The following is a 64,739-nucleotide window of genomic DNA, read 5'->3' on the forward strand; positions in this document are numbered from 1 at the left end:
GTTGGTCCAAAAACACACACTAATTTAAAAATATACATGGAAACTATTTGAAAGCAACTTTCAAATTAACTCGAATTATATGACATTTAAATAAAAGTGTTATTAAAAAAATAACAAAATGATGTTTAATTTCATTTTAGATTATATGGTTGGATGGGTTTGGGTCAATATTAATACGAGACAATATACCACAGGTGAAATCCTATAAATAACAAATCAAAATACAATTATACAATCTTAAACACTAAACAAAACAAATACAACTTAAAATTTTTTATTTTAGATACAACGCATGTGACCCGCGGTATACAACAAAAAATATTATACACAATAAATTCATCAATTTATAAAAATAAAAAAATCAAATAATTAACCCGCGGAGTACCGCGGGTCATATCCTAGTATAAATACGTAAATAGAGCATGGTTAACATTTGTTGTACATGTATGCACACTACAAAGCCCAAACTGTAGAACATACCAAGTGAGCAGTGCATCCCAATTGAACATCGAAATATTATAAATTTTTTGGATTTTCGATTGATTTTCCTTAATTTTTGCCGAGTTGTCACCGGATCTATACTGGATTTTTTTCGAATTGTTATTGACTTTTCACCGGATTTTATTGAATTGTCAGAGTCACTGAATCTTCATCATATTTTGTCAAATTGTCACCGGAACTTATATAGATACTTCATATTAAGTTTTAAGTACTAATTATCTCTATCTTTAATTGGTTATTCTCTCTTCAAAAATAATCGAGAAGACAGTTTCGAATTATCCATGCATGGCCTTGCAAAATAAATATAGTTTAATCGGGTATTATGAGAGAATAGACCAATATATACATAAATCTACAATGTTTTTTTTTGGATATCCACAACATATTAATGTGTTTGTCTAGGTAGTGAGACGGTGTTAAAATGAAGAAGCGCATAAGGTTAATTTTGGCAAAAAATGAGAATTTGTCATAATTTATATAAAAACTAATTTGCTTCGGATCTATTGTCTCTTTGTTAATTATCTCAATATTTTATCTGGGAAACAAACATGCAAAAATATGCTATAAAAAACCCAACTATTTTTTGAATACATGACAAAATTTACTTTTTTGAAAAGAAAAAGAAAAAGAAAAAAAAAACTACAAATTCGTGACAAGTTGAGATTGAGTTTCCGACAAGTTTTGAAGATTAGACGAGTGTTTGTGTTTATAAGGTTTAGCTTGGAAGTTTGGTATTAGAGAAGTTAATTTATTTTTCCTTAAATTTTTCTTTTCTTTTTCCTATAATTTTACTTATGTTGTACTTATATTTTTACTTATAAATCTCTATTTAATTGTTAAAATAGTATATATTGTCATAACCTGATTTGTTATTTTTCTTACTCAGTATCTCACTATTTTATTTTAAAAACCATAAATATGTTTGGTGCAAAAGATATATTAATATTGGATAAATAAGAAATTTTTTCTTTTACTCATATATATATATATGGGAATTATTGTCATTTATTTAACAGCTGTAGATTAAAATCCATATAACTATTTTAATTAAGATTGAAATGCCTTTGATTTTTTTCCTTATACATAATGTTAATTATTTAATTAAAGATAAAGTAAAAACAAATTTTAAAAATATTAAGATAAGATCTCTGTGGGCCAATCGAATGGTCTTCTCTCTCGCTCTCACCTAAACTATCAAGTAATCTCTTAACTCTCTTCGTACTTGGGACTGATTCGTTTCGTAGCTTAGTTTGTGTGGAATATAGGGTTTAATTTTCGTTAGAAGCCATGGTTAGAACCTCTATCAAAACCAATGGCTCGGGGTTAGATAGGTTAAGCGATTTACCAGAGCATTTGTCGTGTAGGATACTCTCTCAACTGTCCACCAAAGACTCCGTTCGCACGAGCGTTTTGTCTAAGCATTGGAGAAACCTTTGGTTACATGTTCCTGCTTTGGATTTGGATACCATTGATTTTCCAAATAATCTCGTCTTTAAGGAGTTCATCGATAGATTTGTCGAATTTGACAAAGAGTTAGACTTAAAGAGATTCGAGTTATTTTATGATGTTAATCATGCCCACTCTTTTGATGAGTTTCTGTGGATGATCGATGATGTGGTTAAGCGTAGAGTTGGTCATGTAACAGTTATCAATAACGTGTATGTTGTTGATGAAACGTTAGTTACCATGCCTCTCTCGCTCTATTCATGTGCAACACTGGTGAATTTGGATCTCTCCTTTGTTGCCATGAATAAGCCACAGTCAGAATTGGTTTCTTTACCTTGTGTAAAGACCATGCATCTAGATGCAGTTAAGTTTAATGGTGATGATTCCATTCTGGAGACTCTTATCTCAAGTTGTTCGGTGCTTAACGATTTAACGGTGATTGCGCATCCTGGTGATTATGCCCAAGTTGTATGTGTTCGCTCTCGATCATTAAAAAGCTTCACACTAGAGTCTCAGAGTCAGTATCAAGACCCCAATGTTGTAATTGACTGTCCAAGGCTTGAGTATATGAGTGTTATGGAATACCAACCTGCAAGCATTGTAGTACATAGTATTGGTCCCTATGCAAAGGTGAACATCGATGTTATGTTTGAAGTTGACTATGAAGATCCACTGGCAATCACTATGATCCGCAGTTTTCTCATCGCGATATCCAAAGCCCGTGAAATGACCATCTCAACTCGAACTTTAGAGGTACATTTGATTGTTTTATTCCAAAACATTATGTTTATACATATTTATTCTTTCTTTATTGCTACATACACAGCTCATCGACGGCTACCATTTGAAGGTGAAAGAGTTGCCTAAGTTTTCCAACTTGTCTCGCCTAGATGCCTTGTTAGACAAGTCTTTTTGGGATCGTTTACCAGGTTTTCTTGGTTGTTGCATCAATCTGAATTCATTCGTCCTGGTACGTTTCTTTTGCATATGGTCATGTAATTACATTAGGATTTCTATCCCAAGATAATATTACATAATTTTTTTGTTTATGTTATTAGGAACTTGACGGCCATTCAGAGATAGAGGAGATTAAAGTTTCACCACTGCTTCAAGATGCCCTATCCGCTCGTGGGTTTGTTCAGCTGAAGACACCACTTTCAGTCACAAAGACATCAAGTGAAATGAGGAAAATAGCAGCATATTTTGTGAAGAAAAGTGGCTAAAAGTAAGCAATAACATATTATCCGGGTTTCTCTCATAAATCCATTTTTATTTCCAGTTATCTACCAATATTACATTTTATGTAAGACTTTATAATTTTTTGTTGGACATATGACTTTATGATTCCTAGTTATATGGATGTTTGTAAGGTAAATTTCCCTTTTTGGTTGACATGACTTTATGGTTCCTAGGTATACAGTTATTTATTGAAATAGTGCTAGTCGTCAACTATATTGCATCTATGGTAATCTCCGAAACCCTAGCTCTCTCTGCCTAGTAAACACTTTCCTTGCTCAATACTCTTTCCAGAGTAATTGTGTCTAGCTTCTTTTTCGGACTTGATTAAAATCACACGACTTAAATTCATGCTAACCCTTTGATTTTATTTTATAAAGTTAAGTTATAACAACCTTGCTGGTGATATTAGAATTGGTCAGGAAGATATGATTAGCAAAATACAAGATTCTTTTTTTTTTTTTTTGTGATATACCAATAATTCCCAAAAAGGATGAGCTTAACACCAGCTTTTTTGCCACGTATGGATAAATCTTTGGCAATATATGGCTCGATTGGATTTTGAGTTTAATGGCTTTCATAGATTACGCTAAAATTCGATTATTTTCAATAGGTTTATAGGTTTGATCAGTAACTTTATTGTGTGCTTTAGAAAGAGTTATGGTAAGGCATACATGATATATCATATTGAGGTAGAAACACGATCGCGAGACTTCAACAGATCGATGTTCAAGAAAATACAAAGTACGATAGTATTAAAAATACCTTCAACCATTTATATATCATATAAGTTATGTGATCATCAGTCAAGTGGTGAATCAATTTTCTCAGTGGTTATGTGTTTGGAGAAGTTATATCTAGCTGCTCTCCAAAAAGCCATGGGAGTGCTCAAGGCTCAGTGACTGACTACCTATTGGTTTACAAGACTTTAGAAAGCTAGCTAGTACATGATGTACTGTACATCTGAATCTGGAAAGGACAAAGATACCTGAGAGGCGAGAGCATTTCAGGGATATCATCGGTCAATTTTGGAAAATTGAGACTACAAGAAACTAAAGTACTGTGGCTATACTTATACTTTTTAACCACGTACCCGTTTCCAATTAATTTTGTAAACCGTTTCCACAGTTCAGTATATCCGTTTATGATTCCATGCAACCTAAAAAATATATACTATTTTATAATTGTGATTTATTGTTTATTGAATTACTGATAATGTATTATTTAATTCTTTTCTTAAAAAGCTAAATATGTTAAGCACAATATATATCTTCTATATATTATAACATAGTTTTTGGCTGATGTGGCAAGTCCACAAATTTTTTTTTTACCTTTTTTAAAAAAAAATTCGACTATCATATGTACCAAACACATATTTTCTTATCCTTATCATCATCCTCTTTAAACACTTACTCAAACACACCTTATTTTATTCTAATATATCTATAATATCCAAATTTAGATTTTTCAAATTTCTCTATTATTACCATATATGATATTTTGAAATTCCTATACACTTAATGCTTTGATATTTTGAAATGCACTTTAAATTTGAATATAAATTTATCGGGTTGGTTATATAACGTACGTTAGTTTGTCCATGTCACCATGTAAATTTATTACTTCGTGTAGATATCAATAAAATACTTTAATTTATATGTGTTAGTATATGTCGGGTTATACTTCGTGTAGGTGACAATCATTTTTCCAACATATAACATTTTTGCATATTTATAGTTCTTCCAAAAACAAGATATATCAAAAAGACAAAAAAAAAATACAGTAAAATCCTCTAAATATGGGACCAAAATATTTTATTAATTTATACTGATAAGCTGTTAAAATTTCACAAAAATATGAGTTCAAACAATTTGATCTAAATAAAATAAATGTTTTGAAATTACAAAAGTTTTTAGTTTGGGACATGAAATTTTAATATTTAGAAGAAAAGACAAATCATTAGAAAAATGATTCACTAACAAAGACAATGGTTGAATTCACTTATACAAATTATATACATAAGTGATATACATAAACTTAAAATTTTGAATAGTAACCTCAGTTGTTGTATTTGAGCCGCCAATATGACTATCGAAATAAAAATGATGCATATACAGAATTTTAAAACTTGTAGAAAATGTTGGCTATTTTTATGAAATATTTATAGACGATACTCTATATAATTATTAATTTATGTTATTAATAGACTATATATTTATATATGAATTCTAAAAAATATTGTCTTATTGAATTTTGTTAATTTTTATATTTGTTCGATTTGGGACGTGTTTATTAATTTATCGAGTATTAATTTATAGAGATTTTAGTTCTACTAAAGAAATGTCATCTTTCAAGGCATTCATATAATTTCAAATCTTTCATTACATGGAGGACAAATTTATTGATAAGGAAATATCTTAAATGACTTTGTCAAACAAGAAAATTATAAAATCATAATTTATTTTTTTCTACAAATATACCTCAAGATTTTTATTGTTTTTTATTTTCGTTCTTTTTAGTTGTTTTCTTATAGACTTTCATGAACATTTTATATAATTTGTATACCATCTAAAACCACAGACAAAGAGTTCGAGATGATGAAATATATAAAATGAATTGGTTCATCAATTTCCATCATAACGATCGTGGACAACGCAATGTATATAGGTACACTTGGTAGCAACACATTTACTTTCCAAACTGGAAATGGGGGATTAGATATGTTATATATTGCACCTTAGGATTAAAGTGGTTAAGAACTTTTGATCATTTGGTAAAAAATTCTCTATATGCATTGGAAATTTTGAGTGATACTCTACTCTCTTCTTAGGAGAATCCGATATTTACTGAAATGAAGTTATTTTTGGATAGAAATGAAGACAACTTAACTAAAGTCTAAACATTTTTCATTGTATCTAGTGCAGCACAGGTACAATATCAAGATCGACACCACTCGGAAATAACATCTCCTTATCTTTTTTTATATATATATATTTATTGTCTTTTCACAGCAAAACAAATTGTGGAGAAAAAAATGTAAGAAAGTACAGTTAAACCTCTACAAATTAATAAATATTAATTTATAAAGAATTCTGATTTAGTTGTTAAAACTTTAAAAAAATTAGTTAAAACAATTTAATCTAAATAAACTTAATGCTTGGATGTTAAAATTTTTGTAGTTTTCGACTTGAACATTTAATATTTAGAAGAAATTTTTTTTTTGAAAATAAGTAACAAATATAATAGATGAACTCACAAAGACAAGCGATATACATAAATTTAAATTTATGAGTAATAACTTCAATTGTTGTATTTGAACAACATATATGACTATTGAAATTAAATTATGCATATTTAAAATTTGAAACTTACAGAATATTTTGGCTATTTTTATTAAAAATTTATAGACGATACAACAATAACATAGTTCAAAAACACAACATAACATATTTTTTATATTATAAAAGTTAGTGGTGAGATCTAGTAAAATTTCGTTTAAAAAAAATACAAAAAATATTATATATATTTATTTATGTATGTGTGTGTGTAAACTTACATTACTAGTAATTTATGTTATTAAGAAGACTATATATTAAAAATAATTATCTTATTATTATATCAATTTTGTTCATTTTTACACTATCCCGATTTGTTTATTTATATCATATTAAAAAATAATTATCTTATTATTTATCTTATTATTTATATCAAATGGTGTGTCTTAGTCTCTCATATATTTCTTGGGAGACTAAGACACACCATTAGAGAAATAAGTAGACCAACTAACCTAAAAAGATTATTGATTAATGTGGCCTCTAAAATTCTTATACAAAATGTTGCCTAGGACACTCGCCCTTTTTCCATAGTGGTGGTAATCACGGCTCTGCGTCAGCTCGTTTAGGTTGGTCCATTACATACCAACCGATCAGATCGGTTCATTAATAAAGTTCTCACTTAGACATATGGTGGTCCGAGGTTATCCGGTATTTTAGGATGTGAGATACGACACATAGCTGCATATAATGTTTTCTCAAGAGGAACCATATTAATAATGGTTAGAAAAAGTTCTTGAAAGGTGATGACTTGCAGATCAAGTAAGCTTAATATCCTTTGTAACATCTCTAAACCTCGTTTTGTTATCCTTTATGGTGAAGATATCATCTGTTCAAACAAACTCAAGCTAAGTAGTTGTAATTTTGATTAATTTCAAACACTATCAGTCTTTCATCGGATTGAATATTAATGTGTTTGGAAAAAGCAAAACATTTGATGATCGGATCACCTTATCTAGTTATATTATATGATATTTTTCTATAAAAACAACAAATTATGAATACTGATATGAAATCATCAATGACGTTAAAGTTTATAGAATTTATATAATCTTTTTGTTCAAATGAAGACTACAATTTTGTTTTGTCCTCTTTAATTTTTTTCACTAACAAAAAAACTCTAGTAACATTAATTGCTTTATCTTCCACTCCACTCCACTCCACTCCTATAAATCCCACTCAAATCTGCTTCTGATTTCATAAAAATACATTTTCTTTGTATCTTTTTTTCTTAATCTTCCGAAGATTGATTCATCAATGGCAGAGGAAGCTTGTAAAGTGCGTAGGATGAAGTTAGGGAGCCAAGGTCTTGAAGTTTCGGCTCAGGGACTTGGTTGCAGGGCCGGCCCAGACCTAAAGCCCAGCAAGCAGATGCTTTAGGCAGCAAATCTTATATGTATTTTAAAAGGCATTAAAATTATAAAAGTGTCTTGTAGTCTAGTGGTATTTAGGACGTCTAAAGGTAGTTGGGCGTGGGTTCGATCCTTGGCAACCGAAGATTTTAATATTTTTTTATTTTTAGTTATTGTAAATGGGCATCAAATTTTGTTGGGCTTTAGGCATCATGAATCTTTGGGCCGGCCCTGCTTGGTTGCATGGGTCTCTCCGCCTTCTACGGTGCTCCGACACCTGAGACTAACGCCGTGGCTCTCCTCCGTCACGCCATTAACGCCGGCGTTACATTCTTGGATACTTCCGACATCTACGGTCCCGAGACAAACGAGCTGCTTCTTGGAAAGGTAACAAATTTGGTGACTGATGACTGCTCGTGGATTTTGTTTTTGGAATTAGGGTTTTAGGCTGTGATCTAGGGTTTAGGGTTTTAGGCTTTTAGGGTTCTGGTCAATCATCAAGTGCTGGATCTGTTTTCTCTTTGTGGTGGCAGGCTTTGAAAGATGGGTTGAGGGATAAAGTGGAATTAGCGACAAAATTTGGGATCACTGCTTCTGAAGATGGAAAATTTGGTTTCAGGGGAGATCCAGAGTATGTGAGTGCTTGTGAAGCAAGTTTAAGGCGTCTTGGTGTTACCTCCATTGATCTTTATTACCAGCATCGAATTAATACCACTCTGCCCATCGAAATCACGGTATGGCTTCTTGCTTTTAATCTGTTTCAATGTGTTAAATGTTACTCATAGAGAGCCAAATATGTGATGAGTAATAAGTATTTTTAAGGAAACAACTAGGGGTAGTTAGAGATATGCATGTAGTACTCTGTTTCTTGTTGCTTTATAATTTTTTGTTTGTTTTTGTTTTTGTTTTAGTTGTTTTTGTTCAAAGATTGGAGAGCTGAAGAAACTAGTGGAAGAAGGGAAAATAAACTATATAGGTTTGTCAGAAGCTTCAGCTTCAACTATCAGAAGAGCACACGCTGTTCATCCGATAACCGCTGTGCAAATAGAATGGTCTTTATGGTCGAGAGACGTGGAAGAAGATATCATTCCAACCTGCAGGTGTGAGGAATCAAAATTAGCCATAAGTTTCTTTGTCAACATGTTTAATTCATAACATGTCTCTTTTGATATCTCTAGGGAACTTGGGATTGGAATTGTAGCTTATAGCCCTCTAGGAAGAAAAAAAGCTTGTTCGCATCTGGACCCAAGCTTGTTGAGAATCTGGAGCAAGATGATTATCGAAAGGCAAGTACATGATTGATTCAGTTCTCTATTTCCGTAAACAGACATTGTACATAAGGAGCATATTTCAAGATTTGGAGTCATCTCATGCTTCTTGATATTACTCTGTCACAGGGTCTACCAAGATTCCAACAGGAGAATCTAGACAACAACAAGATTCTCTACGAGAAAGTCCAAGAGATGGCGACAAAGAAAAGCTGCACTCCTGCACAACTAGCTCTAGCATGGGTTCACCACCAAGGAGATGATGTTTGTCCTATTCCAGGAACCTCCAAGATCCAAAACCTCAACCAGAACATTGGAGCTTTATCAGTGAAGCTCACTCCTGAAGAGATGGTTGAGCTTGAAGCCATTGCTCGACCGGATTTCGTGAAAGGGGAACGATATGACAACAACATGGTTACTTACAAAGACTCAGAGACTCCACCATTGTCTTCTTGGAAAGAAAAATAAAATACATGTTTGGAAACTGTTTTGAGGGTATACCGCATTGGCCAAATCGAGGTAATATTGTGCTGAAGATGTGTCTGTGTGAAATAAGTTAAGTATATGGGTGTGCGAGTTTGCAATAAGAAAGAACCAATGCCTTAGAAAGAATAAAGGTTTTGTACAAAGCAATGCATTATGCTTTCAAGAATAAAATATGCATAATGCATTATGAAGATTCCATTACTTTATCTTGAACGGGGTGAGAGAAAAAGTGGTTGCAACTTGCAAGTTCCACAAGTTAATAATTGATTGAGAAAGAAAGTGAATAGATGTTAGACTATATCAAAAATGAATTTGACTTATGAAGATTCCATTACTTTATTGGTTAACAAATTCAATTTTGTTTTCGTTAAGACAGGAAAAAACTGCACCAATTAGACAAAAGCGACACGGCTTTTTCTTGTTCATCATCACACCAACCAAACTCCACTCAAATTCACAGCTCTACCTAGACAAGTCAATAGACAAAGAGAGAGAGAGAGTTGTGACAAGAGATTCATGGCGGAACCTTGCCGAGTGAGAAGGATGAAGCTAGGAAGCCAAGGCCTTGAGGTATCGGCGCAAGGCCTTGGTTGCATGGGCCTCTCTGCTTTCTACGGTGCTCCCAAGCCGGAAACCGAAGCCATCGCTCTCATCCACCACGCTATTCACTCCGGTGTCACTTTCCTTGATACCTCTGACATTTACGGTCCTGAAACCAACGAGGTTCTTCTCAGCAAGGTTCGATTTTTGATCATTCCCCATCTTCGATTTCATATTGATATTGTTTAATAGAGGAACTGGCCTTGATTCGTTGAGCTTCATAGCTGTAGAAAGGATTCCGATGTTGCAAGTTTGGATTTTTGTTGAAAATTTGGATTTTTGTCAGGCTCTGAAGGATGGAGTGAGAGAAAAAGTGGAACTTGCCACCAAATATGGAATCAGGTATGCAGAGGGGAAAGTAGAGTTTAACGGAGATCCTGCGTATGTAAGAGCTGCGTGTGAGGCAAGTTTAAAGAGGCTAGATGTTACCTGCATTGATCTCTATTATCAGCATCGAATTGATACTCGTGTCCCTATCGAAATCACTGTAAGTAAGCCCTCTCCTTTTCAATCTTCCTTGATGGTTTTGCAACTTTCAAATGAAATGGAAGTTATGTACTTCATCTCCGTGGCTAGGGACATGTTGGGGCTAATATAGAGTTGAAGAATTTAGATTTCAGAACCTGTAAAATGATCTGGTGAAATGATCTTGAACTGAGCGGTTTGGAGGCTTTCTCATCTATCATCACCTGTAAATAGTCCATCTTGCGAGGATAGGATTGTCACTTAGTCCTTCCAATGTGGGATCTTATCATCCCCCTAAGAATGTTTCATTTGAATAGACTCCTCCATTAGGTTTGACACTGAGCTCTAATTGGGTTGCCACACTTGATGACCTTTATAGAAAGCCGGCACCTTTTGCTGAACTTAACAATCTCTTTTGTCTGTCAATTTCAAAGATAGGAGAGCTGAAGAAGCTAGTTGAAGAAGGTAAAATAAAGTATATCGGTTTGTCAGAAGCTTCAGCTTCAACTATTAGAAGAGCACATGCTGTTCACCCGATAACCGCTCTGCAAATTGAATGGTCCTTATGGTCGAGAGATGTGGAAGAAGATATCATTCCAACTTGCAGGTATCCAGATTTCATTTAATCCTCCTTTCTTGATGCACTATCTATCAAGTACGTAACATCTTCTCTCTCTTTCTTCAGGGAACTTGGAATTGGAATTGTTGCTTACAGTCCTCTGGGACGAGGTTTCTTTGCATCAGGACCCAACCTTGTTGAGAACCTAGACAATAATGACGTCAGAAAGGCAAGTACACAGCCTTTTTATGACTTGTTTGATTGATGAACTGTTGGTAATCAACTCACTGTTTATCTGCTCAACTCTGTTTCTTATTGCAGACTCTACCAAGATTCCAACAGGAAAACTTAGTTCACAACAAGATTCTCTTTGAGAAAGTTTCTGCAATGTCGGAGAAGAAAGGGTGCACTCCCGCACAACTAGCCCTTGCATGGGTTCATCACCAGGGAGATGATGTTTGCCCCATCCCAGGAACCACTAAGATTGAAAACCTTAACCAGAACATTGGAGCTTTATCAGTGAAACTTACTCCCGAAGAGATGTCTGAGCTCGAGTCCCTTGCCCAACCAGAGTCTGTGAAAGGAGAAAGATCCATTAGCATCCTGACCACGTTCAAGAACTCTGAGACTCCACCATTATCTTCTTGGAAAGCCGCTTAAAATTGTCCGAGTTTCTCTGGTTGTTGTGGGGTTCATGACACTGAAGTGGTCTAACTTATATCAGCCAGATCAAGGTAATAAATGTGTTAATGCCTTGAAGAATAAATAATTTATAGAGTTCCCCAGGTGAAAACTTCAATTTACATTTCATACATTGTAACCAAACTCTATAAACAAATATATGTTCTGATACAAACTTAAATAACGTTTACACCAAAAATCTTACCAAGCTATCTATATCGTCACCCAACTCTATGAAGGATATGTGCGATGAAAATGTCTCGGTTCCATCTCTTTTGTTCTTGTTTTTTTCTTCTGCATTTCCCCCACTTCTCCTTTTTGATTTTCATAATTAGTTTTGCAGATAAAGATTTCCATAATATTCAACAAAAAAGTATAATTTTCATAAAGCTAAGAAAAAGTATTTATTTAAAAAATTAACTCACAGGTCATTAGATTTACTTCAATTTAATAGAGAGGTAAAGTGTTTAACTTAGACTCCGATGAGTAACATTAATTACATAATTGCATAAAATTATCACATAAATTGCAAATTGAAAACTCGCAGAAATTGTAGAATGAAAATTTGTGCTGATTCAATACATTTGTATACCCATTTACTAGATTTTAACCCGCGGTACACCGCGGGATGATTTAATTTTAAAGTTAGTATAAAAATATTTTGTAAATTGTATCTCCTTATAACATATTTATTTATATTATAGTTTACAATTGTTATTAAGTAACGGTATACCACGAGTCCACGAGATAATTATTAATGAACTGAGGATTTAACCCGTATTAAAGCGGTATATAAATATTGATTCAAATTCGTCCGCCATATAAATCATTTCCGAAATATAACCCGTTCCGTAATTTCTTAACCCGTCCTGTGATTTGTATTAAAAAAAATAAGGATTAAATCCGTATTGAAGCGGCGGATTAATGATATTTTAATCTTTTTATTATTGTTGATTCAAAAACCCGTCCCGCCAAACCCATCCCGCCAAAAAACTCATTTATTTTATTAATGTTCTTATTTATGATATGATTCTGAATCATTGTCTAAATATTTTAATCGATATAGAACGTTGAACACACATTTTCGTCAATTGGATAATATATGTCCGTTTTTAAAATTTCGAATCACAGTATATGCAGAAAAAAAATTGATTTTTTTTTTACTTTATGTATTATATGATGATTCAAAACAGTTAAAAACAAATCAAACAAAGGTGATAGGAGAATCATAATTATAAATCTTAATCAAATCTTCTAAAAATCTAAATTATTAAATATGGAATATCCAGTGTATGAGTTGGGTTAAATATAACCCGACCCAACAAATTTTTTGTGAAGGAATTTTTAAAATGGGTCGGATATCCGATATACCCGAAAGATTTTTTACCCACCCGTCACAAAAAGTGCTGCGATTATACTAGTATAGATTTGCAGAATGAGTTATAGGCGAAAAAGGCAAATTTGCGTTTTGTCAAACATCGTAGATAATTTTTTTTTATTAGTAAACTTTTTGCATAGTCGCATTAGAAAATGTCATTCAATTTAATAAACTTATAAAAAATATAATTGTTGTTAAAATATTATAACAACAAAAATAAAAATAAACCTCTTCATAAACATTATTAATAGATTTTAAATTTGAATTAACAAGAAAAAAAAATTGAAGTTTATAGTTTCTCACAAGTGAAGAAGACTGTTAAGAGTATATTTGGTTAAAAGGAGTTTGACTTGTGAAAATTCCATTACTTTTTTTGGTTAACAATTTCAATTTTGTTTTCGTAAAGAGGAAAAAAAACTGCACCAACCAGACAAAAGCGACACACGGCTTTTCTCTTCATCATCATTCATCATTCACCAACCCACCACCTCCAACAACAATAACTCCACTCAAAATTCACAGCTCTACAAGAGTCACCTAGACAAGTCAAGAGACAGAGAAAGTTCTGACTTCTGACAGAGATTCATGGCGGAAGCTTGCGGAGTGAGAAGGATGAAGCTGGGAAGCCAAGGCCTTGAGGTATCGGCGCAAGGCCTCGGTTGCATGGGCCTCTCTGCTTTCTACGGTGCTCCCAAGCCGGAAACTGACGCCATCGCTCTCATCCACCACGCTATTCACTCCGGTGTCACTTTCCTTGACACCTCTGACATCTATGGTCCTGAAACCAACGAGGTTCTCCTCGGAAAGGTTCGATTTTTATGATTCCCGATCTTCGATTTGATCTTCGGTTTTAAAATTTTGTTCTCTTTTGGGCAACAAAGAACGATTTAGAGATGGGAATTGGCCTTTGATTTCTTTGAGCTTCATAGCTGTAGAATTGATTTCAAAGTTTGGATTTTTTTCAGGCTCTGAAAGATGGAGTTAGAGAAAAAGTGGAACTTGCAACCAAATTTGGGATCAGTTATGCAGAGGGAAAGAGAGAGGTGAGAGGAGATCCTGAGTATGTAAGGGCTGCTTGTGAGGCTAGTTTAAAGAGGCTAGATATTGCCTGTATTGATCTTTATTATCAGCACCGTGTCGATACTCGTGTTCCTATCGAAATCACTGTAAGCTTCCTCTTGCAAATCCTCCTTCATGCTATAGTTTCAAAGTTTACAATTTGGTTAGTCTTAGTCTTTTACTCTTGTCCCTACCGAAATCACTGTAAGCCCTCTTGCCAATCCTACTTAATGGATTTGAAACTTTCAAATGAAATGGAAGTTATATAGTTCACTACTTCAAGAGAAATCTCAGAGAGCTTCACATCTTGGCTTGGTTTATCGGACTAATAGGGACAAAGAAAATAGATTGGAGATGATGTTTTCTGCTTAGGTTATTACTCTTTCGAAGTGGCTAGCTTATTCACAAAGAACAATGTCTGGTGTAATGATCTTTAACTGAGAGATTTTGAGGCTTTCTTATCTACTTTCACCTATAAGTACTCTCCTAAGCCAGCTTGTGAAGATAGGGTGCCCTTTGGACCTATTAGCCATTCACTTTTTCCTCTCCTTTCCAATGTGGTATGTTTGGTGATAATTAGTCCCTCAGTACCATCTCCTCTAAGGATTTTTCGTATGAATAGACTCTGTTAGGGTCGGTTCTGAGCTCTACTTCCTGACCTTCATAGAAAGCCGAAATCTTTTCCTGAACTTAACCATTTTTTTGTCTGTCAATTCCAAGATGGGAGAACTGAAGAAGCTGGTTGAAGAGGGTAAAATAAAGTACATTGGTTTGTCTGAAGCCTCTGCTTCAACTATCAGAAGAGCGCATGCTGTTCACCCAATTACTGCTGTGCAGTTAGAATGGTCCTTGTGGACGAGAGATGTGGAAGAAGAAATCATTCCGACCTGCAGGTATTCAGGTTTCATCCTACTTTCCTGGTGCAATATCTATCAATCATGCAAATTCATATTCTCTTTCCTTCTTCAGGGAACTTGGGATTGGGATTGTTGCTTACAGTCCTCTAGGACGAGGTTTCTTCGCATCTGGACCCAAGCTTGTTGAGAACCTAGAAAAGGATGACTTCAGAAAGGCAAGTACATAGTCTTTGTGTATGACTTGTTTGATTGATGAACCTTACATAACCTGTGGATAAATCAAATGACTTTATACAAACTCAATTATTGCAGGCTCTACCAAGATTCCTAGAGAAAAACTTAGACCACAACAAGATTGTTTATGAGAAGGTTTGTGCAATCTCGGAAAAGAAAGGATGCACTCCTGCACAGTTAGCTCTGGCATGGGTTCACCACCAGGGAGATGATGTTTGTCCCATCCCAGGAACCACTAAGATCGAAAACCTCAACCAGAACATTGGAGCTTTATCAGTGAAACTCACTCCCGAAGAGATGACTGAGCTTGAGGCCATTGCCCAACCAGGTTTTGTGAAAGGGGAAAGATACAGTAGCATGATACCCACTTTCAAAAACTCTGAGACACCGCCATTGTCTTCTTGGAAAGCTGCTTAAAATCGTCTGAGTTTGTCTGGTTGTTGTGGGGTTCATGACACTGAAGTGGTCTAACTTATGTCAGTCAGATCAAGGTAATAAATGTGTTAATGCCGTGAAGAATAAATAATGTATAGAGTTCCCCCAAGTGAAAACTTCAATTTACATTTTCATACATTGTAACCAAACTCTAAAAAATAAGTAGTTATTTTCACTTGAAGTTATTTTCACTTGAAGTTATTTTCGGTTTGGTTTAATTAAACCAGGATTCGGGTGTTATTTTCGGTCCAACACTTAAACAAGCGAAGCGACCCAATTGGTTGGTTAATCATCATCTTCATCGAGTCACACCCTAGTTTGCCACTAAACCGAAAAAATGAATCTGGCCTGCCATTTTATGATCTATATGCCACTATATATATGTGTTATCTCCATTTTACCCTTAATGAATTATTCCTTATTTAATTTTTAAAAAGCAAAAGAGAAAATAAAAAAAAAAACAAAACTCTCAGTATGTGGGTCCCAAAAAACGTTTAGCGTATGATTTTTTTTTAATGTTGTATTTACTCGATATATGGGTCCTACTAAAAAGTTTTTTTTTTTTTTTTTTCGGCAGAATAATACTCATAGTTGTCCAGTTGTACTATCATAATCATAGTTGAACTTTCCACAGTTTTCATAATTTGCAGTTGGACGAGACTGTAAATTATTTTGCATTACCAAAGTTTTCATAATGGAACATTGGTGAAAACTACATTTTCACTTTTTTTACTTCATATATGGTGATTATATACTAAGTATTCCTTATAGTAGAAAGGATGTTTTATGTGAAAACAACATTATTTCTTAGAAGTTATTAATTGTATTGATCCGAAATAGTTTGTTTATATTTTGGGGAATTTAATATATAATTTTACGTTTATAATAAATCAAATTATTATAAGTTATAAATTAGGATTCTATAAAAAAATTCTCCAAAAAAATCTTCAAATATATATAAACTATTTTAAATCAATACAACCATAATTTATAAATTTTGTAGCAAGCTTTGTTTTTTTTTTTGTTTTTTCACATAAAACACTCCTTCTAGTATAAGGAAGACTTAGTACATGATCACCTCGTATGAAGCAAAAGAGGTAAAAACCAAATTTTCCTGAACATTGTATTATGAAAACCTCGTATATGCTAATTAATAGTGAACAATCATGTGTCCAACTACTAATTAATAATTTATACAATAGTTCAACTGAAAATACGAAAAATTCGCCAAAGTCCAACTATGAATATGAGAGTACAACTGGACAACTATGACTATATCCAGCCGCCAAATCCAAACGTGCATTTTACTCAGGCCCACAACTGTGCACTTTAGTCGGACCTACAACTGTGCATTTTACGACACGTAGGATGATTTTAAAACATTTTATATTGAAACATTTTATATTTTTTTTATTTTTTTTTTCTACTTTTCTTCTTTCTCAGTTTATCTAGTTGGACCGAATAATTAGATCTCAGTTGTACCTAATAATTGCAGTTGTACCAAAATATCATCAAAGTACATAAACAAAAGATATAGTTTACCATATATAAACATCAGTTTCGTTGGATCTGTAGTTTTCAGTTTCAGTGTCCGCTTCATCTTCTTTCTCTCAAGTAGTGGGTTATTGGATTTGGGTCGAATTATTTTGGTTGGGTCTGTAGTTTCCAATCATCTAAAAGGTACATTTCCATCGCTTTTGATTTTTTAAAAAATGGTAAATAAAATTACAAAGAAGACGGTGGCATTCTAGCATTTTTTTCCGGAGAAAGTGGCTTTCTAGCCATTGTTTCATCTTCATCAGAGATCAACCCAACTTCACTCAATGCTGATGATGCAGTCTCAGCTCTTAAAAAGCATAAATCAAAGTGAAAGAAACCATTACCACCGTGGGTCGTTCGATTGCAACTAAATAATGTGAATCATTTCCAGTTCAACAATGGAAGGTCTTCGAGAATCTGAGCATCTCTTCGTCAATAAGGACCTCGTCGTGCGTCTCTCTCTCTCTCTATTCATCTATATATTTCCTTATCTGTGTTGCAGACATTAAACGATAGATAAAGGAAATGATGTCATGTGATCATCTCAATTTAGGATTTTCCTGGTTTATGTCTGCTACACTAAACCCTAAATGATCGATCCTCTTCAGTAGTAGCTTAAGAATCTCCATGGTCAAAAAGGCTTCTTTATTTTCTCTCACTAATATCATTGTTGCTTTTTTTTTATGGCTGGATTAGGAATTTTAGTTATCAATGGAGCAATTGGCACAAACCCTTTTTCTGATTTTAGTCTTTTTCACATGACAGGATGATTATGTCGAAATTTCCGGTAAAGATGATACATCAGAAAGTTCCAATGTCAAAAGGAAAGTTGAAAGTCTCTTCTGTGTTATGAGAAAGAGAACTTGTAGGCACAACTCTGTCGATGATGATGATATGTTTCCGGATTTAGATAATAATGCAGAGAAAGGTGATGGTGATGAGGATATACGAAATTGTCTGAGACCTGAAAGTGACTTCTGGTTTGAAAATCTTACGGATAGTCCTTATGATCCATTGGATGAAGGTACCATTGTAGACGACAGTGGCAGTGACACAAACATATCTGAATCTTCAGAATTTGATGTTATATCGGAACATGTTCTAGAAGAAAATGATTTGGTAACGGGATCGAAATCTTTGGCTATATGGTCCAGTGAGGATAAGGGAGCTCTGGTTAGTAAATGGTCTTTAGAAACTCGGAATTCTATCTTGTTGTTATCTCCTGATGAGCATGGTGTAAGGTCTAAAGAAGATGAGGTGTTATCATCTGTTTCTGCATCCACAAAGAAATTACAGCATATCATTGATCCCCAAATTATCTCTGGACATAGTAATGACATCTCTCTCTTCCATATAGAACGGAAAAAAGATCGAATATTCTGCATCACTGGGCATTGTGAAGATATATTGAGGTGCAGTGTCAACAAAGAAGATTCAGAAATCCCATGCAATTTTGATATCTTCAAGAATGATGGCGACAAATCATCTGCAAATGAAGTTAGATGTGGAGATGTCATCAACATGCAGGGGTCTATGGAGATAATGTGCATTAATGATGAGCTTACACTGTGGAATAAAGACAATGAACCAATACCGATCAGCATTGTTCCTCCTGATGGTTGGGAAAGCGTATTGCTAGAAACATGTTCACTTCATCAGATAGACAGATGTATAAATGAATACAATGTTCGTGATGATAACATTGGCCTTGAAATATCTCCAATACCTTTAACAAAAACTCTGGAAAGACCTAGTAGGCCATTGTCAGTTTGTGGCTCTATAGCTGCAGTCAGAAACTTACCTCTAATGGAAGATAGCTCAGGTGCTTGTAGTTCTTTGGATGAACAAGTATATGCAAATGCTAATAGCTCTGAGGACAGGGACGCAGAACTTGCTCAAACCCCATCAACTCTATATCAGGAAGAAGTGGATGGAGAAGATGAGATTGACATTGATGCAATGGTAAACCCTGATTACTCTATACACAATCGTGTCACAAATTATCATTCAATGTGTTTTCTGATCTCTGATATCACATGAAAACATCTCCAGATCCGCAAATTGAATCTAGTCCCAGATGATTCAGATTCATGCTTCAACAGGGAAGGTAAACCGTATGGCTTATGATGTCCAATCAATCATGTAACTAATTCACACTGTTGCATCCAAAGAGAATGTAAAAAAAAAAAACAGTTATGTCTCTCTCAAACTATAGTTGTCTCAATTATGGTTCGCTTCATGATACCTAGAATGGAACATATATAAGCACCCAAGACACGCCTTAATTGGATTGGAACACTGCACAAGAACTTCATTGCAAAGAGCAAATATGTTTCATGGGGCAATTGCCATCCTGCATTGTCGTGATTCAAAGCATTTTGTCAGAAAACGCGAGGTATGTTAGACAAAACATTTTCTTCTGTCTTGATGTTTTCATGTCGTCTCAAGTCCTCTTAGTTACATGGCAGAAGATCATTTATTTGTCATAGGTAATTATTGGGAGATCATCTGATGGCCTGAATGTTGACATTGACTTGAGTAAATATAATTATGGGAGTAAGATATCTCGGCGTCAGGTGATCCTCTTTCCCTTTCCCAAATTAAAATTAGTTCACTAGTTAAGTTCTTAATTACCATCTTGCTAATGTGCTATATTTTCTATCTCTATATTAAGGCATTGGTTAAGCTAGAGAACAACGAATCATTCTCTCTAAAGAACCTTGGAAAGCGACATATTCTTGTAAATGGAGAAAAACTCGATACAGGACAGATTGCAACCCTCACATCGTGTAGTTCAATCGATGTAAGTCCGAGCTTATGCTTTGCACTAGTGTGTTTATGCATCTTTCTTTAACTAGAACGCCCAAATTTTGCAGATTAGAGGAGTAACCTTTGTGTTCAAGATTAACAAAGAAGCCGTGAGACAATTCTTGAAGAACAACACACGAAGAAAGACCGAGGAAGACACCAAATTCAGATGGTGCGAATAGATTCTGTTAAATTCTCTTTTGCTCTACCACTCTCTGCATAGTCTTAATGACCCATCCACATGATTTAAATGTCCAACCTGACTTAGGGTTAGGAGTTTAGACACCTAATGCCAATGAATGAATGATCCCATCATATCTGTGTTAATGCCTTGAAGAATAAACTTTGTATAGAGTTTCCCAAGTGAGAACTTCAATTAACATTTCGTACATTTTGACCAATCTCTATTAGGAAGATTTGTTCTGTAACTCTTTCAAGCTAAAACCTTACCGTAACAAAAGCTCCCTGTTCATCCAACTCTATGAAAGATCTGCTGCGACGTATCGGTTCAATCTCTGTTCTTGATTTCTTCTTCCGCATTTTCCACTTCTTCCCAATCGATTTTCCTGTAACCATGTTTCCTCTGTCAGCTTCTATTCAATTACTTATGCTTCTTCTATTACCAATTTAGAGTCTCAACAGTGAAGATCAGCTTCTTCTCTAATCTCTATCAACTTCTACTCAATAACTTGTGCTTCTCTTACCAGTTTTTAGAGTCTCAGTGGTAGTAGTTAATCCATCATCTTATTTTCCGTTTGATTAAACTTGATTGGTATACTTTGGTTTAAGAGTGTTGGTTTAGTTAAACCAGGATTTGAGTTCAATCATCATCATCATCATCATCATCATCATCAGTCAAATCAAAACTCTACGAGAGAGAGAGAGAGACTGAGAAATTCATGGCGGAAGCTTGCAGAGTGCGGAGGATGAAGCTAGGAAGCCAAGGCCTCGAGGTATCGGCGCAAGGCCTTGGTTGCATGGGCCTCACCGGTCATTACGGTGCTTCCAAGCCGGAAACTGAAGCCATCGCTCTCATCCACCACGCTATTAACTCCGGCGTTACTTTCCTTGACACCTCTGACATGTATGGTCCTGAAACTAATGAAATTCTCCTTGGAAAGGTTCGATTTTGTTAGTATCTGATATTTCATTTCGTTCTCTGCTGGGAAAACTTAGAGATGGGAATTAGCCTTGATTTGTTTGAGCTTCATAGCTTTAGAAATGATTGGTCACTTGTTGAAACTTCGAATTCTGTTAGGCTCTTAAGGATGGTGTGAGGGAGAAAGTGGAGCTTGCGACCAAATTTGGAATTAGCTATGCAGAGGGAAAGAGGGAAATTAAGGGAGATCCTGCCTATGTTAGAGCTGCTTGTGAGGCTAGTTTGAAGCGGCTAGATGTTTCCTGTATTGATCTTTATTATCAGCATCGGATCGATACCCGTGTCCCTATCGAAATCACTGTAAGCCCTCCTCTTACTTTCAATTGAAATGGACGTTACTTATACTTCAGGTGGGCTTGAGTGTGTCTCAGTAAGCTTCACATCTTTGGATTGGTATATGTTTTGAGATGATGTTTTCTGCTTAGGTTACTCTTTTAGAAATTGCTAGCTTATTCATATAGAACCGACTTCTGGTGAAAGTATCTCTCATCTACCACTTAAAAGCCACCTTGTGAGGATAGGGTGCCCTTTAGAGTTTAGACTTATAAGCCATTTACTTAGACACTTTTCCTTCCAATGTGGGATCTTATCATCTCCCTTAATGATTGTTCGTTTAAATAGAAGATCCTCTCTAGTTCGATTGCCATACTTCCTGACCTTTATATAGAAAGCTGTTTTGCTGAACTTAACAAATGTTTTGTCTGTCAATTCCAAGATGGGAGAACTAAAGAAGCTGGTTGAAGAGGGTAAAATAAAGTACATCGGTTTGTCTGAGGCCTCTGGCTCGACTATCAGAAGAGCGCATGCTGTTCACCCAATTACTGCCGTGCAGTTAGAGTGGTCCCTGTGGACGAGAGACGTGGAAGAAGAAATCGTCCCAACCTGTAGGTATGCAGATTTCATCCTCCTTTCATGATGCATTAATTCATCAATCATGTAACGTCTTGTCTTCTTTCTTCAGGGAACTTGGGATTGGGATTGTTTCTTACAGTCCTCTTGGACGAGGTTTCTTTGCATCGGGACCCAAGCTTGTTGAGAACCTAGTCAATAATGACTTCAGAAAGGCAAGTACACAGCCTTTTTATGACTTATTTGATTGATTAACCTTAAAGAAGCGGTGGATAAATCAAATGACTTTATATAAAACTCAATTATTGCAGGCTCTACCAAGATTCCAACAGGAAAACTTAGACCACAACAAGATTCTCTACGAGAAGGTTTGTGCAATATCAAAGAAGAAAGGATGCAGTCCCGGACAACTAGCCCTCGCATGGGTTCACCACCAGGGAGATGATGTTTGCCCCATCCCAGGAACCACTAAGATTGAAAACCTCAACCAGAACATTGGAGCTTTATCAGTGAAACTCACTCCTGAAGAGATGTCTGAGCTCGAGACCATTGCCCAACCAGAGTCTGTGAAAGGAGAAAGATACATGGCAACAGTGCCAACCTTCAAAAACTCTGACACTCCACCGTTGTCTTCTTGGAATGCTGTGTAAAACTGTCTCAGAGTTTTCTCTGGCCAAACCGATTGTTTAAAGAGTTTAAATGTGGTTCTGGCCAAAGGATGATTTATGTACCCATCTTATATACTGTGACTAGTCTTACAATAACTCTTACAAGCTAAAGGCTTACCAAAACAAAGGTTATCTGTTCAATCTCCTCTGCTCTGATTTCTTCTTCCGCATTTTCCACTTCGCCTTTACCAATTTTTCTATACCCATGTTTCCTCTACCAGCTTCAATCCAATTACTTATGCTTCCCTAGCTACCAATTAATCAGCTTCTTCTCTTTGAACTTCTAGTCAACAACTTCTATAGTAAAAACATCATTGTTATTTTCGGTTTTGGTTAATTATGCACTTCATCATCAACTTGAAGTTCAACAACTCTGCTCGCGCGAGGGAGATGAATCCATGGCAACTTGCGGAATGAGGAGGATAAAGCTGGGAAGTCAAGGCCTTGAGGTATCGGCGCAAGGCTTTGGTTGCGCTCACTACGGTCCTTCAAAGCCGGAAACTGACGACATTGCTCTCCTCCATCACGCTAATATCTCCGGTCCTCACACCAATGAATTGCTCCTCGCCAAGGTTTTGATTTCGATCAGTTTCGAGAGATTGTTAGAGATGTTTGGGGTTTGTGTGTTCTCATTTGGTCGAATCCCAAACAACAAAAACTTGGCATTGATTCTTTTCATGAATTTCATATTTGTAGTATGTAGAGATGATGATTACATTGTTGAATTTGTTTAACTCTGCCAGGCTTTGAAGGATGGTATGAGGGAGAAAGTAGTGCTTGCTACCAAATTTGGATGCATTTTGGTTAAGGGAAAGAGAGATGTTAGAGGAGATCCTGAGTATGTTAGAGCTGCGTGTGAGGCTAGTTTAAAGCGGCTAGATGTTTCCTGCATTGATCTTTATTATCAACATCGGGTCGATGCGCGCGTCCCTATTGAAATCACCGTAAGCCCTCCTCTTGCAAATCCTCATCCATGCCATTGTTTCAAAGTTTTCAAGTCAGTTCGTCTTAGTCTTGGGAAATGATTGAACTAATAGGCTCTCTGACAGTAGATTGGAGGCGATGATATTCGCTTGCGTCACTTTAAGTGAACATTGGAGCTTTATCAGTGAAACTCACTCCAGAAGAGATTTCTGAGCTCGAGACCATTTCCCAACCAGAGTCTGTGAAAGGAGAAAGATACATGGCCACAGTGCCAACCTTCAAGAACTCCGACACACCACCGTTGTGTTCTTGGAATGCTGTGTAAAACTGTTTGTGAGTTTCTCTGGCCAAACCTATGGTTTTAAGAGTTTAAGGTGGCTCTAGCCAAAGGATGATTTATGACTTTATGTATAGAATACATTATTTTCTACCCATCTTATACACTGTGAGTCTGTGACCAGGTCTCTGCATAGTCTTAGTGATCCATATCAGCATGATTTAAACGTCCCACCTGGCTTAGCGTTAGGAGTTTTAGACACCTAATGGCTAATGCCAATGAGTATTCCCATCATATTTGAACATTTTCCACTTCTTCCATTTAAAACTTAGCTAGAGCCAATGATTTGGAACCAGCCTACAAGACTTCCAAGTAGACAAACTATAGGTGACAAAAGATAAAACTTGCCACGTACAGTATTCTCAAATAAAGAACACAAATTGTAGATAAGAACATGAAGACCAAAAACTACCTAATAATACAAAACTTGCCTACTCAAGAAGACATGACTCGTTGACTCAGGATTCAAGACCATGAAAAAAACAAATAATCGATTAGGTGAAGACTACTGAGCACAAAGTGTTGACACATCTTTGAAGATATATCACTCAAACACGTACGTATACATAGTTCTCATGTAAGACTAAAAGAAAGATCTTTTGTAAAAGCACTTTTGTAAAAGAAAGAGGCAATTTGAGAGTTTTTTTAATCACACCACTCATCAACCCAACTTCAACAACTACTCCACTCAGTTCTAAACTCTACAAAAGAGAGAAAGAGAGAGTGAGATTTGTGACAAAAATCCATGGCTGAAGCTTGCAGAGTGAGGAGGATGAAGCTAGGAAGCCAAGGCCTTGAGGTATCGGCACAAGGCCTTGGTTGCATGGCCCTCTCCGCTCGCTACGGTGCTCCCAAGCCGGAAACTGAAGCCATCGCTCTCCTCCACCATGCTATCAACTCTGGTGTTACTTTCTTTGACACCTCTGACATGTACGGTCCTGAGACCAACGAGTTGCTCCTAGGCAAGGTTCGATCTACGACTTTATCTTTTTTTATTCAAAAGATTGTCCTAGATATTTTGGTTTTTTATCTTTTAGGAAACAAACTTAGACCACAACAAGATTTTGTATGAGAAAGGTTTGTTGAAATTCATTGTATTGTCAGGCTCTGAAAGATGGCTTAAAGGGGAAAGTGGAGATTGCGACCAAATTTGGATTCTTTGTAATAGAGGGGGAAATTTCCGAAATAAGAGGAGATCCTGAGTATGTAAGAGCTGCGTGTGAGGCAAGTTTAAAGAGGTTAGATATTGCCTGCATTGATCTCTATTATCAGCATCGTGTCGATACTCGTGTTCCTATCGAAATCACTGTAAGCCTCCTCTTTCCCAATCCTGCTTCATTCTATGGTTTCAATGTTTCCAAGTTACCAACAGTTTCTTTGTCTGTGAATTCCAAGATGGGAGAACTTAAGAAGCTAGTGGAAGAAGGTAAAATAAACTATATTGGTTTGTCAGAAGCTTCAGCTTCAACTATCAGAAGAGCGCATGCTGTTCACCCCATAACCGCTGTGCAAATAGAATGGTCCTTATGGTCGAGAGACGCGGAAGAAGATATCATTCCAACCTGCAGGTGTGAAGAATCATAACTAGACATAAATTTCATGCTTGTTTACATGTTTTATTCACAGTTTCTTTATATTTCACCAGGGAACTCGGGATTGGAATAGTAGCTTATAGCCCTCTAGGAAGAGGCTTCTTAGCATCAGGACCCAAGCTTGCGGAGAATCTGGAAGACGATGACTTCAGAAAGGCAACTACTGTTATTTGCATTTGAATACATGATTGATGAACCTTTGCTCATTTGTGTTCTTTATCGCAGACTCTACCAAGATTCCAACAGGAAAACTTAGACCACAACAAAATTCTCTTTGAGAAAGTATCTGCAATGTCTGCGAAGAAAGGATGCTCTCCCGCACAACTAGCCCTTGCATGGGTTCATCACCAGGGAGCTGATGTTTGCCCCATTCCAGGAACCACGAAGATCGAAAACCTCAACCAGAACATTGGAGCTTTATCAGTGAAACTTACTACCGAAGAGATGTTTGAGCTCGAGTCCCTTGCCCAACCAGAGTCTGTGCAAGGAGAAAGATATATGGCCTCAGTGTCCACCTTCAAGAACTCCGACACTCCGCCGTTGTCTTCTTGGAAAGCCGCTTAAAACTGCATGAGAGTTTCTCTGGCCAAACCGCAAAAATAACATGTTAAGAGTTTGTGTTCATGTTCAGAGTCTACAAAAATAATATGTTAAGAGTGTGTGTTGAATGTTCAGAGTCTTCAATGTATAGTTTATATGCATCTTATAATCTGCGACCAACCTCTAATCTAAAACATTACATTCACCATTTCAACCATTAAGACAAATCTGTCTGATTTGAGAGAAACAGCTCATGGAAAAAAGAGGAGCCATACCATATGGCAGCTGATTTGAGGTTAAGTAAAATATGAAATGCCTCTGAAAACCAAACCTTACAAAGATGTGTTCTTGATACAAACTTGATGTAACTCTCATCTAAAACCTTACAGAAACAGCTAATCTATACAACCAACTTTAACACGGATCTGTGCAACGAATTCATATCTTGGATTGACCGCCAAAGCATTTTGGCACCGGAAAAATAATCAGTTTCGGAGACGTGAAAGGATTTGCAAAAGGATTTTTGGCTAGCCTGCGGTTCAGTGTTTATATTAGCCGACAGCACAAAGGGTTCCCACAAGATCCCATCTTGTTCAATCTTGTGTTTTGCAAGAGGGTTTAGCAGTTGACAAAACCATCATCTTTCGTCTGGGTAACGTTGAACAGCTGCCATTTACAGGAGATTTCTTGTGCTAGTTCCTTTAGCATTGGTCAAAATCCAGTATCCTACCCCATCAGTTTCTTGGCTCCTGCTTCAGATAGATGCTTGAGGGAATGGTATAAGATCTCGGCTGAGACAGACAGATAAACAACAATATATTTTAACATTAAACGTGGTGTGAAGCAAATGATACATCATTCACCCAGATCTAAAGAAATGTTTATGTACAAGATCACAGTTCCCTAAAATACTAGAAGCCGACTTTTGTGGGTTATGGAAGTCCTATTATTTGAAGCGATTAGACATTTTTTCATGAAACAAAGGCAGATTTGGTAGGGGAAGAATTTCAGGTTTTTAATCCCCTTAATAATCAGGAATATCCACGTTCAGAGAAAATGCAAGATTGCTTACCTGTGTTGTACTCGTCATTAAACTGCTTGCAAGCTCATTGTTAATTGAGACAGGCAAAGGCGGCATCCGGCTGATGATACCAGGCATCTCCTTCATGCTGCAGTAACGATAAGTAAGAGTATAGTAAATCAAGATTTCATAGACGAGAAGGAGAAAGACACAGAGGAAAGTATCATTAGTGATTCAACATGCTATTAGATTGACATACTCATTCAAGATGGCACTGATGTTATTTCTTGCCATATAAAACAGACTGACGTTATCCTGTAGCTGAATGCAGAAAGTAGGATGTCAGGATGGGAATTCCATTACGAAAGGACAAGAAATGTACCCCAACCAAACAATGAGTTACAATGAATAAACACTGTGCATGTGAAAAATATGATCTACAATCTTTTTTTAGTCAATTTTCTGCTCATGCCAATCTTTTTCTCTACCAAGTAGCATTTGGATCAGATACAAATCAATTACCTTGCACACAGAAAGGTTTGAAGAAATTTGACTGAAAGCTTGAGCATTCTGCCGTAGACGCTCCATAACCGCATCACTTAGACCTAAGAGAATAAAAGTTTGGAAAATATATGAGACCTAAAGAAGTAAAGATGTGACAGGTGAGAAAAAGGTATCTAGCTAACTAAGGAGATGAAACAATAATTGAGAGACTCCAGGAACTCTTCAACATCGATAATGCCTAGATTCAGGCATCAACAAGATGAACTACAAATTGCCTAGTACATCTGACTGCTATTTCGGAAAATATGCAATTTGTCTTCCTAGAATAATCCTTCTTTACAGATATATCCTTTTCAGGAGAGAGAAGAAGGAAATAATAGCGACAATACTGTTATAGTGTAACCCAAATAGTACTAACCTTCAAAAGGCATGCGTGCACTCTGGCACATATGGTTTATGGCATATGTAGCATTTTGTTGAGGCAAAGTCGAAAACATGTTCAGTTTTGGGGGTAAATCCACCACCTAAATCAAAGAAATCAGTTACGTGAGTGTTGGGTTTCTCAAGTAGAAAATGGTTGTAGCTGTATGAACAAAATTCCATTTGCAGCCAATAACCTCTTGTAAAGAAAACTATAACCTAGGACATCTACCATCATCTGTTTATTTAGTAACATTACATACCTTTCTATAACTAACCGTCGTGCCGGTACTATGTTCTTCCCCTTTTCTTCGTTTTTGCTGAAAAAACGGATTCCATTCTTAGCCCAGACAAACTCAAAGGTCATGAGTTAAATAGTTGAAAGATAAAATAATAGCAAACTAGAGTTATTATAAATGTTAAAAAGGGGCAATGTCAAAACTTATATTAGTACGAGTCATATATCTGCTTGTACAACTCAAGTCATAAAATATCTATCCATTTCTTCAGCCCAACTTCATAGAAGAAATCTGACTGGATAGACAGTATGGATAAGCCGATAAGGTAATCTGTTAACTTCCTTTTCCAATCTTATTATGCGAGTCTAACACTACAGTGTAGGCCATACTGCAGACAATATAACCAATGTTTAATCATCGCTTCATAACTCAAGAGTCGGCCATATGAAATCTTATCTTTCATAAAGGTAACATATCAAAATAAACTTCAGAAAGTCGAAAAAAACCCAAGGATATCTGACATCACCCATTTGGCGAATTTAGATTCAGGGTAACTACAGAAATCAAATCAAGCTTTAGGGTCAAATCTAGTTCCAACATGACTCCATAGCTAATAGAAAGCCAGATCTATCGTCAGCAATACTTGTTATTCCTCCTCTTATACACTCTTAACCATACTTTAAACAACCTTTATGATATGGTAAGGTGTCTTTTCATCAATAGAGCAATAGAGAACTTTAAGCCTAGCTTATAGCCAAAAAAATATAAAAGAACTTTTCCCATAGGACTTTATCTTTAACAAAGCATACACCCAAAGTAGCATCACCATGTTGGTTCCCCATTTTTCATCTCCCAAGCAAAATGACGTTACCAAATAACAAGAAATCTGCAAGCCACTTACTGAAACTTAATGACAATGCATTAGAAACTTACCGTCATCCATTTACATCTCATTGCTACATCCCGTACACTTTTCTCTGGTAGAGTTGCTGCGATCTTTACATACTTCGTAACTTGTGGTACATCTTTAAATCTACAAAATACATGACAAATGTTTCAGGCAAGCAAAAAAAGCAACAAAAGGTAATAAACTAAAATTGAAACACAGAGTAAAAAAAAGAAAAACTCAGGCAGCTCTCCTAGAAAACCAAGGGTACAAAACTGATATATCTATAAGAATCTGAATCGGCTTATGAATTCGAGATAACAACATGTGCTATAAGTCTATAACAGTTCATATGAAATACAAATGTAAAACCTTTTCCTTTATCTACTCTACCATTGTGTAATAGCTACGAAGTAAGAAAATTTGCAGAGAACAAAGAACAATGAAGAATAACAAAAACACTTACTTTGCAAGACCTTTCTCCAATACATACTGCTCCTCAACAGACCAATCAACAGCCAAAGAAGCTTCATGTTTGAGTCCAGTAACCGAAGTCGGAGAGTTTACAGTTAGGTGGAATCCAGAGGAAGCATTCATGCTTGAATTTGCCGAAAATACTAAACCGGTCGTGCTAGTGCTCGGTACGCAATAATTATCCATTGGAATCATCACTCGAAAGTTTCTTCACAGTAAGTAATTTGACCTACAACGAATCACGCCCAAAAACATGTTCAATTTAGGGTTTTAGCAATTCAGAATCATACGGAAAGATTCGATTAAAACTCAACAGAAACCTAAAAGAGTTAAACTTGAGCAAAACCCACCTCGAATTTAGCTTAAAAAGAAGACGAGTATGCTTCTCCGGAGCTATAGATGTCGTCGATGCAAAACCCTAAACCCACAACGATTGGTGATGCAAGTAGAGATTTTGAAATCGTGAAGCCACAAATTTCAGAGAGATCGCAATAGAGATGAAAAAAGATTAAGAATTGTGATTCGATTCGCGAGAGAGTGATGACAGCAAGATGCGAAGAACTTTCGAATTGCAGAAGCTGGCGAGGAGAGAGAGAGAGAAATGGTGGTTTAGTTTTGTTGTTTTGTATTGGTTTATTCTTCGTGAAGCAGAACCACTTTTTATTCCATTGTGGTGGTTTTGCTTTTTTGTTTTGTCCACTCTTTGAAGAAAGATGGTTTGTTCCTGATTATTTTTATCTTTTTACGCTATCTTGTGAATTACACAGTCACATACACTTTGGAACTTTTTTTTTTTAATCGATATTTAAATTACAACAAGGTGTTAGAAATCATAAAGTTGAGTATCCATTTTATTTCGTTTGTCTTAAGCAAAAGTTGGGTGAAATATTATGACATTTGTTATGGAGGGAAAAAAAAAATATGACATATATACTAGTATTTTTGCAGCACTTTGGTGACGGATGGGTAAAAACGCTCTCGGGTTATTTGGATATCCGACCCGTTTTAAAAAATCCTTCACAAAAAATTTGTTGGGTTGGATTATATTTAACCCAACTCATACACCGGATATTCCATATTTAATAATTTAGATATTTAGAAGATTTGATTAAGATTTAGAATTATGATTCTCCTATCATCTTTGTTTAATTTGTTTTTAACTGTTTTGAATCATCATATAATACATAAAGTAAAAAAAAAAATTAATTTTTTTTCTGCATATACAGTGATTCGAAATTTTAGAAACGGATATATATTATCTAATTGACGAAAATGTGTGTTCAACGTTCTACATCGATTAAAATATTTAGACAATGATTCAGAATCATATCATGAATAAGATCAACATTAATAAAATAAATGAGTTTTTTGGCCTGACGAATTTGGCGGGACGGATTTTTGAATCAACAATAATAAAAAGATTAAAATATCATTAATCTGCCGCTTCAATACGGATTAAATCCTTTTTTTTAATACCACCAATATTAGACATATTAAATCAGTCTCATTTAGAAAAGAATTAATAAAACCAAAAATTGTCCCGTGGTATAATGTTACTTAATAACAATATTTATAAAATTTTAAAATATCATTAACATGCCGCTTTAATACATATTAAATCTTCAGTTTATTAAAATATAAATGTCTTAGAGAATGATACGATTTGTAAACTTTTATATATAATAAATAATCATTAAATTTTAAAACAAAAACAAATCACGGGACGGGTTAAGAAATTACGGAACGGGTTATATTTCGGAAATGATTTATATGGCGGACGAATTTGAATCAATATTTATATACCGCTTTAATACGGGTTAAATCCTCAGTTTATTAATAATTGTCTTGTGGACTCGTGGTATACCGTTACTTAATAACAATTGTAAACTATAATATAAATAAATATATTATAAGGAGATACAATTTACAAAATATTTTTATACCAACTTTAAAATTAAATCATCCCGCGGTATACCGTGGGTTAAAATCTAGTTTGTTATTATATGTGTTACTTCACACATGTATTTGTTGTAGAGCTATACTTATGTATTTTCATGTTTACTTACTTATCATAGTAATAAGGTGAATAATAAAAGCCTTAAAAACGGATTAGGCTATTTTATGGCAGACAACCAATTCACTATAGACCAAATTTATTTTTGATTTAGTTGGATGATGTAGGAAAAGCGGAGTAAACCGTTAACAGACTAACCCACTCTATTTGTGAAACAAACAACAAACCGCCGCCGACCAAATTTATCTCTACGTAATAGCGATTTATAGTTAGCCCGTCGCAGACTTGTTCTATTTATTTCAACCCACACTACTATGAATTATAGTTTATGAATGGTAAACAAAAAACGGTTCAAACCGCAAACAAATTTATTTGTTCTAATCGCCGCAACCATTCGAACCCTCTATGTAAAAGCGGTTTGTAATTGGTCAGCGGCAAATTTCTTTTATATATTTGTTATAGAATATAATTTATGAATGGTAAATAAAAAATGATTTAATCCACAAACGAATTCGTCTGTTCAACCCAAAATAATTGACCACTAGAAACTAGAAACGTAAAATACATGGCCATGACCAGCTGAACACAAGAAAACCGCATCAAAACACACAACAAGTCAACAACTAATAGAAAGCCTTTATCCCTAGTTCATTGATTTGGCATTTGAAACCTTAGTCACAAGATTACTAAGCATTATTTATAAGCTGTTTCTTTTTACTCTGAAATTGCAATGGCCATCACTAGAGTAAGGTGTATAGTTTGTAATCACATATGAGCCATATTAAAGAGTTAAAGAAGCAAAGGAAAACAATTCCTTGTGCTGCTCCACAGAAAATCTGCATCTGTATACACTTCTTCCTCTTCCTACTCTAATTACATATCCAAAATGCGTAAAAAAAAAACCATAAAAGAAGAGACTTTGTTAGAAGTCCATTAGGGGAATTTGATTAGAATCACTAGCAACTTCTAATGAAGAAGACAAAGATAAATGTTGTGTTTTGACTTTTATGCCCCTAATCGTTCAAAACAAAACCCTAAATTCAATCAATTGGGTCAGCAAACAGATCTAATCCTCCACCACCACACTCTCCAATTGTCTTCCAAGTACAGAAAGATGATAGCTGTGATCGGATTGCTTCTGGGTTTTCTAGTTTCAGCATTGTTCCTAATCCAAGGCAAGCGAAGTAGATCAAACGACAATCAAGAGAAGAAGAGGTCTAGTCACGAGCCTGTAGAGGTAAGACCAAAAAGTTACAGCAAGAGTGAAGTCGCAGTACATAACAAAAGGAACGATTGTTGGGTCATAATCAAAGATAGAGTCTATGATGTTACTTCTTATGTTGAAGAACATCCTGGTGGTGACGCCATTCTAGATCATGCTGGTGATGATTCTACTGATGGCTTCTTCGGACCACAACACGCCACTCGTGTATTCGACATGATTGAGGATTTCTACATCGGAGAACTTCTTAAGTAAGCAAAAAAGTTGGCTTTTTTATTCTCTTCTGATTGAAGATTTGAGATTGTAGAACCTTTTGTCTTGCTAGTATATCTCTTTCTTTTTCTTCCATTGTATTGCCAAAGTTTCCTCCTTTTCTATTAATTTTAATCGGAAATCTCGAGTTTCAGAGCTTAAAGCTAAGCTCTGTTTCAAGTGTTCTAAACTAAGCTCTGTTTCGAGTGTTCTAAATCCATCAATTTTGAGTTTAATCTATTGAATTTCTTGTGGGAAACAATTGGATCATAAGAACGTAACTCTTTTACTGTGATGAAGATTCGACAAAAAAGCATAGCAGAGATCTAGAATTCGAGTTCTATCTGATATGGGACCTAAATCCAAAAACAGAAGCATTAACCTCTGGTTTAACCCAAACGAACTACCAACGTTCATATGATGAAGGTCGGCCTCCAGCTCGGCTAGGACGGTCATAAGGACCTGGTCTGCTTCTGTAGGGTCTTCCCTCATCACGTATCGGTCCCATAGCTCCATACCTATCACTTGTATCCCTTGCGTATCTGTCCCTGTCATAGCTTCTCTCTCGCCCGCGATATTCATTCTCAAGATGATGTTCAGGCATCCCATACCTATCACTCACAAAACGGTCTCCAGGTGGTGCGTATCTACATTGTTAATGCATCAAAAGGTCATGACTTTCCCAAACGAATACATGTTGGAACACTTTATTTAGACCTGAGGACAACAGCTACAAACCTCTCAAATGGATAGTGATCACGAGCCTCATACTTGTCTCCACTCTCAAAGCGGTCCCTGTAGCTATATCGTCCCCCATCTCTGTCACGGCGTCCATCCATGTAGCGGTCACGCTCACGCTCCAGATCACGATCTCCATAGCGATCTCGGTGTCCATCGAATTCTCCAAGTCTAGAGCGCATCGCAAGGGAAACTCTGAACCGACCTCCTTCGCCACCAGTTGATGGGCAGTCTCGAGCCCAATGACCAGGGCGTCTGCACTTAAAGCACTCATCCTCGCTTCCCTTCCCTCGAGATGAGTAGCCTCCACCTTTCTGTAAATGGTCTACATCGTCTCCACCAACTTTGGGCTCAGCTTTGTTCACCGAGATAACCCTATCTCCCAACTCCCTCCCATGCATGTGTTTAATTGCTTCATCAGCTCCTCTGCGATCAGTGAATGTGATAAACCCAAAACCACGTGGACGGCCAGTATCTTTCCCCACCATAATCTACAATTACACAAAGAAGACCAACAATGTTATTAAAATGCATATTGAGCCAGGAACAAGATATATTACTAAGAATCAGATGTTACATTAGAGTTAAGAAATAAGAAGATATATTACATTCCTATCTCTCATATAGCATGTCCTAGAAGTGGCAAACTCAGAACATTTAAAAGCAAACAGAAGACGGCAGCAAGATTCACAAATTTTACTTCATTTTAAGTCCTTAGAACCACACAACACAAAGTCAAATTAAATCAGCATACATGTAGAAATACTTATCCACAAGAAGTATCTCCACAACAATAAGCCTAGCAAAACAATGTTGGAGATTAGCCTCTAGCCAACCATACTTTAAACCCTTGCAACAGACATGTTACCTCAAATCAGTTTCCCATTATCTAATGTTCCCACAACAAATCCACAGAAAATGCGTTTTCCATGTAATTCCACCAAAAAAGAAGACTAATATTCTGATCAAGACCATTATTGACCAGAAACTTATCATCTTGGTGTATTGATAGACTACTTAGAGATGCTTCCATGTGCCAATAACTGTACTTTTACAATTACACCAACTAGCGGCTCATGGTGAATGAGTACAGGAAAACCATCTCAGTGACTACTAGTTGGTGTAAAAGATGGTTAGTCCTGGTTAGTCCTGGTTGGTGCAAACTTGCTGAAAAGAGAGCTCAGCTGCAATATCCAACAAAACACAGTGATGTCAAACCAAAACTACTGCACTGATGTTGAGACAAGAGCCAAGGCTAAGGGAACAGTATGGAGCACAGTCCACAGAGCATGATCTGAATCAAAACTCTTGCACTTCCAAGCATAAGGCTCTCAAACAGATTTTCCGATCAAGAGAAGGTAGAAATGCATGTTTACTTCCTAAGAAAGCTCTACTAATTCCTCCACTGCATCCTTCAACAAGTAAAAAAACCTCACTATATGCGTGTGCTCTTCAACAGAATAGATGATGGACTCTTAGGTTCATCAAACAAAACAATCCTACAATCTCAGAGATATTATTCAGTAAACACAAGTTCCAAAACGAGTCTCTGAGACTTCTGATCATCTGTTTGTATCACTCAATGTAAGCAGCAGAAGCAAAGTACGAGAATCGATACAAGACCTGACACTCAGTGATTTTCCCATAGCGGTCAAAAGTACTCTCAAGCTGTCTCTCTGTGACATCCCAGGACAATCCTCCAACGAAGATTCTGCTCTCAAGATTTCTATCGTTTTCTCTATCTTTCATTGTGAAACTCTCACTGAAACCAAAAGAGAAACAACAACAACGCATAAACATAGTTAACCCACAAAATCAAACTCAAGAAACCTTATAGAACTCATCCGTTTCGAAAGAATCACCCAAACTAGTAAACTAGTAAAACAAAAATCTATTGAAACTACGAATTGGGTAGAGAAACTTTCTGAAATCCCAAGTAAGAAAAAGAAACACCAGAAATCTTGATTTGATAAACCCTAATTACTCACCGCTAATCCAAAGGTCAGAACTTTCTGCGTTTTTGATGATTGGTGATGGACAAAGAAATAACTGCAGAGGATTGATTACCTTCAACTTAATTATATATAAGGGATAAAATGCTGTGAACTCAATGACTAAAACACCCTTCGAAAAGTTAGTTAATTACAAAAATAACCTATAAACCCTAAAACCCTTCTCTTTAGCAAGAAAGCTCTCCCCTTTTTTCAGTCTCCAAGCTCTCTCTTCTGCGGAACTTACGGTACGAAAGTCTCCTCTTTTCTATTCACTCCAATCCAAAGGTTGGTCCTTTTCGATTGATTTCGAGGAGGATTTTGATTTCTAAATTTGGGTATTGTAGGTTTTGTCTCTGTAGAGTAGAAGCACGAAGAAAGAAAAATGATAAAGAGACGATTTTACAAGCTTGAGCATGGTGATAAAGACAGTGGATCCGATTCATCTTGTTTCTCTTCTGATTCTGATCCTGAGACGGAAGAATCAGAAGAATCTGAAGAAGAAGACTCTGTTGCAGAAGTTTCTGAAGAAGATGATGAATCCTCAGGTTTGCTTCTTCAATTGAGCCATTATGTCTTTTAGTTCTCTTGTGATTGTACTTGATGAGAACCTTTGGAGAACGTAAGTGACGATATTTGCTTATTCTCTGTTATAGATGCTGACGAAGACGCTGATGTTGATGATGGTGATGGTGATGATAACTCTGATGCTGATGACTATGGTGGGACATTGGAGAAGATGTCAATGAATCGTTATTTAGAAGAACCACCGGAAGAGGAGGAAGAGAACTATATTCTAGGTTGCATGATACAATCCAAATCGGTTTATAAATGCAGATATTGTCCAACAGTTGTTTGCTTGAATGAGACCACAATGCAAGCTCATGTTTCATCAAAGGTAAATTACTTTGCTTTGAACTAGAATGGTGTGTTTTTCTTTTTGGAATCTAAGAAGTAGATAATAAGAACGAGATTTGTTTTGAGCTTTTTCTTTGTAGTCTTGTAGTTGATCGAATTGTATTTGTCATTTGACTCATTTCAGAAGCATGCTCGTATGGAGAAATTAGTGAAAGAAGGAAAGGTCAGAACTGATGACGAAGAATTTGAAGATCAAGAGACAGCATCTCAGGTGACATAAGAGAAAATGCCAACGAGTACTTTGTGTTCTGTTGATGAGTCCTAACCAAATTCTTGCAAAAATCTTGAATTTAGGAGAAGCAGATTAAAGGAAACAGAAGATCACAAAGACAGGGAAAGAGATCCCAAAAACAGGAAAAGGTAAACGTAGCTTGCTCGTTACTGTAACCTTGTGAGCATGGTTAGTCGGTTTATCAATTGTTTTTTAATTTAAACATCCAGGGCTCATCAACCAAACATGAAGAAAACGAAGAAGTTGACGATCCAGAAACGCCATTTCAGGTGACATTTAAGAAAATGCCAACAAATGCTTTGTGTTATTCCAATGAGTTCTAACCAAAGTCTTGCAAAAATCTTATATGTAGGAGAAGCAGATAAAAGGAAACAGAAGAGCACGAAGAGAGCATAAGAGATCACAAAATCAGGAAAAGGTAAAATTTACCTGCTCATTTCTGTAACCTTGTGACCATGGTTGGCCTGTCAGAAACCTTACTGGTTCTTCTTTTAATATGAACATCCAGGGTTCATCGACCAAACATGGAGAAAAGGAAGAGGTTGACAATCCAGAGACCCCATCTCAGGTTTTTCTTTTTGACATCTGAGCAAATGCCAACAAGTGCTTTGTGTTCTTCTGATGAATCGTAACTAAATTCTTGCAAAACTCCTAAATGTTGGAGAAGCAGATAAAAGAAAACAGTAGAGCACGAAGACAGCGTAAGAGATTAGAAAAACAGGGAAAGGTAAAAGTAGCCTGCTCATTACTATAACCTTGTGACCATGGATGGTTTGTCAAAAACCTTATTGATTCTTCTTTTAATATGAACATCCAGGGTTCAATAACAAAACATGGAGAAAACGAAGAAGTTGAAGATCCAGAGATGCCATCACAGGTTTTCTTTTAGAATTCTAGCAAATGCAAACAAGTGCTTTGTATTCTTCCGCTGAGTCTTAACCAAATTGTTGCAAAATCATAAATGTAGGAGAAGCAGATAAAAGGAAACAGTAGATCACAAAAACAGCTTAAGAGATCAGAAAAACAGGAAAAGGTAAAGGTCACCCGCTCATAACTGTAACCTTGTAACCATGGTTGGTCTGTCAAAAACCTAATCGATTCATTCTTTCTTATGAATATCCAGAGTTCATTGACCAAGGAAGGAGAAAACGAAGATGCATCGCAAAAGTCTAGAAAGAAAAGACGTCAAACTAAGGATTGAAACCGGTGTATATCCAGCAATATGGTAGGCCAGAAAGATTCATCTTTCTTACTTGGATATCGATGGATAGATGAAGAAAAATAGGTTGAAAGTGAGTTGATTGTGTGATTTTTAAACTTCTAGTTTGGTCTACAAAATATGGTGCTTGTTATAAACTGATATGATTTTGATGAATTGAGTTATACAATTCTTGTGTTTCTTAACCATGGTTGTGTTTCTGTATTCTTTGTCATTCGAACCATTGCCCTACAGGATTAGACCTAGACTATTTCAAACATCATTACATTCTGTTTCACTGAAACCTTCTGGTACAGAATCAGTATTTTTGATTCTTCTCTAAATCGAATATCAGATTACTTGAAAGTTGAAACTATTTTGCTCCAGTAGCATCAATGATCTCTGGCATTTCCCTCTAAATTTTCTGTCATTTTTCTCTCCCCTAGTCAGCACTCAGCACTTGTCTTGAGAAAGTTCAAAGACTTGAGTGAAAAAGACAAAAACTTTAATATTTTCTTCTCTTCTTTTAATCTTTGTCTCCACCATATTCAATTATTGTCTACATATCTGTGTAAAATAGTGGAAGTGTACACACAAAATAATATTTATAAATGCATTGAAAAAGGGAACAAGTGAGACAAGTGAGATTTGATTAACTTCTCCCACTGCTCTTAAAGTGTGAAGAAGCATTGGCTTCACGTGACATCTTCGCTGTCATGTCCGTGATCGAGCTTCTTCATCGATGACATTTACAACAACTGATTCTATCATCACTTGTAAAAAATATCTTGATTCCATCATGATCTCTTCTTGTATGTTCTTCTTGATGTTTGCTTTCTTTTTTATTTCTCTGGTGAGATCAGACGATGTAGAAGCTCTACTGAGTTTGAAATCATCCATTGATCCTTCAAACTCGATTCCATGGCGAGGAACAGATCTTTGCAACTGGGAAGGAGTTAAGAAATGTATCAATGGAAGAGTCTCAAAGCTTGTTCTTGAGAATCTGAACCTCACTGGCTCACTCAACAACAAGAGCTTGAACCAATTGGATCAACTTAGAGTACTTAGTTTCAAAGGCAACTCTCTCTTTGGCTCAATCCCTAACCTCTCCTGTTTGGTTAACCTCAAATCTCTTTATCTCAATGATAATAACTTCTCCGGTGAGTTTCCTGAATCACTCACGTCTCTGCACCGATTGAAAACCGTTGTTCTTTCCGGAAATCGGTTTTCGGGAAAGATCCCTACCTCGTTGCTCCGTCTTTCCCGCCTTTACATGCTTTACGTTGAAGACAATCTCTTCTCTGGTTCCATTCCTCCTCTTAACCAAGCAACTCTCAGATTCTTTAATGTCTCGAATAATCACCTCTCTGGCCATATCCCACTTACACAAGCTTTGAATCGGTTCAATGAGTCGTCGTTTACCAGTAACATTGCTCTCTGCGGTGATCAGATTCAAAACTCATGCAATGACACCACCGGAATCACTTCAACTCCATCAGCAAAACCAGCAATTCCCGTAGCCAAAACGCGTAACAGAAAAAAGCTCATCGGAATCATTTCCGGAAGCATTTGTGGCGGAATTGTGATACTTTTGCTGACATTGCTTCTCATATGTCTGCTTTGGAGACGGAAACGAATCAAATCCAAAAGAGAAGAGAGGAGAAGCAAAGCCGTGGCAGAGTCAGAAGGAGCAAAGACGGCTGAAACAGAGGAAGGTAACAGTGACCACAAAAACAAAAGGTTCTCATGGGAGAAAGAAAGTGAAGAAGGATCAGTGGGGACTCTGGTTTTCTTGGGAAGAGACATCTCGGTGATGAAATACACCATGGATGATCTACTCAAAGCTTCAGCGGAAACGTTGGGAAGAGGAATGTTAGGGAGCACTTACAAGGCGGTGATGGAGTCTGGATTCATCATCACTGTTAAGAGGCTTAAAGACACGGGGCTTCCTCGAATTGATGAATTCAAGAGACACATTGAGATCCTTGGAAGGCTCACGCACCCTAATCTTGTGCCTCTCAGAGCTTATTTCCAAGCCAAAGAAGAGTGTTTGCTCGTCTACGATTACTTCCCCAATGGAAGTCTCTTCTCTCTTATCCATGGTATGTATTTTGCACACACACCATTGATTTTTGTTCTCTGAAGCTTGATGTGTTTTATCTGTGTCTTGTTTCTAGGAAGTAAAGTTTCCGGGAGTGGGAAGCCTCTTCACTGGACATCATGTTTGAAAATAGCAGAGGACTTGGCAATGGGCCTGGTCTACATTCATCAGAATCCTGGCTTAACGCATGGGAACTTGAAATCCTCCAATGTTTTGTTAGGTCCGGACTTCGAGTCTTGCCTCACGGACTACGGTCTCAGCGATCTCCATGATCCTTACTCGACTGAAGACACAAGTGCAGCCTCCCTCTTTTACAAAGCTCCTGAATGCAGAGACTTACGGAAAGCCTCAACACAACCAGCTGATGTTTATAGCTTTGGAGTCCTCCTTCTAGAGCTTCTAACAGGTAGAACTTCATTCAAGGACCTTGTTCATAAAAACGGGTCAGATATCTCCACATGGGTGCGTGCGGTGAGAGACGAAGAGACTGAATTAAGTGAGGAGATGAGTGCTTCTGAGGAGAAACTTCAGGCTCTTTTGAGCATCGCGACAGCTTGCGTGGCTGTTAAGCCGGAAAATCGTCCTGCGATGAGAGAGGTATTAAAAATGGTGAAAGATGCAAGGGCTGAAGCAGCACTGTTCTCATTTAACAGCAGTGATCATTCGCCTGGGAGATGGTCGGATACGATTCAGAGCTTGCCAAGGGAGGATCATATGAGCATATGATTCAAGTTGTTGCAGCCTTCTCCATTGTTTTGATTTTTGAAGTAGCTAGGGGTTCATAATCTTATACTCTCTGGTGTACTATATGCTTCCTAATTTGGATAATACCCACAATCACATTATCACAAGGGGTTGCTTAACAAAACTGAGTCTCTTTAATTAAGGAGAGGCTTACATGTCTTCTTCCACATTTACAAATATATTTTCCTTAGACCGAGACATTCACTTGCTAATGATGGGCTCATTTTTTTTCTTTTTGCTATGAATGTAAATATAATTAAGAAATAAAAAATTTAGGTATTACAAAAGTGCATTTTACTTACATATTTGAGACCTTGGCAAAAAAATTAAAAACAAGGTAACAAATGATTTGAGTACAATATGAGAGAGTTTCTTGTATCCATAGAAGCATTAACTTTCGAAAAAGCTTTTTGTGTCTTCTTGAAGTGATGATATTGCGGATTTTGCGATCCATGCTCTTCTGATCGTATGAGTTATGACCTAATTCATATGCACATCATTTCCTCTTAGCATCTGGACAAATCTCGTTTTCCCACCAAAACTCTAAATGCCTCCTTGCGTCCCAAGCAAAAGTATATGCTTTCCTTCTTCCTCAGTTCGTTGAGTCAGAAGACCAAACTTCCAATTCAACTATTTGGGGGAAAGATGCACGAGTTTTTTTTTTAATAACTAAAAGGTTCTGGACCTAGGGGCGCTGTACATCCCCTCAGATCAGAGACTAAAACATTTTATATGATTTCCTCCCAAGTGTCATTCGAACTGACAACCTCTTGGCTTTACATGAGAGTCTTTACCAGTTGAACTATTAACATTTGGTATAACTTGGTCTTTAATTGTGGGGAAAGACATCAAAACTAACTAATCCCACATTTGTTAATCAACCGCTTTTTGTTTGTATCCTTAATTTGTAAAACAATTAAGAAAAAACAATAAGGGTGTTTCCATCGATATCATTTAATAATCTTAATTAGAAATTAGTCTCTCTTTTTTGGCTAAACAAATTTCACTATATTCAAAAGAGTTATTACAAAAGACATATATAGAATTGCTTTAACACAATAATGTCTTTTGTAAGGCAAAATACAAGGTTTAAGCCTTTCCCTGGCTAGTCCTCCAGTATCCCACCTTCTATTCGCAGATGATAGCCTTTTCTTCTGTAAGGCAGACTGTCAACAGAGTGAAGAAATCATTACCATTCTCCGCCAATATGGCGAGGCTTCGGGACAACAGATAAATTTTGCCAAATCTTCTGTAATGTTTGGAAGCAAAGTTAACCCCAGACGAAAGCTGATATTAAGAGCATCTTGGGTATACATCAAGAAGGAGGGATGGGTACCTACTTAGGCCTCCCAGAAAAGATTCATGGTTCCAAAGCTCAGGTCTTTGCCTTTGTACAAGACCGGCTAAAAAGCCGAATTAATACTTGGTCAGCCAAGTTCCTATCAAAGGGAGGCAAAGAGATCCTCATAAAGTCAGTGGCTCAGGCCTTGCCGACGTACGTTATGTCGTGTTTTCTTCTACCAAAGAATATCCGATCGAAGCTGAGTAGTGCTATTTCTAATTTCTGGTGGAGCAATAAACAGGAAAGCAAGGGACTTCATTGGATTGCTTGGGACAAACTATGCTCGCCACTTTCTGAGGGAGGACTGGGGTTCAAAATGTTTGACGATTTTAACCTAGCGCTTCTCGCCAAGCAGTTTTGGAGACTGGTTCGTTTCTCAGACTCTTTGTTGGCTCGAGTCTTGAGAGGACGTTATTTCAAGTACTCCAGCCCATTGTTTGTCAAACCGTCTTACCTACCCTCCTATGGCTGGCGCAGTATGCTGGCGGCTAGACCTCTCCTTCTATCAGGGTTGAGGAAAAATATTGGCTCAGGATTTGATACACGAGTTTGGTCTGACCAATGGATTCCGTCCATACCGGCTCGCCCAGCCAAGAGTAGGCTCGCCAATCCGGATCCTAACCTCTTCGTAAATGACCTCATCGATCCCGGGACAAAACGCTGGAAGATAGACAAATTGCAAGATCTTGTCTAACCGGAAGATGTCCCCGCTATCTTAGGTCTGCATCCGAGTTTGACATTCTCGAGAGATTTATTTATCTGGTCTCATACCAAGTCTGGGAATTACACCGTTAAGACGGGTTATCTGGCTGCACAAGCATGCCGCAAAGGAGATTGCGACCTCCCTTTTCAAGGACCTAGTGTTACGGCACTTCAGGCGCAATCATGGAAAATTCCAACCTCAAGAAAAATTAAACATTTCATCTGGCAATCCGCTTCGGGTTGCCTGGCTACTTGCTAACGTTTAGCTGATCGACATCTAGGCACGGATCGTACGTGTCCCAAGTGTGGAACTCTTGAAGAGACCATTAACCACGTTCTTTTCGAGTGTCCCCCTGCGTTTCAAGCCTTGTCGCTTTCGCAAATCTCCATTATCCTGAACGTCTTCCCATCACGGTCCCTGTTTACGAACCTAGACTATCTCTTTTGGAGAGCCAAGGAGTTAGGAGGACGAGAGGAGACCTTAAGGAACTTTCCCTGGATCATGTGGTACATCTGGAAGGCACGCAACTCAAAAGTTTTTGAGAATACAGATATTCACCCTTCTGACACGGTTCAACATGCTTTAAAGGAGGCCGAGTCTTTTCGAGTAGTTAGAGCCTGAGAAACGATCCTTAACCCCCAACCGGGACCTGTTCTCCAAGATCACCCGAATGACTCTATTATCTGCCGGATAGATGGATCTTGGGTGGAGTCTTGTACCCTGAGTGGTATTGGTTGGATTGTTGAGTCAAATGGAAATATGCAGCATATTGGCTTAAGGAGTTTTCGTCGGTGTTTATCCCCGCTTCACACGGAGTTTGAATCCTTACTTTGGGCAATGAGGTCGCTTAATACACTCTCTATTTTTGATGCTGTCTTTGAAACAGATTGCTTGGAGTTAACTCAAGTCTTAGACACTCCCGATGAGTGGCCTGCTTTTGCTTCGGAGTTAGAAGATTTTAGCTCGTTGAAGTCTCTTTTTCCCTCTTTTATGTTATCTTTTATCCCACGCTGTAACAATATCCGTGCTGACTGCCTCGCAAAAAAGGCACGATCACGCGGTTCTATCTTTTCCCATGTAAGCTCTTTTCTACCGGACTGGTTTTCTCCAAAAAAAAACCGTCCGTTTCTAGCTTGAATGGATGAACTTATTTTGCTGTAAAAAAAAAAAAAAAAAAAAAAAAAAAAAAAAAAAAAAAAAAAAAATTATATATGCAGATATATGTTCCATACACTAAAAAAATACAACAAAATGGAGTTTGATGATGCTTTCGTCTTAGCTGCCTAATCTCTGTCAAAATCGTTGGGAATAGATTCTTAAGCATTTCAACATTCCATTCCTTCGTATTCACATCAATGAGATCAACAATCATAAGATTGGCTTGTTGAAGTGGAGCTGGTCCTGTGGTTATGCCGGGAGCTATCAGGGCAGTCCAGGGATCACGCCATACGTTGGTTGATTTACCATCCCCAATTGCAATACCCATGCCTTGTTTTAACAGGTCTCGGCCAGCCAATAAGCCTTTCCAGCCATGAGACGAAGAGGGTCTAGGGCTAACCTCCATGAAGGGTCTATTGCGGCAATATTTAGCTAAGAGCATTCTGGAGAGGAGGCTGGTTGGGTTATTGATGAGTCGCCAGCTGAGTTTAGCGAGGAGAGCTTCGTTAAAACTTTGTATCTCTCGTATGTCAAGTCCTCCTTTGTCTTTTGGTTGTGTGAGTGAGTTCCATGAAACCCATGCCATTCCTTTCTTTTCCTGTTTGCTATCCCAGAAGAACCGAGTTAAGGCTGATTGAATTCTCTTGCACAGACTAATAGGTAGCTGAAAACAAGACATTGAGTAAGAAGGTATTGCTGTCAGGACTGATTTGAGCATGATCAATTTCCCTGCTGTAGAGAGTCTTTTAGAGGACCAGCTTGCTGCTTTCTTCTTAATCCGAGCAACAATAGATTCGAAGAGATCCCTCTTCTTCCTTCCAAAGAGCTCAGGCAGACCAAGGTATTTCCCAGTTCCTCCTTCTTTCGTGATTCCAAGTTGGTTTTTCACTCTGTTTCTGATTTCCTGGCTTGTTTTTGGTGAAAAGGTGATGGAGGATTTGTCCTTGTTGATAAGTTGTCCCGAGGCTTCTTCATAATTTGTGATGATTCGGTGTAGCATGGAGCAGCTATTTGCATCTGTTCTAGCAAACAACATCGTGTCATCAGCAAATAGAAGGTGATTTACCGCCGGTCCTGTTCTTGAGATTTGTAGACCTCTTAGTTTCCCATCATCCTGTGCATTCTGACAAAGGCCAGAGAGGACACTGCTGCAAATAATAAATAGGAACGGGGATAGCGGGTCTCCTTGGCGTATACCGCGTTGAGGGATAACACATCCACGAGGTTGCCCATTGATGAGAAACGAGTATGTGACAGTGGTAATGCTCTGCATCACCCAACCGATCCACTTTGCATCAAAACCCATCTGTTTAAGCACTTCTCGAATAAAATCTCATTCGAGTCTGTCGTAAGCTTTTGTCATATCAGTTTTAATCGCCATTGAGCATCTCTTTGTGGCTTGAGATTTCTGAAGAGTGTGAAGGAGTTCATGAGTGATTAGAACATTGTCGGAGATGGCTCTTCCGGGGACGAAAGCCGTTTGATTTTCTGAGATGAGGGAGTCTAGAAACGGTTGTAGTCTCTTTGTGAGGATCTTGGAGTAGATTTTGTAGTAGACACTGCATAACGCGATGGGTCTATAGTCCTTGACTTTTTGGGGATTTTGGATTTTTGGAATCAGCCTGATGTGCGTCTTATTTGCTTCACCTGGGAGGATACCAGAGGTGAAGAAGCTTCTGACTTCCACGACAATATCCTTTTCCATTGTTGTCCAATTCGCTTGGAAGAAATAAGCTGTAAAGCCGTCCGGTCCCGGAGCTTTGTCTCCATGGATTGAAAAGCAGGCACTCTTAATCTCTTCAGCGCTTGGAATTTGTAACAGAGATTTATTCATCTCATCTGTTACTACTCGTTTGACAGCTCTTTGGATGACTCCCGTTGGTTCCTTTGGTTGGGAGCTATAAATGTTTGAGAAGTACTCTGAGATGACTGCTGTGATGTGCTCTTCTTCAAAAAATACAGTACCCTCATCATTTTCAATTACTAAGAATCGATTGAAAGCTCTTCTACCTCTTGTAGATGCGTGGAAGTATGATGAGTTTTTGTCACCCAGTGCAAGCCACAATTGTCGACTTCTCTGTCTCCAATAGCTCTCTTCAGCCAAATAAGTTTCTCTTAGGGTCTGAGAAAAAGGTCTGAATGCGATCCACATCTGGTGTTAACTCTGCTAGAGCCGGGTCAAGGTCTGCTTTCTTCTCCTTTATTGCTCTTTGATTGTTTTGGTGATGTTTCCTGTGCCACTTTTGAATGGCCTTCTTACAGCTCAGAATGCGATCAGCAACAGTAATGTTAAACTTATTATCCCATGCTCTTTTGACTAGCTCAAAGATCTCAGGATTTTTCTGCAGACTCCTGTCGTATCGAAACATTCTCTTCTCTTTCTTTTTTCGAGCTGCGAAGTAAGCCATGACAGGTCGATGGTCGGATCCTTCAAACTTCATGTATTCAATTCGGCTAGTCGGAAATAGGTCGGACCATTCTCCATTAGCCAAGGCCCTGTCAAGACGGCAAAATACTAGGTGAGTATTTCGTTGTCCTCTCCAGGAGAGGGGATTACCCGAGTGGCGGAGATCGTAGAGGTCATTCTCTGCTATAAAGTTTCGGAAGTTAGTGAATGATCCTTCAGGTCGAAATGGTCCTCCAGATTTTTCCTCAGAGCATGTAATTTCGTTGAAATCACCAATTTTAAACCATGGGCCTTCTCTTAGTGAAGCAATCTCTGTAAGTGCATCCCACACCGGCTTTCGCTTGTCCTTGTCTGGATCTCCGTATATAAATATTGCATAGAATTTCTTCCCTTTGAAGGTGATTTGAGTATCGATGTAATTCTGAGATTCTTGGAGGACTTCCAATTTCACCTCCTCTGTCCAAAGCAAAGCTAGGCCTCCCCCTCCAGGAGAATGTGGAGAAACAAGTTTGATCTGGTTATATTGGAGATCCTCAAGATCTTTTATAACTACCTCATCTGGATTCTTTGTTTCGCTTAAGAAGAAGATCTCGGTGTGTATTTTCTTCTTAGTTCCCGGATTCGCTGGATTGTTGTGGGTGTTTTAAGTCCACAACAATTCCAGCTACACACAGCTAAGGAGCAGGGTTGTGACGGGACCGAAAATCCATCGTTCTCCTCTGGTTGGGTGTACCATTCGTTGCTTCCTCCTGGTTATCCTGGTTGTCCGATAAAGGCTGTTCCAAAGTTTGGTGCTGAGGCCAATCTACTTCTTTGTAATCTCCTGTTTTTCTTAATGAAAGTTTGTCTTTCCATGACCAAAAAAAAATGATGCTTCCGTACATTAGAAATTAGTTTGTCTAGTACTTTTCCTAGTAAATTAAAATAATGTCATATAAATCTATGTAACAGATGTTTTAAGAGTTATTATCTGGATCTCTAAATCATAACAATAATAGGTGATTAGTTTCTGAAGGAGTTTAGAGATTGGTATAGGATAAAGTGCGTACCAAACAATTAAAGGTTTCCGGATTCAATTACCAAAAGTCAAAATATACCTCTAACTATGATTTAAAAAACAAAATGTATGTAATGTCTAACTATAATTTATATTACAGAAGTTTAAGCTATGCATGGTAACACATTAATTTTAACTAGATGAATACCCACGCTACGTGTGGGTTTTTGTTTTGAAAATTGCCGAAAAAAATGTGATTATGGTTTTTGTTGCTTTTTATGTTCATTTTATGTGTGTTATTATGTAATTAATAAATTCATATCTATTTTCTATAGTTATATGGAGTAATTTTTATGATTAGATTCATCCTTGACTTAAAATATCAATTCTACGTTTTTCAAGTATAAATATGATTATTTATGTACTTACAATCCTAATCTTTCACTATCATGAATACATACAATAACAATATATGATATATTGATACAATAGTATATGTAATTATGCTACTTATGTGGTTTGAAACTTGCATAACGAAATTTTAAACAAACAATTCTTTGTTCCATATATTCTCTCGTCACCTAGTACGCCAAGCACATAATGATATATATGCTAGTAATTTAAGTCAACACTTTAGATTTCTTCCCGTTCATATAACCGAAAGTCTCGTGTTTTATATTTCTTGGTATGTCTAACGTTTCAAAAGACCATTAAGTAAAAAAATTTGTATGTCAATATTACCAACTTATCATAACACACAAAAATAAAAAGAGTGAATGTCATATGAAAAATCATATTCACAAAACGTATAAGAAAATATTCAAAGGAAAACTACTAAATTAATATGAGGTTAGGTAGCAAACTTCTAAACTACAACACAAGTAATTTTTTAGCCATTATCGAATAATGATCATTGATAATTATTTTTAATAAAATAAGAATAGTAGAATGAAAAGTAGTGTTTAATACGTTAGTATGATTTTTTATTTTATTTTTTTTAGTTTTTAAAACATCAATTAAAAGTGAGATTAATTGAGAATTTAACACAACAAAAGACTTTTGATTTTCCCTCAACTAATTTTACTAATTTTTTTTATTTAAATAATGTTGTATTGATGGAGGATTGATGCTATGAAGAATTTTTAATTTTTTTCTCATTTAATTTGGCTATTTTTTTTTAAATAATATAAAATGCAACATGTCATTTTTTTGTGTGATGATGTGGCATTCATATGGAGAGAGTTCGCCAACTTTTATATATATGATTTATTATTAAAATATACTCTCTCCTTTCTTTTATGAGAAATTGTTAAAAATGATCATTTTTCAATACCCCTTTTCAAAAATGCCCCTTTTGAGAGTCCATTTTTAAGTTTGCCCTCTTTTAATTTTTAATGACCATTTTACCCTTATTTGAAACAAAATTAGGTCCACAAAATACAAAATATTTTTTGGCGGGAAAAGTGATTCCCGCAATTTTCCCGCCAAAACACTTGTAAAAACCTTTAAAATACCTTGTAAATTTTCCCGTAAAAATTTTTCCCACCAAAAAATTTTCCCGCCAAAAATTGTTTTTTGCGGGAAAAGTGTTTCCTTAATTTTTTTGGCGAAAAGTTTTGGCGGGAAAAATTTACAAGGTATTTTAAAGGTTTTTACAGAGTATTTATAAGTGTTTTGTAAGGTTTTACAATGTATTTTAAAAAGTTTTACAAGGTACTTATAAGGTTTTATAAGGTATTTATAACTTGTAAAACCTTATAAAAAACTTGTAAAACCTTATAACTTGTAAAACCTTATAAAATAGCTTGTAAAATCTTATAATATCTTATAAATACGTTGTAAAACCTTTTAAAATACATTGTAAAACCTTATAAATACCCTGTAAAAAACCTTTAAAATACCTTGTAAATTTTTCCCGCCAAAAATTTAATGCCAAAAAAAATTGCGGAATCACTTTTCCCGCAAAAAAAAAAAATTTTGGCGGGAAAAAATTTTACGGGAAAATTTTACAAGGTATTTTAAAGGTTTTACAAGTTTTTACAAGTGTTTTGGCGGGAAAAATTGCGGGATCACTTTTCCCGCCAAAAAATATTTTGTATTTTGTGGACCTAATTTTGTTATATTTCCTTATATATTTGTGATATCTTTTATTAAAAGAAGGGTAATTTAGTCATTTTGTACATAAAAAATGGTATTTTTAAAAATAGACAGCCAAATGGGGCATTTTTGAAAAAGGGTATTGAAAAATGAGCATTTTTGTGAGTCTCCCTTCTTTTATAAGTGATGTTTTAAGCTTCTAATTTTGTTCTTAAATAGATGATGTTTTCAATTTTCAATGCAAAATTAATTACGTTTTTATTGGTTTTGATGATTTATATTCTGTAGATTGGTTTTTTTTTTTGTTGATTAAATAATAAATGATGTTTAGTTTAGAAATAAACAAAAATTAAATGATTTCTTAATCTATGTACATTCTCCTAAAACATCACTTATAAAAGAACGGAGAGAGTATAACAAATAAATCCAGGTTACAAAGAAAAAAAGGAAGCAATCTCACAATAATTAGAATTTGAATTAACGATATCACATCAATAATATAAATTAATAAAAAATATTTTTCATATTTGATAGAGAATGATTTAGACATATGAAGACATTAATAACCTGGATGTTGTTCACGATGACAATGTGTAGAAATTTCACAACCACGATGGTAAGGGTTGGCTGGAACTTTGACACATTCTTTGGGGTTCTTACTGCCACAAGCTGGAATTATGTCTTTTCTCATATCTCCATAGTTTATATATTTGCTTCCTTCTCCAAATCGGCTGAACAATGATAATATAATCATTATTGAAACAAAGAAAAGACTGGTTAGACTCATTTTGTGTGCAGCCATTGTTTAGAAGAAAAAAAACAATGTATATCTTCTCGTTCTTTTTTCTGTGTTATTATATTTTGTAATTTGAATAGGTGATTAATTATAAATTTATGTTTCATTGATTTATAATGAGGGAGATGATTCTAAAAAAAGATGGCCAGTGCATAATGTATCTGTGCATGTAGACTTTACTGGCTATTTATATGTCATATCGGTTTTTTTGTTTCATTAACAAGAATCTTCAAAATAGAATTTACAATGGATTTCTAGCATGATTTCAGTTTTAATTTGTTCAACAAATTAAGAGCAATTTAAAGTAAGAAAATAAATTAAATTTAGAATAATATTTGAGTTGTCGCGTAACTAAGTTTGATTTTGTAACAAAATATGTTAAGTGGGTATATTTTTGAGAGTATGAAGGAAAGTGGGCATACACATAACAAAATATGAGAATGAATAGAGAGTAGATGGAGATAGTAATTAATGATTAGAGAATAAATATTTGAAATTTACCAAATTGCTTTGCAGCCATGCCGTTATAGCAACATCAAACTAATAATCGAAAAGTAATGTGTTATGACAAAAATAAAATAAAATAGAACAAAAATTTGCTTGAGTTAGTGCATCTTTCATATACTATTTCATTTCATATATAACTTTAAAATATGTTTTCTATTTCCAAATAGAAAATAATATATATATATATATATATATATATATTAATATATGTATATATATATATATATTATATAGGTATTTAACTTAAAACTAAAAAGAAAATAAGACTAAGTTAATCAACTAACAAATGTTCATTGTCAAATGTATTCCGGTTGTAGCCCGGACTAATCCTTAGTGTAACATAATAAATTTTGATAATGTCATCTCAATATCTTGGTTCATACTCGTATATTGCATATTGTAGACAAAAGTAAATATTTTCGAACCATTGAAATTAATTTTGGCATTAAGGTGGTTAACGTTAGCAACTATTATGTGGTGACTTCAAGTTTGTACAATATAGGAATAAGTGATTAACTAATGTCTAATGTTACTTGTAAGTACAAGAGTACATCACAAAGGTTTTTCATACATCTATTGATATCAAATTACTTGCTTGTTTCCTATTTCGGTTCCTCTAATATGTTTTCTTATATCCTAAACATTGTAGTTTCAGGTCACATATTACCATCTAAACATTATCTACTTTTTTGAGAAATCTGAGTTCAAGAAAGTTGTTACGGTGTAGGTTTTAAACAAAGTTTAGACCCATATTTAGACCCAAGCAATCAATTAGATTCCTCGCTTACCATTTAGACTCTTTTTTTTTTCGTAGGCAATTTTTTTTTTTAAGTCATAGGCACGGACCTACGGGTTATCTGTGTGCATAAATAACTCATTTTGCTTTCTACTTGATTTCTCCGGCGAGATCAGGCGACACTGAAGCTCTACAAAGTCGGAAATCATTCAATTTATCCGTCAACCTCATTTCAGTGGCGAGGAACAGATATCTGCAACTGTGAAGGAGATAAGAAAAACATGAACGGAAGAGTCTCTAAGCTTGTGTCTTTGCATAGAAATAATCTCGCTGATATGTTAGAGAATGTGATGTGCATGGTTCGCATTCGCTTGAAACTTAACTTGATTTTATAACAAGACTTATATAATTATATATGTGTGATGTGTCGTTAGGTTAGTGTTTTTTTTTTGTTGGTGTAAGAATTGCTCTGTTCTGTTTCTCACTCTGGTCAGTGCTTAAGAATGAATGTGTATGTACGTTCATCCATATACTCTTCAACGTTCACATGAGATATTTGCCCCCAATGTTCACATAAATTCTAATTTGAACCGAGCCGAAAACTAAGTATAAATTTCAATGTTCTTTGTATTATTGACTTCGATACAAAACCCAAAAACTGAACTAAACCGGAACCAAGCAGGTAGAGCTAAACCAATTAAATCTCTTTTCAGGAGAGTTCAGAGATTACTCTTTCACATTTATCTTCCAATATCTTCACTGCTTCGTTGAAAAGAACGTCCGGAGGCTGTGATCCGGTGGACTCGATCGTAACTGAGAAAGACAATAAGAAACTCAATTAGAATTTCTTTCAGATCATGAATTGCCAGGTTGAAGGAACGGGTTTTTTTTTTTTTCTTTTTCTTTTCTTACATATAAAATGGTTCTTGACACGGCGCAGATCCACTTGTTTCGCCCATTCCACTCCTTCTCTTATGCATTCTCTACACAACGAACAATCACGCGGCCGAGCTACTGTTGCCCTCTTCCTACCTGTTTTCCACTTTTGCAAGTCAAATCAATTTGCAGCCAAAGTTCTCAGGTTTCATCAGAATCTCTAACTGTTACTCAAAAGCATGTAAGAAGATTTGAAGATTTTGAAGGAAACTTGGGAAGGCTTTTTACTTCACCTTGGCCCATGTCTTCAATGTCAAAAACTTTCTTGGGGCATACTTTTACGAGTTCTTCGGCATGTTTACCCTCGAATTCCTTTAGTAGAATCACCTAAGATATTATAAACAAAAAAAGCATTACTGGAAAAGCTTAGGACGAGTTAAGAAAATAATTAACTCCTTTTCCCAGAAGGCTTATGGTGAACTTCTCACCTCAGGAAGCATTCGGTACCAAGCCGTTGCAACTGGGGACCACTTTGCATGTGTTTTACCAATGCCCTTAACCGCATGAGCTTCAAGCTCGATTTCCTGCAAGAAAAAGATAGAAAAAGATGCAAGTCTTTCATCTCTCATAGCAAGGAAAGTCCTCTCAAGTGTCACAAATAAGAGGAAGAGTGTAAATAGAAACAGTACCTGACCAGGGCCGAGTTTTGCTATCAAGATATCTTGAAAGCTTGGCGTGATAGGATTTTTTGCAAATCCAGGGAAGGAATCTTGGCTATGGCTGAATGAAGTGTAAGTTTTTGGCTTTGTGGTTAAACCTCCAGATTCTTTGACAAGCTCACTTCCATTTGGTAACCATTTCAATTCGCTTGTTAAGACTTCAAGAAATAAAAAATGACACCTTTCATGAGAGATCAAGCTAACAATAAAACAAAGACTCTTCTTATGCTAACCAAAGAACATATATTACCTTTACGACGCGGGTCACCTTTTGGACATTTTACATGGAGTTTGAAAACAATGGTGTTCTTTTCATTTGGCTGATCGTTTTCTATGCGCGGAGATAAAAGAAAAAATTAAGCGTGACATAGAGAATTAAATGCTTAATGAGATGGATCACATGCCACTGATATTTCTTACCGGATAAATATTCAAAGAGCCTTGGATCAGCGGCAATTGGAATAAGACCCAACCTGTGAGCAAGAACTTCGTCTTGAATAACCGACGTGTTGTTTGCTACAAACACTTTTTCAATAGCCATTGAAGGAAGCTGCAAGAAATGAACACTTATAACCAAAGACTCTAATAATTAGGGATTCATCAGAGGTTGTGAGACAGTGGACAGACCTCAGCTAGGAGGATTCTTCGGAAAGCATTAGCGATTCCTGCAGGGACACCAATCATATCGAAAACCATATATGTCTCTGTGAGACTAATCACATCAACTTTGAAATCCTCAGAAAAGTTTTCTAGTCTTACACTGTTGTCCACTCCCATAGAGGCATAGGCACCCGAGTAAAGGACACTCGTAGGCTGCAAAGAAACACAAACACAAAGAACATTCAAGACTTCAAATTTCAAACAATCATCACTCAATATCATTCGGATTTCGACAAAACTACCAAACCCACAGTGTAATCTTCTTAAATCGCTAAGAACAAACTCATCAAATTCACAGCATTCTACAGGAAAGTTTTAAACTTTACTCTGTAATCTACACGAAATCGATGAACACAACAAACCCCCATGGGACACATTGAGAAAAGCCAATAAATTTATAGCGAAGAATACATATAGCTTAAAAAGAGTGTAAAATTGATAGAGAATAGTTCTTACATGAATAGGAGCATCATTCTTACAGACAGCGCGAGTTCGCTGGAGCTCAAGATGCGGAGGAAGTCCGGTAGGGACGTCAGGGAGATCAAATATGTTGAAATTCTTGGCGAATTGCTTTTCTTCATCAGTCACAATTCTTGTTACTTCTTTAGTCTCCATTCTTCTCTGAAGCCAAGTTCGATTCTGAGAATTCGAAATTAGGGTTTATAAGAGAAGAGGAAGATGAATTGCACGATTTCACTTTCACTTCAATTTCGTTCTTAATTTCATAAAACTGGAAAATTAGGGTTTATGGACACGTGTGGAACACTGGAAAAAACATCCATTTTTTTTAGTTTACCTTCAAGCGTGCACATGAAAATAATAGCGGCATGGCTTAAATCCGACCAAAACGGCTGAACCGGAGCTAACCGGTGTTTGGTTCATTTGGTTTGGATTCAGTTTAAACTTTTTTAAACCGATCCGTAAAAGGTTTGAACTTTGAACTAGATTAGTTTGGTTCAATTCGGAACAACTTGGATCAATTGGTTCACTAAGGTGGTGTTATTGGTTAGTGAATTTAATGTCAACACCATTAGAGTTAAAGTCTATCAGATTTCAAATGTTTTGGGTTTATTGAAAGTAAACCATTATTCATTTTGTCAAATACATGGAAGTGTATTTTCAATGATACTTGATCTCATTTAGTTTTCTATAACAGATTTAAATTCAATAACAAATGATTTTTATAATCTAATCGAAGTCTATCAAAACTTTTGACCATTTTTTTCTTTTCTTATTTCAAGTTTTTCTAATGTTTTGAAGTTTTAACAAAAAAAATATGCTAAAGAATTAATTCATAAAACTTTGATGATTTCAAATTAAAATTTTAAAAATAAATAAAATGTTTGTTTCACGTAAGTCAGTCTACCACAAGTTACAATTGTATATGGTGCATATAAATGAGATTTTTGATTATTTGAATATATACCTTAGGGAACACTATGTCGAGAAGAAGGAGAGAAGACGTGAAAGGAAAAAAAAGAATTTTTGGTTATTCTCATAAATGAGATTTTATAATTATAAAAATATGATTGTGAAAATCTTGAGTAGAAGATAGGATTTTGATTGCTATAATTTACACATGAAATCAGTATCAGATTCTTTCATATCTTTTTAAATCAAAACATTTGTCAAAATCTGTCAAACAACCACTAACATAGAACTTTAATTGATCATTGTAAATATGATAACCAATAACACTAGATTTCAAACTCTTTTAATATAGATATTAGAATATGAGAACCAATAACACTTGATTTTAAACTCTTTTAATATAGACATTAGAAATATGAGAACCAATAACACTTGATTTGAAATCTGTATTTACAATATGAGAATCAATAACATTAGATTTGAGTTAGAGTTAGACTCTATTAATATCCACTAACGAATAACACCCCCTAAAAAAACTTGAGTGTTTGTTTGATTTTATTCGATTTTCTTTGCCAAATCTTAGTAGTTTTTCAATTTCTAATCTAAACGGACCGAATCATTCATATTTTCCAAATTTAGTTAATCTCATTATAGTAAAGAACAATGTCCGCAGTAATTTTTATTTATTTATTATTCCATATCCATAAGAATGAGCCAAGAAAAGAAAAAAAGTTTGAACTAAGCAAAAACAAAACAAAACTAGAACCAATCAACTCAAACACGAAAGTAGATAAACTAACCACTAAAAAGATTAACCACGAATTCACATTTGACTTCAAATTTAGTTTAATCCATTAAAAAAAAAAAGATTAAACCGGACCATACAGGTTTTTTTGAAACCGTCCACCTCAGAATCTCTACGTGGAATCCAGGATGTCAAATAGAATTCCGTATAATTAAAAAAACAAATTAGTGTTGCTCATTTTGAAAGTTTGAAATCTTCTTAATTTTATAAAATTTATAGACAACGAATTAGTCAAAAAAAAAAAACAGAGAAAAAGGACAGAAGGAAAATGGAGAAAAGTAGAGTAAAATGGCGTCACCAGAGAGGCACAACTCACGGGGAAAATCAGCAGAACCAATACCACCGCCACCGGTTACTATTATTATTCTTGTTTTCATCATCACCCAACATTTTTATTTCTTTTAAAAAAAAAAAATACTATTTTCGATTGTTTTCTCTATTTTCAAGAATTTTTTTTTATAATATCGATTTTGCCACCCAACTTCTCCCACTCCTTCACCACTGTGTCCTGCTGCTGCTTTCTCACCTCTCCATCATTCATTTCTTTCGTTCTTTTTTTCTCCCATCCGTTTCTTTTATTCTTCTTTCCCCTTAAATTAAAATCTTTTAAATTAAATTATTGGATATTGTTGTTTCTCTGCGTTTCTTTCCAAACCCATTTTCTTCCTCTTCAATTGATTAAGCTTCTCTTCGACTTCTTGATTTTACAGGTTTTTTTTTCTGACTTTAACTAATGAAAAGAATCAAACTTTTTTCTTTGTGTCGCTGTGATGATGATTTCTTGTGTGTATGTAGGATCTGAAGGAAGCTTTGGTTTAATTTATTTCTGTAAATCGGATTAATTTTTTGATGGGCAATCATTAAGAGTTACATACATATGTTCTCTTAGCTTCTCTTACAAGATCTTTTGGGTATGTCTTGTTCTTTGAAGTTGCTATCTTTCTTCCATGTTCCAGAGATTTGCCTTATTTTCTCACTTTTGACATAATAATTTCTTTTGCCTGTTTTTGTTACTTGGTTTAAATGAATCTTTGACCATGATCACTAAATTTGGTTCCTAGGCAAGATCAAAAAAAGTTCATCAAATAGGCAAACTTGATTCTCCATATAGATTTACTAGAGTTCCTGTCTGGGTGTTGTTTATGAAGAATCAATCAATTCCTACTTGTTAGTATCTGTAATATATCTGAGGCCTTGATCATGAACTATAGTTTCCTCGAACCATAGTTTCCTCAAAGATCTCAACTGTGTCTCTAGTTGGATTGTAATCTGTATTTCTTACTGTAATATTTCTGAAAGTTCAATACTTTACGGGTATATATACACACAAAACGGTTAAGCTCTAGAGAAGATGTTGGGAGGCAACAATGAGAACCCTGTGCCGCAGGTTTTAATGAACGACAGCCAGTTTCAGTATCAAACAAATACATCGTTGAATCAGCTTCACTTGCTTGGGACAAGTAAGTTTCTGAATTCTGTTCATCATTTGGTTTTAATGTTGTTAGAGCTTTATAGAGCTAAAGCTTGTTCCTTTGTATGTGGAATGTGGTTGCAGTGAGACCTGGTTGTACTATTGATCCCGTAAACTACTTTGCTAATGATAACCTAGCTCCTATGATTCGGCATAATAGCAAACGCGGAAGGGAAACCGAAATCAATAATAATATGCAGAGACAGCAGAAGCTGCAGATCTCTTTGAATTATAACTACAACAACAATAGTGTTGTTCAAGATGAAGTCCCAAAACAGAACTTAGTGTCCACGGGTCTGAGACTATCTTATGACGATGATGAGCGCAACTCTTCTGTAACTTCGGCAAATTTAAGTATCACAACTCCAGTCTTTCAGTCACTCGGTGACAATATCAGATTGGACCTTCATAGACAGAAAGAGGAGCTTGATCAGTTTATCAAATTCCGGGTACCAATTCTATCTCTAAAGCTTATGTTGTTGCCTATATATCTCATGTCGTTGAGATTGTACTCTCTTGGAACAGGCAGATCAAATGGCGAAAGGTGTGAGAGATATGAAACAGAGACATGTCACGTCCTTTGTCACGGCCTTAGAGAAGGATGTGAGTAAGAAGCTTCAAGAGAAAGACCAGGAGATTGAAAGCATGAACAAGAAGAACCGGGAACTCGTGGATAAGATAAAACAAGTGGCAGTGGAAGCTCAGAACTGGCATTACAAAGCAAAGTACAATGAATCTGTGGTTAATGCCTTAAAGATAAACTTGCAACAAGTGATGTCACATGGAAACGACAACAATGCAGCAGGAGTAGTAGCTGATCATCATCAAATGAAAGAAGGGTTTGGGGATAGTGAGATTGATGACGAGGCAGCCTCATACAACTACTTGAACATCCCGGGGATACCAAGTGCTGCGATGAGGTGTAAGTCATGTAACGTAAAGGATGTTTCGGTCTTGCTCGTGCCGTGTAGGCACTTGAGTTTGTGTAAAGACTGTGATGTGTTTACTGGTGTTTGTCCTGTTTGCCAGTCTTTGAAAACTTCTAGTGTTCAGGTCTTCTTCTCCTGAGTTGTCTTCATACTGTTGAAAAGTTAATGATGGAGAAACATGAACATATATGTATGTGATGATGATGATGATGATGAGCTGAAGATGAAAAACTTGCTCGAGTCTTTCTTTGCTTTGCCATTAAACCTATATAAGCATGATTCTGCTATTTCGTAGTTATTAAGCATCCGTTCTTTGCCGATATACTAATTGAGTCCGTGTGCGATATATCAAAGCTGTGGATTTCGTTGCTAGAAGAAATCAAACATGTTTTGGGTTTTGGCTGATTTCTTTCTTCTTAATATTTTTGCTGCAAAACTTCTTTCACAAGTAAGGTTATCTATGTACTAAATCAGACGGATATAGTTTTGCCCAAAAAAGAACCGGATTTTTTTCTAAGTAAATTTACCTCCAAAAAAAATCATAACCAACATAAAATATTCATTACATAAACTTAAAAATAAAAGAAAAAAAATTTATCTTTCAAAACTTTATAGAAAATTTACAACGAGATATTATAATCATTAATTATAATCAACATAACAACATTACAAAATTCAATAAAGAGTAAACTAGTGAAAACTAATCTTACCTTCGTACTAAAAATAAACAATAGAATAAGGTCTTCACATGGTAAAATCCACTGTTGTCTTGCATTCTTTTTATTTGACGTGTATTTTTTTCTGATCTCTTTGAAGACAAGAGTAATAAATGTTTGTTTTCTTGCTTCTATATGTCGTTGATAACATCCTTGAGTTCAATTTCCTGAAATGATAAAAGTTAATTAAGATTAAAAGTATGATCTTGCCAAACTTTGAAAACAAAGAAAAAATGATCGACAGTCTTTGATTCACTCATCTATAAAAAAACACCGTACGAATCATATTTTGTGCATTTACCCAGAAAAAAATTCGCATTAATCTTCGGTACTTAGAATATTGCAAGGAGTTAGAAGACTATAAAACGACGAGTTATTTTGATTTTATTCTTAAAAGTAGTTAATAGTATTTCATAAGATTTAATTTATAAAAAATACTATAAGAGATCTATAATAAGTCTTCAACATGTAAGAAAAAAAAAAAAAAAGATAATGCGATATGAACTCACATGGTGTCGTTCTTAGGATATTGTACCCATATGGTACAAGATATCACAAGAAAACACTATTTAAATGTTGCTTTTTGCATCGCTTGTTATATGAATGTTTTTTTTTTTCTTTTTTGACATTATGTGAATGTCTTCTTCTTAAAACTTGTATGTTTGAAAAAAAAAAATTAATAAAATTGTTGATTAAGTCAAAAGTAAAACCAAGTTTACCTTCATTTGAGTAAAAGAGGGTAGACTAAAATCAAGTCTAATTAGTAAGTTAGATGATTTAAAAACAACACCACATGTCCAGTTCATGAAAAATGAAAAGAAACTTTATAGATTAAATGAAATGCTCCTAATAGCCTTGTTGCTACCAGCTGATAATACATATTTGGGTAACTCTCAAGCAAAAAAAAAAAAAAAAATCATATAAAACTTAAAGATACCATATTTTTAGCTTGCGTTTTTGCGTTCTATCTAATTTTGTTAGAAATTTTGATGATGACTTTGTGTGGTCTTTTTTATAATATGACTTTGAATCATTGCCTAATTTTTTAAGGGGAAAATTCCCAAAAAAAAACCTCATTTATTTTTTATTTGGACGTTTAATACCCAATTATTTTTGGTTGGAAGAAATATACACATATTAATTAAACAGTGCGATTTAATACTCAAACAATTAAATATTGTTATTTTCATACTTACGAACTCACAACAACAAAAAAATTCCAATTTTACCCTTACCATTTTAATTAATTATTAACTTTTAGATGACGTGGCATTAATTTTTTATTTAAATAAAATTTAATTTTATTAATATTTCATTTCATTTTTTATCCCTAAAAAATTCAAAAAATATTTCAAAAAATTTTCAGTTTATTTTACAAATATTTAATTTTTAAATTTGAAATTAAAATTAATTAGCAAAAAAAAAATTTAAAAATAATTAGCCATTCTTATGAATTGATAAATCTTGAGAAAGACTATGAGATTCGAATTGAGATTTTTTCGAAAATAGTTTCATTCGTAAAGGATTTATATTCGAATAGAGAGTTTCTCACGACGAAGAAAAAGTTCATATCGAAGCTCGTTAATATCATATGCATCACGACGAATAAAATCAAATTAGTTTTATTGGCGATGAAGAATTAAAGATTTTGGATACGACTAAAAGGAGATCGTGAACGGTTATCGAATTTGATGGTTGCAAAAGAGGACGACGGAGATTGTTTACCGGCGATTATAGTAGAGATTAATCGAGAAAATTTGAGAATCGATGAAGAAACGTCTCTTTGACATTGCAAAGACGGAATGACTATTTTAATATTTTTAATATTTTTGATTTTCTTTTATGTTTAATTTTAAAATAAAATAATTATATAAAAAAAATTATTTTTTAGGCAACATAAATAAAACATTAGTAAAATTAATTTTTATTTAAATAAAAAACTAATGCTATGTCATCTAAAAATTAATAATTAGTTGAAATGGTAAGGGTAAAATTGGAATATTTTTTTTGTTGTGAGTTCGTGAGTATGAAAATAATAATATTTAATTGTTTGGGTATTAAATCGCACCGTTTAATTAATATGTGTACTTTTCTTCCAACCAAAAACAATTGGGTATTAAACATCCAAATAAAAAATAAATGAGGCTTTTTTGGGAATTTTCCCATTTTTTAAGCAATGTGGGACATTGTACACATATTTTTTGTTTCATCGATTGAGTAATATATGTCTGTTTTTTTTAATTTTAATCACAACATATGCAGAAAATTTTTAATATTTTATTAACTAGATGTATTTTATATAAATTCAAAATAATTTAAATATAATATTAAATAAAAGTGAAAGAAGAATCATATATTTATGTTTAAATTAAGTAGAGAGATTTTAGGAAATTAGCAATTAATCAAATGTAGTTAAGGTATTTTTGTAAAATTTGGTTAGGACAATACATTTGTCAGATAGATTTTGTAGGGACTAAAAGTATAAATATGAAATTGAATAAAGATTTTTGGCCCAAAATCTTCTCCAAAAATGTATATATAGATATGCATCATTTTATGTTTGCAAAAACCAAAAAGACGCAATTGAATATCCCATCTGAATTTTAATTTATTTTTTTGGCATTAATATTAAGAGAAATTGTTAAAAATGCCCCTTTTTCAATACCCCTTTTCAAAAATGCCCCATTTGAGAGTCCATTTTTAAGTTTGCCCTCTTTTAATTTTTAATGACTATTTTACCCTTATTTGAAACAAAATTAGGTCCACAAAATACAAAATATTTTTTGGCGGGAAAAGTGATCCCGCAAATTTTTGGCGGGAAACGTGATCCCGCAATTTTCCCGCCAATTTTTTTTTTTTCGGGAAAAGTGATTCCGCAAATTTTTTGGCGAAATTTTTTTGGCAGGAAAATTTTTGGTGGGAAAAATTTACAAGGTATTTTAAAAGTTTTACAGAGTTTTTACAAGTGTTTTGTAAGGTTTTACAATGTATTTTAAAAGGTTTTACAATGTACTTATAAGGTTTTACAAGTTATAAAATAACTTGTAAAATCTTATAAAAAACTTGTAAAACTTTATAACTTGTAAAACTTTATAACTTGTAAAACCTTATAAAATAGCTTGTAAAATCTTATAATATCTTATAAATACCTTATAAATACGTTGTAAAACCTTTTAAAATACATTGTAAAACCTTATAAATACCCTGTAAAAACCTTTAAAATACCTTGTAAATTTTTCCCGCCAAAAATTTTCCTGCCAAAAATTTAACGCCAAAATAATTGCGGAATCACTTTTCCCGCAAAAAAGTTTTTTTGGCGGGAAAAATTTTTACGGGAAAATTTTTGGCGGGAAAAGTTTTTACAAAATCAAATTGGTAATTTTGATGTGTGCACATACTCATGTTTTCCTTATATATTTGTGATATCTTTTATTAAAAGAAGGGTAATTTAGTCATTTTGTACATAAAATGGGGTATTTAAAAAAATGGACAGGCAAATAAGGCATTTTTAAAAAGAGGTATTGAAAAATGGACATTTTTGTGAGTCTCCCTAATATTAATCTGGTATAGTTGTAAATTTATGTTAAAATTGTTCAAATTTGTAAATCACTACAAAAATAGTTTACTTTGGTGTGTACCACCCAATGACCCAATCAACCCCTCAAACTATTGGGGCTTCAAGGCCCATCTTCTACTTGTATAAAAAATTGGTCAAAGACACGTGAACCTCACGTGATTTTATCTTCTAACGAGAGCTTGTGTTATCCACTTCATCAGCCTCATGTCTCTTCCGCAAAACCCAACATTCAAATTCTTGTCTGAATAAACAAATCCAAACATTGGCATTGCATAGATTCCTTCAAAAGTCCTCTGATTCTGATTCTAGTCACTCAATTCTGACATAATTGGGACACGTTTTTCTCAGTTTTTGTATAAAGTTCATTGAGTTGGTCCTGTGTGCGTTATCTTCTTCAAATTAAGTAAGCTTCCAGATTAGTGATTTCATGGAATCCGCCTAGTTCAAATATTTTTCCAATAAAAGAAGTGATTTTGTTATGATTACGTCGTGGGTTTGATCTGATTCTACCTCCGTTGCTAATAATGCCCTCTTCGAAAGATTCGTGTTAAAAGGTAAAGTTCCAAACTTTATATATGTCTTTCTTCATCTTATTTTTCATTGTCTCTGATTTATGCCAGAACAAAGATTTTAGTTATAGGGTTCCAGAACCTCGGACTTTTAACTCGGAAGTAGTGTTCTTGCTCGGTTAACTGAAAATCTTTCTTCTTCTTATGCAGAGACTTGAAAATGATGAATTTTGGTTCTCTCTGTGACATAAACTATGGGTTTGTGCCCAAAAAGTCAACTGATTTGTTTGTGAAACAGAAAATTCACAAGGTAAGCTTAGTGCTTCTGCTTCATCCAAAGCTTTGTTCTTTGACAACAATCTTTCTGTTGATGTTGATGATGAGTTCATCTACTTTGTACTGTCACTAAAATTACTTAGCTTAGCTTCCCAGCAGAGGAGATGTAATCACAAGATTACCGGTGTTTGGTTCGAATGCACGGGGGATTCTGAATGCTAAAACAAGAAGTAACCTTAGAGCTGGGCCAGCCTTTTGCAAGAGTTATGGAGATACAGCAAAAGTGTACCAAGAAGAGGAAATTCCCAGAGAAAAATTGATATGGAGAGCAATCAAACTACCAATGTACTCTGTCGCTTTAGTTCCTCTTACTGTATGTTTCTTCAAGTGACCTTTCTATTTCCTCCATTGCCTTTATATGCTATGGAATTTTCACTGTTCAAATGTCACAGGTTGGCGCTTCAGCGGCCTATTTAGAGACGGGGTTGTTTCTAGCTAGACGTTATGTTACATTAATGCTCTCATCAATTCTTATCATTACTTGGCTCAACCTAAGGTGATTGATTGATTCCTTTTAACATTTTCGTTGAATGTATTAGCTAACTCTTTCATGTATTTACTCTTTCCAAACATGGTTTTATGGCAGCAATGATGTTTATGATTTTGATACTGGAGCTGATAAGAACAAGAAGGAATCAGTAGTAAATCTGGTTGGAAGGTAAAGTATTATCAAAGGATAGAGTTTGCAACTTTGAAGTTTATGTTTTTCAATTCCCTCCTAATAAATGTGCTTTGTGGGTTTTACTTGGAAAAGCCGGACAGGAACCT

General features: G+C 35.4%; 17 protein-coding genes across 25 annotated transcripts in view; 13 read left to right on the forward strand and 4 right to left on the reverse strand.

Annotated features, from left to right (window-relative positions):
• The first annotated feature begins 1,729 nt into the window (after positions 1–1,729).
• LOC9324189 (F-box protein At1g60400) lies at positions 1,730–4,544 on the forward strand. Its single transcript, XM_002886548.2, has 3 exons — positions 1,730–2,700; positions 2,774–2,917; positions 3,006–4,544. The coding sequence occupies exons 1-3, from the start codon at positions 1,789–1,791 to the stop codon at positions 3,168–3,170; spliced, it is 1,221 nt and encodes a 406-aa protein (XP_002886594.2). The 5' UTR covers positions 1,730–1,788; the 3' UTR covers positions 3,171–4,544.
• Positions 4,545–7,647: 3,103 nt separating this feature from the next.
• Positions 7,648–9,765, forward strand: LOC9322661 (probable aldo-keto reductase 6). The gene is given in 7 exon segments (XM_021034441.1): positions 7,648–7,848; positions 8,106–8,254; positions 8,401–8,601; positions 8,795–8,967; positions 9,046–9,088; positions 9,091–9,153; positions 9,265–9,765. Coding segments are annotated over 7 exon segments (1,044 nt in total). The 5' UTR covers positions 7,648–7,772; the 3' UTR covers positions 9,604–9,765.
• Positions 9,766–10,005: 240 nt separating this feature from the next.
• On the forward strand, positions 10,006–12,138 carry LOC9322662 (probable aldo-keto reductase 5). The gene is made up of 5 exons (XM_021034443.1): positions 10,006–10,359; positions 10,508–10,708; positions 11,121–11,293; positions 11,372–11,474; positions 11,567–12,138. The coding sequence occupies exons 1-5, from the start codon at positions 10,138–10,140 to the stop codon at positions 11,903–11,905; spliced, it is 1,038 nt and encodes a 345-aa protein (XP_020890102.1). The 5' UTR covers positions 10,006–10,137; the 3' UTR covers positions 11,906–12,138.
• Positions 12,139–13,750: 1,612 nt separating this feature from the next.
• On the forward strand, positions 13,751–16,078 carry LOC9322663 (probable aldo-keto reductase 4). Its single transcript, XM_021034442.1, has 5 exons — positions 13,751–14,111; positions 14,270–14,470; positions 15,084–15,256; positions 15,333–15,435; positions 15,533–16,078. Exons 1-5 carry the CDS (start codon positions 13,890–13,892, stop codon positions 15,869–15,871), a joined length of 1,038 nt encoding a protein of 345 aa, XP_020890101.1. The 5' UTR covers positions 13,751–13,889; the 3' UTR covers positions 15,872–16,078.
• Positions 16,079–17,501: 1,423 nt separating this feature from the next.
• On the forward strand, positions 17,502–20,666 carry LOC9322664. The gene is made up of 7 exons (XM_002886552.2): positions 17,502–17,877; positions 18,194–19,390; positions 19,481–19,535; positions 19,678–19,823; positions 19,918–20,004; positions 20,103–20,231; positions 20,305–20,666. The coding sequence occupies exons 1-7, from the start codon at positions 17,827–17,829 to the stop codon at positions 20,416–20,418; spliced, it is 1,779 nt and encodes a 592-aa protein (XP_002886598.1). The 5' UTR covers positions 17,502–17,826; the 3' UTR covers positions 20,419–20,666.
• A 413-nt stretch (positions 20,667–21,079) lies between these two features.
• Positions 21,080–23,035, forward strand: LOC9322665 (probable aldo-keto reductase 3). Its single transcript, XM_002886553.2, has 5 exons — positions 21,080–21,357; positions 21,495–21,695; positions 22,111–22,283; positions 22,357–22,459; positions 22,556–23,035. The coding sequence occupies exons 1-5, from the start codon at positions 21,136–21,138 to the stop codon at positions 22,892–22,894; spliced, it is 1,038 nt and encodes a 345-aa protein (XP_002886599.1). The 5' UTR covers positions 21,080–21,135; the 3' UTR covers positions 22,895–23,035.
• A 117-nt stretch (positions 23,036–23,152) lies between these two features.
• On the forward strand, positions 23,153–24,296 carry LOC9322666 (probable aldo-keto reductase 4). 2 transcript variants are annotated; one of them, XM_021034474.1, is made up of 3 exons: positions 23,153–23,484; positions 23,656–23,856; positions 23,962–24,296. In XM_021034474.1, the coding sequence occupies exons 1-3, from the start codon at positions 23,311–23,313 to the stop codon at positions 23,962–23,964; spliced, it is 378 nt and encodes a 125-aa protein (XP_020890133.1). In that variant the 5' UTR covers positions 23,153–23,310; the 3' UTR covers positions 23,965–24,296. The 2 variants fall into 2 exon arrangements, with proteins under 2 accessions (XP_020890133.1, XP_020890132.1); XM_021034473.1 differs by having other exon boundaries at positions 23,965–24,296.
• Positions 24,297–24,708: 412 nt separating this feature from the next.
• On the forward strand, positions 24,709–26,526 carry LOC9322667 (probable aldo-keto reductase 2). 2 transcript variants are annotated; one of them, XM_021034437.1, is made up of 5 exons: positions 24,720–25,140; positions 25,278–25,481; positions 25,569–25,741; positions 25,819–25,921; positions 25,991–26,526. In XM_021034437.1, exons 1-5 carry the CDS (start codon positions 24,919–24,921, stop codon positions 26,327–26,329), a joined length of 1,041 nt encoding a protein of 346 aa, XP_020890096.1. In that variant the 5' UTR covers positions 24,720–24,918; the 3' UTR covers positions 26,330–26,526. The 2 variants fall into 2 exon arrangements, with proteins under 2 accessions (XP_020890095.1, XP_020890096.1); XM_021034436.1 differs by having other exon boundaries at positions 24,709–25,140; positions 25,278–25,741.
• Positions 26,527–26,594: 68 nt separating this feature from the next.
• LOC9322668 lies at positions 26,595–30,546 on the reverse strand. 2 transcript variants are annotated; one of them, XM_002888080.2, is made up of 9 exons: positions 30,200–30,546; positions 29,842–30,078; positions 29,423–29,522; positions 28,514–28,570; positions 28,249–28,354; positions 27,849–27,931; positions 27,586–27,647; positions 27,378–27,474; positions 26,595–27,096 (listed from the first exon to the last, which is right to left on the reverse strand). In XM_002888080.2, exons 2-9 carry the CDS (start codon positions 30,042–30,044, stop codon positions 27,040–27,042), a joined length of 765 nt encoding a protein of 254 aa, XP_002888126.1. In that variant the 5' UTR covers positions 30,045–30,078; positions 30,200–30,546; the 3' UTR covers positions 26,595–27,039. The 2 variants fall into 2 exon arrangements, with proteins under 2 accessions (XP_002888126.1, XP_020890112.1); XM_021034453.1 differs by lacking the exon at positions 27,586–27,647 and having other exon boundaries at positions 30,200–30,498.
• A 2,374-nt stretch (positions 30,547–32,920) lies between these two features.
• On the forward strand, positions 32,921–33,505 carry LOC9324190 (cytochrome B5-like protein). Its single transcript, XM_002886556.2, has one exon. It carries the CDS (start codon positions 32,978–32,980, stop codon positions 33,338–33,340), a length of 363 nt encoding a protein of 120 aa, XP_002886602.1. The 5' UTR covers positions 32,921–32,977; the 3' UTR covers positions 33,341–33,505.
• Positions 33,506–33,599: 94 nt separating this feature from the next.
• LOC9322669 (glycine-rich RNA-binding protein RZ1B) lies at positions 33,600–36,142 on the reverse strand. 2 transcript variants are annotated; one of them, XM_002888081.2, is made up of 4 exons: positions 36,064–36,142; positions 35,699–35,837; positions 34,076–34,566; positions 33,600–33,984 (listed from the first exon to the last, which is right to left on the reverse strand). In XM_002888081.2, the coding sequence occupies exons 2-4, from the start codon at positions 35,822–35,824 to the stop codon at positions 33,741–33,743; spliced, it is 861 nt and encodes a 286-aa protein (XP_002888127.1). In that variant the 5' UTR covers positions 35,825–35,837; positions 36,064–36,142; the 3' UTR covers positions 33,600–33,740. The 2 variants fall into 2 exon arrangements, with proteins under 2 accessions (XP_002888127.1, XP_020890109.1); XM_021034450.1 differs by lacking the exons at positions 35,699–35,837; positions 36,064–36,142 and adding an exon at positions 34,944–35,692 and having other exon boundaries at positions 33,605–33,984.
• A 105-nt stretch (positions 36,143–36,247) lies between these two features.
• On the forward strand, positions 36,248–38,620 carry LOC9324191 (transcription initiation factor TFIID subunit 11). 4 transcript variants are annotated; one of them, XM_021034445.1, is made up of 12 exons: positions 36,248–36,314; positions 36,414–36,614; positions 36,723–36,964; positions 37,109–37,195; positions 37,279–37,344; positions 37,426–37,485; positions 37,569–37,634; positions 37,725–37,784; positions 37,884–37,943; positions 38,034–38,093; positions 38,184–38,249; positions 38,340–38,620. In XM_021034445.1, exons 2-12 carry the CDS (start codon positions 36,452–36,454, stop codon positions 38,415–38,417), a joined length of 1,008 nt encoding a protein of 335 aa, XP_020890104.1. In that variant the 5' UTR covers positions 36,248–36,314; positions 36,414–36,451; the 3' UTR covers positions 38,418–38,620. The 4 variants fall into 4 exon arrangements, with proteins under 4 accessions (XP_020890104.1, XP_020890105.1, XP_020890106.1 ...); XM_021034446.1 differs by having other exon boundaries at positions 37,887–37,943; XM_021034447.1 differs by lacking the exons at positions 37,426–37,485; positions 37,569–37,634.
• A 395-nt stretch (positions 38,621–39,015) lies between these two features.
• LOC9322670 (inactive leucine-rich repeat receptor-like serine/threonine-protein kinase At1g60630) lies at positions 39,016–41,383 on the forward strand. Its single transcript, XM_002886558.2, has 2 exons — positions 39,016–40,516; positions 40,592–41,383. Exons 1-2 carry the CDS (start codon positions 39,157–39,159, stop codon positions 41,239–41,241), a joined length of 2,010 nt encoding a protein of 669 aa, XP_002886604.2. The 5' UTR covers positions 39,016–39,156; the 3' UTR covers positions 41,242–41,383.
• Positions 41,384–50,433: 9,050 nt separating this feature from the next.
• Positions 50,434–50,944, reverse strand: LOC9322671 (protein RALF-like 6). Its single transcript, XM_002888082.2, has one exon. The coding sequence runs from the start codon at positions 50,763–50,765 to the stop codon at positions 50,523–50,525; it is 243 nt and encodes an 80-aa protein (XP_002888128.1). The 5' UTR covers positions 50,766–50,944; the 3' UTR covers positions 50,434–50,522.
• Positions 50,945–52,499: 1,555 nt separating this feature from the next.
• On the reverse strand, positions 52,500–55,017 carry LOC9324192 (DNA-directed RNA polymerases I and III subunit rpac1). The gene is made up of 9 exons (XM_021010207.1): positions 54,714–55,017; positions 54,225–54,410; positions 54,018–54,147; positions 53,848–53,928; positions 53,568–53,755; positions 53,367–53,462; positions 53,172–53,265; positions 52,915–53,034; positions 52,500–52,815 (listed from the first exon to the last, which is right to left on the reverse strand). The coding sequence occupies exons 1-9, from the start codon at positions 54,870–54,872 to the stop codon at positions 52,712–52,714; spliced, it is 1,158 nt and encodes a 385-aa protein (XP_020865866.1). The 5' UTR covers positions 54,873–55,017; the 3' UTR covers positions 52,500–52,711.
• A 1,861-nt stretch (positions 55,018–56,878) lies between these two features.
• LOC9324193 (probable BOI-related E3 ubiquitin-protein ligase 3) lies at positions 56,879–59,078 on the forward strand. Of its 2 annotated transcripts, XM_021035742.1 has the most exons (5): positions 56,879–57,143; positions 57,229–57,344; positions 57,774–57,893; positions 57,989–58,353; positions 58,430–59,077. In XM_021035742.1, the coding sequence occupies exons 3-5, from the start codon at positions 57,785–57,787 to the stop codon at positions 58,970–58,972; spliced, it is 1,017 nt and encodes a 338-aa protein (XP_020891401.1). In that variant the 5' UTR covers positions 56,879–57,143; positions 57,229–57,344; positions 57,774–57,784; the 3' UTR covers positions 58,973–59,077. The 2 variants fall into 2 exon arrangements, with proteins under 2 accessions (XP_020891401.1, XP_020891400.1); XM_021035741.1 differs by having other exon boundaries at positions 57,229–57,893; positions 58,430–59,078.
• Positions 59,079–63,319: 4,241 nt separating this feature from the next.
• LOC9322672 (2-carboxy-1,4-naphthoquinone phytyltransferase, chloroplastic) overlaps positions 63,320–64,739 on the forward strand; it is a 2,809-nt gene continuing 1,389 nt past the window's right edge. The window contains exons 1-6 of the mRNA XM_021036076.1: positions 63,320–63,680; positions 63,846–63,945; positions 64,060–64,284; positions 64,364–64,467; positions 64,558–64,629; positions 64,726–64,739. The exon at positions 64,726–64,739 is cut by the window's right edge and continues 125 nt beyond it. Coding sequence (XP_020891735.1) covers positions 63,856–63,945; positions 64,060–64,284; positions 64,364–64,467; positions 64,558–64,629; positions 64,726–64,739 — 505 coding nt within the window. The 5' untranslated portion in view covers positions 63,320–63,680; positions 63,846–63,855. The remainder of the gene's footprint in view (positions 63,681–63,845; positions 63,946–64,059; positions 64,285–64,363; positions 64,468–64,557; positions 64,630–64,725) is intronic.

Source organism: Arabidopsis lyrata, assembly GCF_000004255.2.
Source record: "Arabidopsis lyrata subsp. lyrata unplaced genomic scaffold ARALYscaffold_2, whole genome shotgun sequence".
Classification (NCBI taxonomy): Eukaryota; Viridiplantae; Streptophyta; class Magnoliopsida; order Brassicales; family Brassicaceae; genus Arabidopsis; species Arabidopsis lyrata.

Bases quoted from the DNA above. Each gene is read 5' to 3' on its own strand.
- LOC9322665 (XM_002886553.2), top strand. From the start codon at position 21,136: ATGGCGGAAGCTTGCAGAGTGCGGAGGATGAAGCTAGGAAGCCAAGGC. The intron at 21,696-22,110 runs GTAAGCCCTCCT...GTCAATTCCAAG, and splicing joins GTGTCCCTATCGAAATCACT to ATGGGAGAACTAAAGAAGCT. The intron at 22,460-22,555 runs GCAAGTACACAG...CAATTATTGCAG, and splicing joins TCAATAATGACTTCAGAAAG to GCTCTACCAAGATTCCAACA.
- LOC9324189 (XM_002886548.2), top strand. From the start codon at position 1,789: ATGGTTAGAACCTCTATCAAAACCAATGGCTCGGGGTTAGATAGGTTA. The intron at 2,701-2,773 runs GTACATTTGATT...CTACATACACAG, and splicing joins TCTCAACTCGAACTTTAGAG to CTCATCGACGGCTACCATTT. The intron at 2,918-3,005 runs GTACGTTTCTTT...TTATGTTATTAG, and splicing joins ATCTGAATTCATTCGTCCTG to GAACTTGACGGCCATTCAGA.
- LOC9322666 (XM_021034473.1), top strand. From the start codon at position 23,311: ATGGCAACTTGCGGAATGAGGAGGATAAAGCTGGGAAGTCAAGGCCTT. The intron at 23,485-23,655 runs GTTTTGATTTCG...TAACTCTGCCAG, and splicing joins ATGAATTGCTCCTCGCCAAG to GCTTTGAAGGATGGTATGAG. The intron at 23,857-23,964 runs GTAAGCCCTCCT...CTCTGACAGTAG, and splicing joins GCGTCCCTATTGAAATCACC to ATTGGAGGCGATGATATTCG.
- LOC9324193 (XM_021035741.1), top strand. From the start codon at position 57,785: ATGTTGGGAGGCAACAATGAGAACCCTGTGCCGCAGGTTTTAATGAAC. The intron at 57,894-57,988 runs GTAAGTTTCTGA...ATGTGGTTGCAG, and splicing joins GCTTCACTTGCTTGGGACAA to TGAGACCTGGTTGTACTATT. The intron at 58,354-58,429 runs GTACCAATTCTA...CTCTTGGAACAG, and splicing joins ATCAGTTTATCAAATTCCGG to GCAGATCAAATGGCGAAAGG.
- LOC9322663 (XM_021034442.1), top strand. From the start codon at position 13,890: ATGGCGGAAGCTTGCGGAGTGAGAAGGATGAAGCTGGGAAGCCAAGGC. The intron at 14,471-15,083 runs GTAAGCTTCCTC...GTCAATTCCAAG, and splicing joins GTGTTCCTATCGAAATCACT to ATGGGAGAACTGAAGAAGCT. The intron at 15,436-15,532 runs GCAAGTACATAG...CAATTATTGCAG, and splicing joins AAAAGGATGACTTCAGAAAG to GCTCTACCAAGATTCCTAGA.
- LOC9322667 (XM_021034436.1), top strand. From the start codon at position 24,919: ATGGCTGAAGCTTGCAGAGTGAGGAGGATGAAGCTAGGAAGCCAAGGC. The intron at 25,141-25,277 runs GTTCGATCTACG...TTGTATTGTCAG, and splicing joins ACGAGTTGCTCCTAGGCAAG to GCTCTGAAAGATGGCTTAAA. The intron at 25,922-25,990 runs GCAACTACTGTT...TCTTTATCGCAG, and splicing joins AAGACGATGACTTCAGAAAG to ACTCTACCAAGATTCCAACA.
- LOC9324191 (XM_021034445.1), top strand. From the start codon at position 36,452: ATGATAAAGAGACGATTTTACAAGCTTGAGCATGGTGATAAAGACAGT. The intron at 37,944-38,033 runs GTAAAAGTAGCC...ATGAACATCCAG, and splicing joins GATTAGAAAAACAGGGAAAG to GGTTCAATAACAAAACATGG. The intron at 38,094-38,183 runs GTTTTCTTTTAG...TCATAAATGTAG, and splicing joins ATCCAGAGATGCCATCACAG to GAGAAGCAGATAAAAGGAAA.
- LOC9322668 (XM_002888080.2), bottom strand. From the start codon at position 30,044: ATGATTCCAATGGATAATTATTGCGTACCGAGCACTAGCACGACCGGT. The intron at 29,523-29,841 runs GTAAGTGTTTTT...TGTATTTTGTAG, and splicing joins TTGGAGAAAGGTCTTGCAAA to ATTTAAAGATGTACCACAAG. The intron at 27,097-27,377 runs GTAAGCAATCTT...TGTCTGTCTCAG, and splicing joins TAATGACGAGTACAACACAG to CCGAGATCTTATACCATTCC.
- LOC9322664 (XM_002886552.2), top strand. From the start codon at position 17,827: ATGGAAGGTCTTCGAGAATCTGAGCATCTCTTCGTCAATAAGGACCTC. The intron at 19,824-19,917 runs GTATGTTAGACA...TATTTGTCATAG, and splicing joins ATTTTGTCAGAAAACGCGAG to GTAATTATTGGGAGATCATC. The intron at 20,232-20,304 runs GTAAGTCCGAGC...CAAATTTTGCAG, and splicing joins CATCGTGTAGTTCAATCGAT to ATTAGAGGAGTAACCTTTGT.
- LOC9322671 (XM_002888082.2), bottom strand. From the start codon at position 50,765: ATGGCTGCACACAAAATGAGTCTAACCAGTCTTTTCTTTGTTTCAATA.
- LOC9322669 (XM_002888081.2), bottom strand. From the start codon at position 35,824: ATGAAAGATAGAGAAAACGATAGAAATCTTGAGAGCAGAATCTTCGTT. The intron at 34,567-35,698 runs GTCTTGTATCGA...GTGTAATTGTAG, and splicing joins GGAAAATCACTGAGTGTCAG to ATTATGGTGGGGAAAGATAC. The intron at 33,985-34,075 runs GTTTGTAGCTGT...TTAACAATGTAG, and splicing joins GATCACTATCCATTTGAGAG to ATACGCACCACCTGGAGACC.
- LOC9322670 (XM_002886558.2), top strand. From the start codon at position 39,157: ATGACATTTACAACAACTGATTCTATCATCACTTGTAAAAAATATCTT. The intron at 40,517-40,591 runs GTATGTATTTTG...TCTTGTTTCTAG, and splicing joins TCTCTTCTCTCTTATCCATG to GAAGTAAAGTTTCCGGGAGT.
- LOC9324190 (XM_002886556.2), top strand. From the start codon at position 32,978: ATGATAGCTGTGATCGGATTGCTTCTGGGTTTTCTAGTTTCAGCATTG.
- LOC9322662 (XM_021034443.1), top strand. From the start codon at position 10,138: ATGGCGGAACCTTGCCGAGTGAGAAGGATGAAGCTAGGAAGCCAAGGC. The intron at 11,294-11,371 runs GTATCCAGATTT...CTCTTTCTTCAG, and splicing joins GATATCATTCCAACTTGCAG to GGAACTTGGAATTGGAATTG. The intron at 11,475-11,566 runs GCAAGTACACAG...TTCTTATTGCAG, and splicing joins ACAATAATGACGTCAGAAAG to ACTCTACCAAGATTCCAACA.
- LOC9324192 (XM_021010207.1), bottom strand. From the start codon at position 54,872: ATGGAGACTAAAGAAGTAACAAGAATTGTGACTGATGAAGAAAAGCAA. The intron at 53,463-53,567 runs GTACTGTTTCTA...TTTTTCTTGCAG, and splicing joins CAAAACTCGGCCCTGGTCAG to GAAATCGAGCTTGAAGCTCA. The intron at 52,816-52,914 runs GTAAGAAAAGAA...TGTCTTTCTCAG, and splicing joins TGTCAAGAACCATTTTATAT to TTACGATCGAGTCCACCGGA.